At 38.2% G+C, this 72,089-nt stretch overlaps 1 protein-coding gene across 1 annotated transcript; it reads left to right on the plus strand.

The window, feature by feature from the left end:
- The first annotated feature begins 23,844 nt into the window (after window positions 1-23,844).
- On the plus strand, window positions 23,845-47,838 carry LOC127451363 (C1q-related factor-like). The gene is made up of 2 exons (XM_051716013.1): window positions 23,845-25,023; window positions 46,133-47,838. Exons 1-2 carry the CDS (start codon window positions 24,418-24,420, stop codon window positions 46,310-46,312), a joined length of 786 nt encoding a protein of 261 aa, XP_051571973.1. The 5' UTR covers window positions 23,845-24,417; the 3' UTR covers window positions 46,313-47,838.
- Window positions 47,839-72,089: the final 24,251 nt, after the last annotated feature.

Below are 72,089 nucleotides of genomic sequence, written 5' to 3' on the forward strand. Positions count from 1 at the left end.
TAATGAAGAGCTAACATTAACTACAACATGAGTCATATGAATTCATGCATTAATAACGGTCACCTTAATTACATTTCAGTACGTTTGATGATAACATGACGGAATAAACTAAATCAAACAGCCTTTATAAGAAAGAATGTGAAATACTTCAATTTAAAGAAATACTTTAAATGTGCATAATTCAATATGGTCATAATTTACAAAAATATATATATATAACTTTTGATGTCTTCAGGTTCGCCACAAACATCACTGGATGACGCAGGATTATTCTGCATAATTTACATGGATCATCTTAATTAAATGTTGAAAACATTAAAGGAATAGTTCTCCCATCTTTTACTCACCCTCATGCCATTCCAGATGTGTATGACTTTCTTTCTTCTGCAGAACACAAATGAATATTTTTAGAAGAATATACCAGCTTTGTAGGCCTATACAAAGCATGATGCAAGTGAATGGGGACCAAATTTTTGAAATTCCAAAAAGCACATAAAACAGCATAAATGTAATCTGTATGACTCCGGTGGTTTAATACATGTCTTTGTGAGTGATGCTATCAGTTTTGGGTGAGAATAAACCAAAATGTATCTCTTTTATCACTGTACATCTTGCCATTGCAGTCTCTAGGCACAATCATGATTTCAAGTTCAGTTACACTTTATAGTGCTCGATGCAAGGAAGTGTAATTGACTTTGAAATCATGATGGCCAAGGAAATTTATTGTGAAAAAGGAGATATATTTTGGTCTGATCTCACTGAAAACTGATTGGACAACTTTAGAAGACATAGATTAAACCACTGAAGTCATATGGATTACTTTTATGCTGCATTAATGTGCTTTTTGGAACTTAACAATTTTGGTCACAATTTTATGGACCTACAGAGCTGAAAAATGATTCTAAAAATCTTTGTTTGTGTTCTGCAGAAGAAAAGAGTTACACACATCTGGAATGGCATGAAGGTGAGTAAATGATAAGAGAATTTTAAATTTTGGGTGAACTTTTCATTTAATGATTGGCACCAATAATTATTCTTAATAATAATAATTGATTTCAGCCCGTTCTGTGTGATTCTCCATTTTTCGTACCACTCAGTTCACTCATCATCCATACGCATGCCATGTCCGAATGTTAGCTTTTACCTCATGACATACCAAATGATGTTAAACAATATGTGATTTAACTGGGATGAATACTAGTGTAGTACATGTGTAGTTGATAGTAAGTTTATAATTATGTGCCCCACCAAGTAAAGCCATGATATAATGCTGCATTAACAAGTCATCAGTTGATGATAGTTCATGAGTAGTTAACAATGAGTTAAAAATGATGTGCCCCACCAAGTAAAGTCATGCCATGATGCTGCATTAACAAGTCATCAGTTGATGATAGTTCATGAGTAGTTAACAATGAGTTAATGATGTGCCCCACCAAGTAAAGTCATGACATGATGATGCATTAAAAAGTTATGGATTCATGAATAGTAGAGTTTGTAATGATACACATGCACTAAGGTGATCCTTAATCTTTTGCACCAGTGAAATAAAGACCAATATTTTTTAAAAGATCTGCTTATTTGAAATTACAAATCCACCAGCATATATGACATTAAAAACACAACATGTAAAGGAAAAAACACATTTAATGTGAAGAAAAAACAATACTGTAAATCAAGTATCAATCTTCCACCAATATGCTTTAAATGATTGAAATCTCTGTTTAAACATATTCAGGCTAAAAAAAAAAAACCAAACATACCTGTTAAGACATACAAGACACTTTTAAATGATTTAAAAGGTGTGTTTCGTCTCTATCTCTCCTGATGTCAAATCGGAAATGCTAAAAATGCTAATGTTAGCACTTAGCCCAAAACGTTCAATTAAATTAACAAAATTGTTACAAATACTGCACATGACGTTGTCAAAATGGATATTATGGACACTCTGACTTCAATCCTTAATTCAGTCCAACAAAACAACCGATAACTGTAGATTTAAAATGTCAGCATTACCATAGGAAATAGTGGCAAGTAGCCAAGCAACACCTAGAGAGCGCCACTTATAAGTGCCCTATCAGAAACAAATTCTCCACATACTGTAGTTCTGGGCAGAAATGTAGTGAACTATCTGCACTTTAAATGGATGAAGTTCACACAACAAATGATTGAATGTTACATGCACAAGTGTCAACGGAAAAATGAACAAAACAAATTTCTATTATTAACAACGATGATGGTGATGATGATGATGATGATGATCCAATCATTATCATCATTTTTAATTTTGATTTTGAGTACTGATGAAACTCACAAAGTAACCATGGAAAATATTGAGAAATATAACAAAAACAAATACTGATCCAGCAACATAAAGACAACCTTTCCTATTTCTATGGTCCGGATGACAAGTAAATTGAGTGGTAGGTTGTGTATGAGGATGGAGGATATTGAAATCAAATTATTGTTGATCATTATAATATTTGTGTTTTTCTAAGTTTTTTATGTCCATTTAAAAAATGGCAGAATTATACAGCATCATTCAGTGACGTTTGTGGTGAAACTGCCAATTTTAATAAAATGACAATTTTAAATATGAATGTTTAATTCAAGGTTGAAGTACTTCACATTCTTACTTATAAAGGCTGTTTGGTTTAGTTTATTCCCTAATGTTAATTAATGCATTAACTATCAAACATGTACTAACATGTAATTAAGGTGGCTGTTATTAAAGCATGAATTAATATGAGTTATGTTGTAGTTAATGTAAGCTCTTCATTAATTCCTGATTAGTCCATTCCTTAACTCATCATTAATTCATGTGGAAGTAACTATTAATTCAGGTATTAATTTATGATAATTCATGCACTGTTATTATAAAGTGTTACCGACTAATTGAAACATTTGTCATGAGCCTGTTTGTTTGTATATTTTCAAACTTTTTACTCAAATTTAGTGGATCTTTGGTTGTCTTAAAAAAAAAATTGCATGTCTGCAAATATTAAAACTGCAAATGAAGTTTTATAAGTGTACAGGGGGCATCTAAGGTATAACACAGTTGCCCCCCTACAAGCACACTACAAAATGGTCTAGAAACACCCCTGGTCATTATTTATTGCATTCATTTCTTTAAAATGTTACTTTTTATATAATTAACTGCACTGAATTAATTAATTAAATCGACCTATAATATTTGAGTGCTGCTCCAGTTGACTTAAGGATGTCCTCAATATGGAGCATGTTTATAAAATCAGCCTGTCACCCATTAGGAAGAAAAAAGTCAGCCTCCTCTGACCCTCCCAGAAATACCCACAGCTGTCTGGTTCACTCCTATCGGATATTTCACTCTCCTCATGATTAAAAGAAAATAGCTGTTCGGTTCTCATTAATATGTAAACAGACAGAGCAATGCCCAGGAGCGAGAGAGAGAGAGAGAAGGAAATGGCAGGGTGGAGTGTGTGTTTATAGTGTTGAAAAGGACAGGAGCCCCCAAAATGCCTGAATATGAGATGCAGTGCTAAGGCTCACTTTGTATGACACATTGCTCAAACCTCATGGCAGGGGAGCCAGTTCTTAGGAGACTTCAAGATGATGTATACATGTGTAGAGGAGAGAATGCTCTCATGCAAAATCAGACTTGCAGTGCTTGCTGCCTTATCAAGCTGATTTCTACTCTTACCTTTGATGGTTTTCCCGATTTGTTTGTTTCTCTCATGTTCTCCTTCCTTCCTTCCTTCCTTCCTTCCTGGTTGTATTTGTGTGTGTATTTTGCACACACACAAATACACCTCTCTGTTTTTGTGCAATCTCTGTTGTGGAGAGGTCTCCTCCTGTTTTTGTCCTGAGGGCCAGAACAAATACATAACTAATAATCCACCTTAATACCACATCTATTTTCCCTTGTGTGTGGTCATTTGTGAAACAGTTCTGAAATACTATTATATAAGCAAACATTTCACTACTGACATTACCACAAGGCATTGTAGCCATCATTTGAATACATACATACTAATGCACACACACAGTTATCTGAGGCCACAGTTATGCAGAAATACCTATTTAAAAGGATTTGGTATGTCTGGTAGACTGCTGGTAGATGGTCTGTACAGAGAAGGCTCAAATATTCCCACCTCTAAAGACAAAACATAGACATTATGAGTAAGCAGCTACCATTTGGTGTATTGGCTTAAAACAGTGTTGCAGTAGCTGTAACAGTGTCAGGATGGTGCTGTATACATTTTTTATAGTCTCCATGAAATCAAAATTGAGAGTTTTGTGGCTTTTAGTCTATGTCCATTAGCTTTGAGGTCATCTATATGCAGGTGTACAATTTAAAGTTGATTAAATAAATTGTTACAAGATATACACTCTTTTGTGTAGTCTTTCTCTTCAGGGTAGACCAAACAGACCAAAATATTTTTTATTATCTTTAACTCACTTCTATTGTCCAATTCAAATATTCTGTATTATGAGAATGCCCCTCCCTCTAATACCAACCTCTTGTGACAAGCAATAGCAAGTACCAAATGAAGCATTTTTTTTTTTTTTAAAGGACCAGCTTTTTTACAGTTGAAGTCAGATGTTTACATACACCTTAGCCAAATACATTTTAAACTCAGTTTTTCGCAATTCCTGACATTTAGTCATAGAAAACATTCCCTGTCTTAGGTCAGTTAGGATAACTACTTTATTTTAAGAATGTGAAATGTCAGAATACTAGTAGAGAGAATGATTATTTCAGTGTAGGGCCTTGGCCCACTTAAAATGGCAGCAGAGACCGCAAGGCCCTTTGTTCTATGATCAAAAGGAGAGACATTGATCTCAGTTTCCCAGGATCCTTCACAAAATTCACAACTGGATGCGAAGTCCCGCCCATGGACCCAGTCTCAAACGCCATTGGTCGAGCGGCCTACGACCGATGACATCATCTCGTCAACAAAACCCGCGGACAGATGAATTTCGGCCTCTCTGTGCTAAGATCTGCCTGGCTGTTAAAGGGACATCTGTACTGTGCATGTACTGAAGGAGTTTTCCCTCCGTTTGGACTGAGAACAAAGAGACCACGTTTTTCTAACCTCACCATTTGGCCACGGTAGAGTAAGATTAACTTAGCTTTGTTCAAGTCTCATAGTATACTTGTATCAACCGGTTCAGTTTCACTGTAAAGCAACAGTGAATTTATTTTGAAAAACGGAAAGGCGACCAGTTTCCCTTCTCCCTCTTTTTCATTCAACGTTGACTACTTTCTGCATTCTTCTCCATCGCTGGATCCGAAGAATAAAGCAGAGACGCATCTTTTCGCTGACGAGCGTAAGACAAGGAACCATCCAGACCATTTCTCCTGACCGCTCAATGCAACAGGAATTCCAACGGACAAACCTACTGAAATCACACAGGATTTCCCAAGTAAGGCTTGATATCTGGGCAGATTTAGTTTAGAAACTGTGATTTTTCTTGTGAATCTAAATCGTATTTTTGATTCTAAATGCTGATGTTTTGAGTATATTTGTATGTTAAACTCTGCTCGCTGCTTCGAGTTGGGAGATTTGTTTGAGTTTCTTTTGGCGTTACGTTTGTTTTGTTGAGTGATTTGAACTAGTAATTCAGTCCCGCTGTTACGAGCGGTTACCCTTAACTAAACTGCATGCATTTTTCCTCGCTCTCTCTCGCTCTCATTCTCTCTCTCTCACTGATATTCATTGAGTGAGCGGCGCCTCGGTTTGTGTTCGACTCAGGCTGGTGAACCAAATTCTCCCGCCTGTTTCGTCAGTTCCTTTGTGTGTTCGCTCATTTCCATCCGCACGTGGGATCAGCTCCATTTTGGACTTAACCCTCCATTTTGAACCTGATCCTCCATTTTGATTCCTTTGTTACTACACCTGGACACACACACACACACACTAGCATATAGCTCCACTGTTAGCTTAGGATATCCTTGATTTTATTTTTGGATTATATTCGGATAGTATTGGCTGTGTTCACTACTGCTTGATTATAATAAATCTTGTTATATTATAATAAGTACTCCTGTTTGTTTTTGTTTAAATGTTGTGTTGAAGCCAACTTCTGCCACGTGAAGAACTCCCAAGTTACGTCAGAGTACTATTATGTTATTGGTGTTAGAAACTAACTGTAACTAGATTACTGTTGGATTTGTATACTAATAATTTAACTAGTTTTTCCCTTTTTTGATTATTTTGATTAACAATTAAGATACTCAACCTACAGGGTAGATTTTGTTTTATGAGACTCAATCAGTAACTTGGTATCATTTCTCTCTTTTCAAAGAGTGGTGCCCCGAGAATAGAGTTTAATGAATTAAATTCCATTTAATTACTATTTAGTTATTTAATTGTTATTTGATTATTCCATAATTAATAACAATTAATTATTGATTATTTCTGGAGAATAGTCTGAGTTAAATTCTATTTAGTTATTTAATTGTTATTTGATTATTCCATAATTAATAACAATTCATTATTGATTATTTCTGATAGTAAAACTGATTTAAACAACCAGTAGCACCTACATCAGCTTTTATTTCTTTCATCACATTCCCAGTGGGTCAGAAGTTTACACACACTTCGTTAGTATTTGGTAGCATTGCCTTTAAATTGTTTAACTTGGGTCAAATGTTTTGGATAGCCTTCCACAAGCTTCTCACAATAAGTTGCTGGAATTTTAGCCCATTCCTCTAGACAGAACTGGTGTAACTGAGTCAGGTTTGAAGGCCTCCTTGCTTGCACACGCTTTTTCAGTTCTGCCCACAAATTTTCTATCGGATTGAGGTCAGGGCTTTGTGATGGCCACTCCAATACCTTGACTTTGTTGTCCTTAAGCCATTTTGCCACAACTTTGGAGGTATACTTGGGGTCATTGTCCATTTGGAAGGCCCATTTGCAACTGAGATTTAACTTCCTGGCTGATGTCTTGAGATGTTGCTTCAATATATCCACATAATTTTCCTTCCTCATGGTGCCATATATTTTGTGAAGTGCACCAGTCCCACCTGCAGCAAAGTACCCCCACAACATGATGCTGCCACCCCCATGCTTCACGGTTGGGATGGTGTTCTTCAGCTTGCAAGCCTCACCCTTTTTCCTTCAAACATAACAATGGTCATTATGGCCAAACAGTTCAATATTTGTTTCATCAGACCAGAGGACATTTCTCCAAAAAGTAAGATCTTTGTCCCCTTGCAAACTGTAGTCTGGCTTTTTTATGGCAGTTTTGGAGCAGTGGCATCTTCCTTGCTAAGCAGCCTTTCAGGTTATGTTGATATAGGGCTCGTTTTACTGTGGATATAGATACTTGTCTACCTGTTTCCTCCAGCATCTTCACAAGGTCTGGGATTGATCTGCACTTTTTGCACCAAACTACGTTCATCTCTAGCAGACTGTGTCTCCTTCCTGAGCAGTATGATGGCTGCGTGGTCCCATGCTGTTTATGCTTGCGTACTATTGTTTGTACAGATAAATGTGTTACCTTCAGGCATTTGGAAATTGCTCCCAAAAATGAACCAGACTTGTGGAAGTCCACAATTTTTTTTCTGAGGTCTTGGCTGATTTCTTTTGATTTTCCCATGATGTCAAGCAAAAAAGAACTGAGTTTGAAGGTAGGCCTTAAAATACATCCACAGGTACACCTCCAATTGACCCCAATTAGCCTTTCAGAAGCTAAATTAGGCTTGGCATAATTTTCTGGAATTTTCCAAGCTGCTTAAAGGCACAGTTAACTTAATGTATGTAAACTTCTGACCCACTGGAATTGTGATATAGTCAATTAAAAGTGAAACAATCTGTCTGTAAACAACTGTTGGAAAAATTACTCATGTCATGCACAAAGTAGATGTCCTAAACGACTCGCCAAAACTATAGTTTGCTATAGTCTAACTATAGTCTGTGGAGTGGTTATAAAATGAGTTTTAATGACTTTAACCTAAGTGTATGTAAACTTCTGACTTTAACTGTATATGTCCTCCTTCAACTTCCTGTTTAAAAAGTAAATAATTTAACACATGCTCAACAAATGAGACAACCAAATATACAACCAAATAGGATTTTAATGTGATATTCTTCTAGCATACATTATCTTTTTTTTTCTTCTGTGTTTTTACAGAAGCAAAGAATGTTAGAATGTTTGAACAATCCTTAAATTTTAAACTAAACAGAGAGGCTTCTTGAGGCTTGATTTGGTTTATTAACATCTGAAGAAATGATGGAGTGTGTTGCAAGACAGATGTAAGTTTAGGTCAACTGGGTGTCTAGTTTGAATATGTGTCTGATTTCTTTTTAAGAACGGCTACCTCATCTGTTGTTATACCCATCTCTTCCTAGCCTCCCTCTGGGTCAGAGCAGGCCACGCCCTACGCCCCTTCCCGGAGAGATGGAATTCTTCCAAAGCATCCCTCTTCTTGCTACGTGGGGGCTAGGCCATGCATAGTGTACCCCAGTTGGGATCCTGCCTGCAGTCTGACAGCCTCTGTCTCCTCACGCCTGGATGGCAGGAACCGTCCTACAATTCCTCCCAAGGGTCAGATAAAAGGAGAGAGAAACTGAAAAACACACTCGCGAATTTTTTCTTTTATTATTTATTTATTTAAAGATATATTTTGACAGCTGTTTCCACATTGTAGAGGGGTGGAGTGTCTTACATGAAAGGAACTATTCTCATTTCTCTGAGCTTCAGAGACTGTCTATTCAAAGAGAGTTTATTTAGTTGTGTTTCTTTACGTTTTCTCTGTGAACTGGTTGACATTGACTGTAATAAGCGATGGAGGAGGAATTCTGAGACTTTACCTGCCATATCCTCTTTCAGATATGCTCAACGAGAGACCTGTCAAATCTGGTATTTCGTAAAGTGCTGTAGTCTAAAATTTGGCCACACCTTTTTTCATTGGACCACACTGCTTTTAGTTCAGTTTCATTGTTAAACAATATTAAGGTTCTCTCCACTTATTCCAGCTCACTGTGTTTCTCTTAACCCAGTTTATAGGAAGATTGGCCATAATCATGACTAGTAGCACTGTCACTATCCACAACTGCCCTACAGGCAAGTTTAACCAGAGGGATGACATACCAAAAGAAACCGGTGACAGCTCCACATTTCCTCGCCGGCAGGTTTGCAGAGCATTGGGGTGGGGTGGGTTTACAGGGAAGGAGAAATTGATGGACAAAGGGAGGGCAATGTCACTTTTATTTATCCTTACTCTCGGCTCAAACCATTGACTCATTAGTGCACAGTGACTCTCTTGTCTGTGGCCTTGGTGTTATGGCAGCGAAGCATGCAGCATGTAGACTCTGAATAAACCTTTCGGAAATTGGAAAACCAATTTGAGAATGCACAGTTCAGCCCTTGTTCTTGCAACAGAAAATGTGTAAAAGATATAATTGGTGTTATCCTAAAATGGATCACAGAACCTTGACCTTCTGAGATGAGGTCCTGCTTCACAATCAATGTGAATTTAAAAAATGCAGTGGTGTAATGAATGAATTTAATTATTCCCAGCATTAGTGCATACAGATTGGGAATGGTGTCTGTACAGGACAGGCAGGAAATGAATAAAGAAAGGAAAACTGGAAGATGAAAGCAAAAGTAGATGGAGGACAGATTCAAGATTGATAGTACTTATAGAGTTCAGGGCAAATGTGCCAAATGCCATGTAACATGCAATGGCTGTAACGTTGGGTACGTGGAGAGGAAGAGGGAGAGAGGAGACTCAGGAGTAGATTCTTTAAATCTTTTAATAATAATCGCTGGAGTGGAAACAAACAATAAAGCTTAACATGCTAACATATCACAACGTAGCACTTCAAGGACTGACAAAGGAGTGGGCAAAACTAGAGGATATTTTTTCCTTTGGAACTAATGAGGGAATGGAATAAATGTGAGGATAATAAACAGATGGAAGTGATTGAGGGCAGTGCACTATGGGAAATGAAGTCCGGGGGAAAACTTCAAAATAAGAGTCCTTGAAGAAAATGAGGGAGACAGACTGTGACAATGGCATGTTTGAGGTTTATATAAATAAACATATTTTTGCACTTGGATGTATGGTGTACTTCTGGCTAAAGTAACATTAGGTAAATGTGTATGTGACAGTAGGACTGCAAGGCAACATTGTCCTCATACAACATGATTACACTGGAAATCGGCATGTTGCTTACGAAAGTTGATGTACCCTGAAATCAACCCCATTCAGCCGAATTGCTGCCAAGCACAATCCCCCATCATTTTTGCTTCAATTCAGGCATGGACACATTTGAACTATGCAAGAAGTAATCACGTTCATATAAACAATGTTAAGTATGATTCAGTTGTTGCATTTTCGCTCTGAAATTACATTTTTACTCCGCTTATGGTTAGGTTAAGGGTTGGGGTTTGGGTTGCATTCCTGTTTACTGTATTACATAATGTACGACTAAAAATAAAACTCTTTTTTGGCGCCACTTTGTGGACGTTTCATCCAGAAATTGGAGCTCACACGTGCCCATACGTTCAACATCACTTAAAGCTTCAGCCAGGGGCGTCGGACCGTGGGTAATGATGGATCTGAGTAATAGGGGCCCTCAATGGAGGGGGGCCCACAGAAAGGCTTCATTGATATTCCATTATATTAGCGTTTGTTATATACAGGTGCATCTCAATAAATTAGAATATTGTGGAAAAGTTCATTTATTTCAGTAATTCAACTCAAATTGTGAAACTCGTGTTTTAAATAAATTCAATGCACACAGACTGAAGTAGTTTAAGTCTTTGGTTCTTTTAATTGTGTTGATTTTGGCTCACATTTAACAAAAACCCACCAATTCACAAAAATTAATCTCAAAAAATTAGAATATGGTGACATGCCAATCAGCTAATCAACTCAAAACACCTGCAAAGGTTTCCTGAGCCTTCAAAATGGTCTCTCAGTTTGGTTCACTAGGCTACACAATCATGGGGAAGACTGCTGATCTGACAGTTGTCCAGAAGACAATCATTGACACCCTTCACAAGGAGGGTAAGCCACAAACATTCATTGCCAAAGAAGCTGGCTGTTCACAGAGTGCTGTATCCAAGCATGTTAACAGAAAGTTGAGTGGAAGGAAAAAGTGTGGAAGAAAAAGATGCACGACCAACCAAGAGAACCGCAGCCTTATGATTGTCAAGCAAAATCGATTCAAGAATTTGGGTGAACTTCACAAGGAATGGACTGAGGCTGGGGTCAAGGCATCAAGAGCCACCACACACAGACATGTCAAGGAATTTGGCTACAGTTGTCGTATTCCTCTTGTTAAGCCACTCCTGAACCACAGACAACGTCAGAGGCGTCTTACCTGGGCTAAGGAGAAGAAGAACTGGACTGTTGCCCAGTGTTCCAAAGTCCTCTTTTCAGATGAGAGCAAGTTTTGTATTTCATTTGGAAACCAAGGTCCTAGAGTCTGGAGGAAGGGTGGAGAAGCTCATAGCCCAAGTTGCTTGAAGTCCAGTGTTAAGTTTCCACAGTCTGTGATGATTTGAGGTGCAATGTCATCTGCTGGTGTTGGTCCATTGTGTTTTTTGAAAACCAAAGTCACTGCACCCATTTACCAAGAAATTTTGAAGCACTTCATGCTTCCTTCTGCTGACCAGCTTTTTAAAGATGCTGATTTCATTTTCCAGCAGGATTTGGCACCTGCCCACACTGCCAAAAGCATCAAAAGTTGGTTAAATGACCATGGTGTTGGTGTGCTTGACTGGCAAGCAAACTCACCAGACCTGAACCCCATAGAGAATCTATGGGGTATTGTCAAGAGGAAAATGAGAAACAAGAGACCAAAAAATGCAGATGAGCTGAAGGCCACTGTCAAAGAAACCTGGGCTTCCATACCACCTCAGCAGTGCCACAAACTGATCACCTCCATGCCACGCCGAATTGAGGCAGTAATTAAAGCAAAAGGAGCCCCTACCAAGTACTGAGTACATATACAGTAAATGAACATACTTTCCAGAAGGCCAACAATTCACTAAAATTTTTTTTTTTTATTGGTCTTATGATGTATTCTAATTTTTTGAGATAGTGAATTGGTGGGTTTTTGTTAAATGTGAGCCAAAATCATCACAATTAAAAGAACCAAAGACTTAAACTACTTCAGTCTGGGTGCATTGAATTTATTTAATACACGAGTTTCACAATTTGAGTTGAATTACTGAAATAAATGAACTTTTCCACGACATTCTAATTTATTGAGATGCACCTGTATATAGTAAAAACATGCTATTGGTTGGAATAAAATGTTGCAAGTCTCTGTTTTCCACCTGTAAAATGGGGAGTTCCCCTATAATCTGCCTTGTCTCATGTCCCATGTTAGCAACCCCCACCTCCCCTCAACAAAAGTGAAAGTGGTCTAGCCCATCAGCAGCGCCCGGTCCAAACTGACGTCATGATGTAATTTTCTTAGCCTGTTAATGTATCTACAAAAATGAATCCAAAATCAGACATTTAAAAGAAAACGGAGCGGAGAAAGAGTGGAAGGTAGCAGACAATTTATGAGTTTTTTATAGTAGAAAAGTGAGCCATACATTTCAATATTTGTTTGATATTCATGTAAACATGGTCCAAAATTAACACCTGGCATGCGCCAAATGCAATAAAAAAATGCTTTTCGTGAGAAAATAAAATAGAAATATTCACCAGGTGGTAGGTAACATTATTAGCAACTGCATCATGCTTTTGATTAAACTGTGAACTACAATCAGATGCTTGCTTAATAAAGTGACGTGCACAATTCAAATCAAACTGTCAACATCTATCGTTACTCATGCATCTACTGTATAAACATATTTTACTTCAGTGCAAAATTTACCATCAGATGTTTATCTGATGCCTAACTGTTATTTTTTCCAGAACTCCAATACTGTGCACAAGACCCCACAAATAAACCTTTAGACTATGCATAATAATGGGAACATTGCTTACAACAGGCAATTTAAAGTCCATTCGTGACAAAAATGTACATTTATTGTTGAATGCTGTGAATTTGTACAGAAGCAATGCTTTAAATAATGAGGATGATTTAAGGCGCAACTTTTCAAGTTCACTCACTGATAGTAACTACATGCAATGCACTGCACGCTGTCAGAACGCTTAAATAAAACAAAAAGTGGTATCTTTAATTCGTCACTTTGAAATCACCACAGCTAAAAATATTAAACTCACTAGCTTGTTGTGGGACGATTAGTGGAGCATCTTGTCCAATTTGTAGGATGTATGTCTTTCTGCTTGTTTTAGATCCGTCGTCTTTAGTCAGTCATTTAAATACTGCCAAACAGCCGATTTAAGTCGCATTTTTTTATGGATATGAGTCTTGTAGATCGATTTCCTCTGTTAGATTTTGGAATTCGTGTTTTTAAGCTTCAGTTTCACATGAATTGAAAGTTCACCTTCTGTCTGCGACACCTGGGCATTAAAGCACCAAGCGGCCACCATCCTAACCATAGTGACAGCTCCAGTACCCACAAAGGCACAAGAGTTTTCACATTTAACTTACAAAATCTTATGAAAAACTTCTATATCATATATTTATACATTATAAATAATATTTTTGCCACATGTAAATAAAGCATTTCACTTCTTTTAACCGTGGATTCTAAATTGGTTAAATTAATCGTTGTCACATTCAGGAACAGATGAACCCAGGTGCAGACCAGGTACAGAGTGCAAACAAAAAGACTTTTATTAATGAAAAAACACAAAGCTGGGTACAAAACATTGGATGCCCAGACTACAGCTAACTTGGCTGGGAAAACAAAAGACCTGCGATGGGGCAAAACCAAACAAAAAACAAACTGGATAAACAAACCAAGGAAAAGAAAACCAGACAGGAAGCACTGGAACTGAATCTAGAATACAGTGTGTAACCGACAGGAGAAATTAATCTGAAGTGTTCTGCTGAAGAAAGTCATATACATCTGGGATGGCATGAGGGTGCATAAATGATGAGAGAATTTTCATTTTTGGGTGAAATATCCCTTTAAACTCAAAAGTGAAGATAATTTAACTCTTATGGAAGATACCTCTTATAGGTGGTCTGGGTTGGGTTATTTTTTCTTTTCTTAGGCTTGCAGAATACAACAAATATGCACTCTGTTTTGTAAATTTTACCTTTCTTTTCTGTTCAGTAGTCAACTTCACTATGAAAACATTTGTCCAATAAGCACAACATTTGGCAATTTTAGTGAGTTGTGAATTTTTAACAACTCTGACTCCAAACTGTGATTGAATTTGTCCCTCCCTCTCTCTCTCTCTCCTTCTCATTCACTTTCTTTCTACTGGCTATTCTCTGTATCTCAGCACTACCTTGCTCACCCAGTGCTCTGAAAGGAGCTCTTTGATAAAGCAGCAGTCATGAAGGATGCAAGGGAATCAATGAAATACATAAGGAGTATGTGTGTGTATAATGTTAACTATTTAAAAAAAATAATAATTGTTGGTTTCTTGTCATATGCCTTTTTAAAATATTAAGAGTACATATAAAGTCCAAAGAGTAATCTATTCATTTGTTCATCTGAAGTTCCATATTTTCTTATTTATTTGTTTGTTTGTTTTTCAACCATTAGGTCTTAAGGATTTCTCATCTCGCCACATCTCCGATCTTTTTGTCTTGCCCACTTTATTTGGTTGCCATGACAAACATGAATGCGAGGGAGTCCATTTAAGACCCTTTCTGGTAGTCTGGTGCGAACGGTTAGTGCATTATCTTCAGTGGACACATGAGTACCCTTGCACTCTCTCGCAGTGATGGGCTCATAACAGCACACAGATCAAAGGCCAAATAAACTTGTCCTATGTTTCACTCCATTCCATCAGACCAAGTGCTTTCACAGACATTTTGCAAGTGTCTAAATAAACTTCCTCTTAAAAGTCTTGATGGAAACAAATTATTAAGAAAATCGCAATTCACTTATGATCCAGTATCACCAGATATCTTTGTTTTATTATATTAAAAATGCTTTTATATCATAAGACTGTTTAAGCTTATCAGATAATTACATTTTAATGGTTAGCAAATGGTAATATGTATATACTGTAAATAAAAAATCAGGTCATTTAAAAATATGCTTCTTGTGGTAACATCTAAAATAACTGCTTTTATTTAAGTCAAAAATATTTACAGTAAGCCTGTTATATGAGCAAGAGGACTGTTGTACTGAAAATGAGCATGGATATAATTCAGCTGCAGGTAATCACAACAGCTTGCCTGCTAGTGTGATAATGCTTTTATACAACAGTTCTGTAAACAAGAATTTAATATTGAGTAACTCACATTTTAAACACAATATGGACAGTTGTCTATTTTTTCTTCACCAAGGAAAATGGTTCCAAACAATACCAAGTGGATCAACTGTTGCCACAAACACAGGCGGAGTGATACAAACAGTGAAGCGTCCCAATGCTGATATCCTAAAAATCTTAGGGGGGCCATTCAGACCAAACACATTCTTGCGCTGAAAAATTCAAGATGGAACGCAACAAACAGAAGAGAGCACGGATGTCTCGTAGCGTGTTTTAAAAGTCTAATTATTTTTATCTTGATACGTCTAAAAAATGCGTCACTCAAGTGCAAGGGGCTAAAACCACATGAGACATGGAGCAATGGTCAAATACATCCATCCAGCACATATTCACATAGACATCACATTAAGAGCTTAGATATTCATTTGTCCACAGTTTCACAAATTGTCTATAAATGGAGATGATTTAGTACTGTGGCTACTCTCCCTAGAAGTGGCCGTCCAAGATGACTCAAAGGGCACACTTCAGAATGCTCAGTGAGGTAAAAAAGAACCTTAGAGTGACAGCTAAAGACTTGAAGAAAACAATGGAACTGGTAAACATCTCTGTTCATGAGTCTACTATAGGGAAAACATCAAACAGGCATGGTGTCCATGGCAGGACACCATGAAGGCAGCTGCTACTTTCCAAAAAAACATTGCTGTGCACCTGAAGTTTGCCAAAGACCAGCTTGACTCTCCACAACGTTACTGGGAAACTGTTTTGTGGACTGATGAAACTAAGGTTGAATTGTTTGGGAAGAACACGCAGCACTACATATGGCGTAAAAAGGGCACTGCATACCAACGTGAAAACATAATCCCAATGGTGAAGAACGGTGGAGCAGGGGTGTAAAGTAACTGAGTAAAAATATCTACGTATTATAGTTAAAGGTGCAATATGTAACAATTTTCATGTAAAATTCACCCTTTTTTTGCCAATGTGTGAATGGCTTGTAACGCAACTTAAAAAATTAGCCCTTCCCGGACTTCCTAGTTTGTCTATTAAAGCCTGTAGACTGATTTTGAGCAAATATATATATATATATATATTCCTGTTTGCACACAGCTTTCCTGTCAAACAAATATATTTATTGAATAAAAAATCAAAATATCAGGTCGGGAGATGAGACTTTGTCAAGTTCCGATGCCCTCCCTCTCCCTCTCCCTCTCTCCCCCTCCGCTTTTCTGCGCAGCAGTGCAGCACACATTGGCACATCAGACACAGACAGGCAGACAGCAGCCCCTCCCAGCTCCTATCCCAGTTGTGTTTTTCTTGGCTTGTGTGGAGGTGAGTGGTGATGAACAAAAGACTAAGCTACCAGTGCCTCGACTTTACAGCTAATTAGCCAAAAGCCTATTGTGGCAAGCGTTCCAGGCCCCACACCAGCAAAGCAGCCCTAAATCATGATGCTCCGTCCACCTCAGGGGTGTAAAAAGTACTCAGAATTTATACTAAAGTAAAAGTATGGATACTGAGTGAAAATTTTACTCAATTAAAAGTCAAAGATTCTAGCCAAAGTATCTTGCTAACATGCATGACTCATGAGCTACTAGCTAATGTAATAAGTTAGCTAAAGTTTAGCTAAGCAATATACCATGGCCATACAGGCTAATGTACTGTACTTAATGGAGACACCACAGGTGAATACAATAAAATTTGTATCTAATAACGTCATCACAATCGCCACAATGATATGCAAATTAGGCGTTAACTAATTAAAATACGCTAATTTGCATACATTTGACAAGGCACTGCAGGTGAATAGGATAAACAAAATAAATAAAGCATATCACCACAGAACTTCCACAGTTAATGACTTACATCAAGAGTCTTTTCCCCTGAAATGTTAAGTTTAAATATGCAGATTAGCTTGTTTTGGTTAATTTAGAAGAAATCTAACAGACGGAGGGTAGTAGGCTTAAAACAAACACCATCTAAATGTGTATTTTGGAAGTTTTCTTTCCATTAGAGTAAAAGAAGACATGGAAGAAAAATAGACCAAAATCTAAAAATTGACCACTACATGAAAAAAGTGTCCTGCCTTAAACAGTAACTTCATAATTTTGATTGTAGGCTCCTCATCTAATAACTATCCATTATATTAGTTTGTTGTATGCTGATAGATCTTTACATGATACAGACAGCCCTCCCTCAAATGTGAAACTAAGTCCTTGACACCATCAGTTATTGTGTGTGTGTGTGTGTGTGCGCGCGTGCACGGTAAGTGTAATTATAATAGCAATAATAATAATGTATTTGATCAATATTCAGTATTCTGTTGCTTGGCTGCACAATGCCAAAAAAAATAAAAATAAAAAAATAAATAAAGGATACAGAAAAGGAAGGAGAAGGAGCTTCAGGAAACAGCCAAGAGTAGCAAATCGCTAAATGCATGTAAAACCAGGTACCAGAAGCAAAACACAAGAGAGAACACATAACTCAGATGTTGAAAGTGTTACACCTGAGAGAGCAGTAGAGATCTCTCAAGCAACAACTGAAAGACAGGAGGAGGCTTTAGAGGAAAAACCTGACACAGATGACAAAGATGAGGGAATTAAAATAAATCGGTAAGGAAGTCAGAGTTGTGTTAATATATTTAACGTTTTGTTTAAAAATAATAATAATAATAATAATTTAAATAATTATGAGAAGTGCCCTTTTTTCCACTTGAGCCCCTGCCCCCCAAAATGTCTGTGCACCTCCCTGTTTATAACCGTAACAGTAAACATACAAGGCACGGCAGTCCCTCAGCACACCAGAGCAGAAGGAAAAAAACATTGCTGTTTATCAAGCGCTGAAACTTTGCTTGCTGCAGAACAATCTGGAATAATGTTTAACATTGCAACAGTCACCTCTTTGCAACCTTAACTTGTTCAGAACTTTAAATCTTTGTGACACCTGCGCTAAAAACAATCTAGACGCAGCGCAACGAATTTAACAGAACGCAGGTGTCTTGACATGCGTTTTTAAAACCTGAATTCTTTTTAATTTGACACAGAGTCTAAAAATGTGCCAGTCCTGCGTGAGACACTGAAGAAACAGCGAGACGCGGTGCAGCAGTCAAGGATGTTCATCCTGCGCGTGTATACAAAGGAAAACAATGGAAAACAGAGCAGACGCACGCAAAAATACTTTCGGTGTGAATGGCCCCTAACTCATCCGTTCGCGCGTATCAGTTAATGCGCGTGGGTGAAACAAGTTCGGAAGGTCTGTATATTTTTTCATAAATTGCAAACCCGAACCCAGCGGCTTTATGAACCATTCTGAGACCGCAGAAAACAGCGTATCCGCGCGTGAACTCAAAACAAAATATATCACTAGTGATGGGTCGTTCATGAACGATTCGTTCATTTAGAACGAATCTTTTATGTGACTCAGAGGAACGAGTAGTCTCAGAGAGTGATTCATTCATTTTGTGTTGGCCGCGCATGTGCATTGCGCAACCTCCGTTCGTTTGTTACGTGAAAACTGCATAGGCGCTGTACAGGAAACAGAAATGATTAGTTCACCTCTCGAGTCTTCTGGTCCGAGTCGTTAGTTCTTTTGTCACGTGGCAGCCGTATACGCTATGCACTGCTCACACAGGAAACAGAAATTATTAGTTCACCTCTCGAGTCTTCTGGTCCGAGTCGTTCGTTCTTTTGTCACGCGACAGCTATATGCGCTATGCAGTGACAAAAGAACAAACGACTTCAGAGAAGAACTATTCCAGAGGTGAACTAATCTTTCTGTTTCTCATAATTTGTCCTTGGCTGCATTATCAATTTTTCCTTTTTGGTACTATAATCAAAGTTTGCGTAAGTAGACGTGTTGGGGGGATTTGGCTATTGAAAATGTAAATTTTTTATTTAAATCTGCTCAAATGAACGAAATGAACTAAATGTCTTGAATAAAGATGTGTTCATTTTGATGAACGAGACTCAGAGATTCAAGCCAGTAAAATGATCCGATCTTCCCATCACTATATTTCACCCCTAAAGAATTTTTTGCAGCACTTTCCTACCGGGGGTGGGGGGCAGGGTTTTGCGTGGTTTGTGTGATGGTTAAAACCGCTACTGCTTGCAGACAGAGTGTCCATTTATTTCTGTTTTGTTATTTTTATTTATTTATTTTGTTCATTGCATCACAAATCAAATGCCATGGACTTGGCTGGACTTGGAAAAAAATCCAGAGTCCCAAAGGCTCAAGCCCGAGTCATGTCCAAGTAAAAATGCATCCAAGTCCATGACAAGTCCAAGTCCATTAAAATTGGACTCGTGACTCACTCGAGTACCCCAACTCTAATAATTTTTATATACCATAAGATAGCATTGTATAAGGAACAGGGTGAAAAGTAAGTGTTTATGAACTGATCATCTGCCATTTTACTTGTGATTTGAGTGATAGGGGATAAAAGTAATTGTTGTTTAGCACCTCTAGTGTTCATTCTACCAGGATATTGCCGTGTCACTCACAACAGGCCACATAAAAATCATTTTGCAAAAATGTAGCTATTGTAACATGATTCTATGACCAGGTTGTGGATGCCACTAGGGAGAAATATGACAGTTGTCAGAGACCGTAAAAAGGAGACTTAACCAACCAATCGAATTTAACAACATCCTCTCTCACACAATCTCATCTCTTGATTTCATTTCTACTTTCATTTACTTTTTTAATACTAAGTACAATTTAATGTGAATACTTTTTTTGCTTTCATTCAAGTATGTTTTTGGCTAGATACTTTGACTTTTAATTGAGTAAAATTTTCACTTAGTATCCATACTTTTACTTTAGTATAAATTCTGAGTACTTTTTACACCCCTGAGGTGGACGGAGCATCATGATTTAGGGCTGCTTTGCTGGTTCGGGGCCTGGAACGCTTGCCATCATCAAGGGAAAATTGAATTCCCAAGTTTATCAAGATATCCTGCAGGATAATGTCAGGATGGCTGTGCACCAGCAGAAGCTTGGTAAAAGTTGGGTGATGCAGCAGGACAATGACCCTAAACATCGAAGTGAATCAACTACAGAATGGCTTCAAAAAAAGAAAATTCACCTTTTGGAGTGGCCCAGTCAGAGCCCAGACCTTAACCCAATAGAGTTTCTGTGGAATGATTTTAAGAGATACGTTCAACCAGACATCCTACAATATGGCTGAACTGAAGCAATTCTGTAAGGAAGAATGGTCCAAAATTCCTTCTGAACGTTGTGCAGGTCAAATCTGCAGCTACCAGAAACGCTTGGTTGAGGTTATTGCTGCCAAAGGAGGATCGAACATATATTTATTGTGTTCATTAAAGACATGAAAGATTATAATTGTTTGTGCGTTGTTAGCTTAAGCACATTGTGTTTGTCTATACTTTTGACTTTGATGAAGATTAGATAACAGTTTATGACCAATTATTGCAGAAAACAAGCCAATTCTAAATGATTCACATACATTTTCTTGCCACTGTACCAACAAGGCTTCACATGGTTTGGCTCCACAGTATTTGTCTGAGCTTTTAACCCTTTACACCCCAAAACGCAATCTTCGCTCCTCCAAATCTGGTCTTTTAGCTGTCCCTCAGACTCGTATACGATCTGTGGGTGACAGGGCTTCCAGCTGATAATAAAGAAGCACAGACGTTTGATATATTGAAATCTTATCTTAAAACATTTTTTCAGGACAGCTTTAATTTTTATTTTTTGATTTGTGTTTTAATTATTAATTCTGTTTTGACATACATGTTTATACAGTACAGTTTATTTGTTTTATGCTTTGTATTCTTATATTGTTCTTGGTTATGTAAAGCGCCTTGAGAAGCCACCTTTAAAGGAGCTATACAAAAATATAGTATTATTATTAATATGTATGTGCTATCTTCAGCTCAGACAGGGTTTTAAAACACTCGAGGAATGTGAACATATGGACACACGTGTGAATTCATGTGTCCAATGAAATCTTCAGCATTCTGATCACTATGTGAAATTGAGCAGTGTGAACACTTGCAGTCACCTACCACTACAGTAAATGTCACCACACGCCTTTCTCTTTTTAGCCACACTGACTTTATTGAACCCTTTGATGGCAATGAAAACATCATCAAGTCGTATATTACCACACAGTGCTCAGGCCAGTGTGTACACTGGATCATCTCTTTCTCTCATTCCTGTACTCCTCACGTGCTTATCTCCCTTCAACTTTCTCTCTCTCTCGCTCTCTCTCTCTCTCTCTCTCTCTCTCTATTGACATCTCTCTTTCATCGCTCCTTTATTTTGTACTTTTCCTTCCCTTCACTGTTTACTCTCTTAGGGTACGTTTACACGACAATGATGTACTAAAAACGGAAAAGTTTTTCCTTTGCGTTTTTGAAAAGTTTCGCGTACAGACGACAACGTTGTTAAAACAATCCCCGTTCACACGGATCCGCGAAAATGACAAAAAATGCTGTATTATGCATGCCAGGCCAGTAGTTGGTGATGTCACTTTGTAAAGAAACACTATACGCCTGCACACATAAGCATTCTTCCACAGACAAGTGAATACAAACAATGAAGATGTGGAGTGGTGGTGGTATAGTGGACTACAGCACTGAACTGGTAAGCAAAAGGTTGTTGGTTTAATCCCCACAGCCACCACCATTGTGTCCTTGAGCAAGGCACTTAACTCCAGGTTGCTCCAGGGGGATTGTCCCTGTAATAAGGGCATTGAAAGTTGCTTTGGATAAAAGCATCTGCCAAATGCAGAAATGTAAATGTAAAGATGGCAATCACTGGTCGTAGTAGTGATGCAGTAAATCTACACTTTGCTGGAGAAGCATCAATAAACTCAAAATCTTGAGCAGCACAAACACAGTCCTGTAGTTCGCCACTGTAGTTTTGAATGTCTCGCGCATTGTTTTGAAGTACTCGCGTGCATGCCTATAGGCTGAACACATAATACGCGTGCGCATGACGTCATCGTTTTCACAAATTCGCGTTTTTGTGTGTTTACACGGAGATGATAATGGCATCGTTTTCAAAAACGTGCACTTTGAAACCTGTTTTCAAAAGTTTGCGTTTTCAGGCCACAAAACACCGTTGTCGTGTAAATGAACAGCCAAAACACATAAAAAGTTTTCTGTTTTTAGTTGAAAATGTTGTCATGTAAATGGCCCCTTAGCCTCACTGTCTCTTTTATTTCAAATAGTGGAATAAAAGAAGTATTTAAAAACTTCTAAAAGATTTTCCTTTTAAAGCTGCCACACTGAAATCTTAACAAAACCTTCTCTTTACTTACTTCACTCTACTGCTGTTATTTTAGCGCTATTACACATTCAGATTCCTGCAGTTCTTCTCTCAGTTCTCCGTTCTTTGGGTAAAAATGTCAGCTGTCCAGTATAAGCCACAGGGATAGATTTTTTTTTTTTTCACACAGGTCCCTTAATTCAATCAAAAAAACTGGATCAATAGACGCCATGCACAAAAACGCAACAGGCCAATAACAAACCATTTCAGAGCAAGAGGAGGAGGAGGAGGGAACTTTATTTGTAGCTATAAGAAAAAATAAGTGAAATACAGTAAGGCTCTATATGACAAGCACTCAAAGTCAAAGACACGCACAAAAAGGAATTTGCTCCTTGAAAATGTATTTGCTGTAATACTATATCTAAATAATACTTGTAGTATGCCTATAAAGTCAATGCTAGTATTTTTATGTGTGTATTATCCTGAGAAAAAACCTTTGAGGTTTCAGACATTCAAAAAGAGAATACTGCTTTAAATGCTTCTCATAATGTTCTTGACTCCAATTTTCCTTCTTAATAACCTAAACCATCCATCTGTTTTCAAGCTCTGGACACTACCATATAATTAGCCATCCAAAGAGGAGCTTCGCCAAGACATTGGTTAGCTAAACCTTCCTCAAGTTCAGATCAATGACTTCAATGACTCAGAAATCAATGAGATCAATGACTCGGGTATAACACTGAACTGAACAGCTTGAAAGCATACAGAGAATATCTTGAAACTTTGCTTTTAATTTGTCATCTGTCAGAAAATAAACATAAAATCTTCAAAGGAATAGTTTGCCCAAAATGAACTCAGTCATCATTTTATTCACCCTCAATTTATTCCAAACCCATATAACCTTCTTTCTTCTGTTGGTGGAAAAAAATTCAATGAAAGTGAATGATGACAGACTAACATACTGCCTAACATCTTTTTGTGTTCAATGTAAGTCATATAGGTTTAGAACAATACGAGGAGGAATACATGATGACAGAATTTTGGGGAATTTTAGGGTAAACTATACCTTTGAGTTTTTTTATTTTTATTTATTTTTTTTTATTTTTTTTGAGTCTCTATTTTTTCTCACTGTTTCTTTTATATTTTCCTACATTGTCCCCTCCTCTGCTCTCCTTCTAGGTTAATTTTCCTACTTTCCCCTGGCTGTATTGCTATGACAGAGAGAAGGAGTGGAGAGGAAGACAGGGTGTGTGTGTGTGAGTGGGGGTGTTACTCAGTATAAAACCCTCAGTCTGAGAAAACGCCTCTGCAAACATAAACTGTCTTTCCTCCTCTCCTCTACATCTGCTCTCTCTCTCTCTCTCTCTCTCTCTCTCTCTCTCTCTCTCTCCCTCTCTCGCTGTCCTTCACTCACATGCGCACACTCACTAACTTCATCCTTTCTTTCTCTTTGCTACCTCTGCCATCCCTCATTCTCTTCATTACCCTGTGCAACGCTCTCTACCAGACAATGGGACTGACTTTTTGGGAGAGTGTGTGAGTGCATTGCTTTGCATGTATGTGTCTATGTATGTGTGAGGCTTCGGTGTGGATTTGTGAGCTTTCCTGCCAGCCCAACACATCCAGTGAGACAGCTACGCAAACCAGGCGTGAACGGAGCTGGGCAAGTGTGTGAGAGTGTGTGCATGTGGGTCTCTTTCTCCCTCACACACTCCTCCACACAATTGGGATCCTAGGGCTCGCTGTATATCCCCCAGGACCCCCTACACCCTTCTGTCTGTCTTTCTTTCTCTCTCTCTCTCTGTCTCTCTGCGGGCTCCTCTTCTCAAGCAGTCACCATTTCGGCTCCCGGCAGACCCACGCTGGCTGCCCAGCCACTCCCGCGCATCAGCCTGGGCAGGAAGACCCTGGTAGCGGCCGCCGTAGGGGTCATGCTGGTGCTGGTGCTGGTGGTGCTCATCCCCGTGCTGGTTAGCTCTGTGAGCAATGACAACAACCACTACGAGATGCTCGGCACCTGTCGAATGGTGTGCGACCCGTACCAGAACAAGGGCATCACCACGGGCATCGCCAGCACCGGCTCTTCTGTGCAGGCCGAGGCTTTGGCCGATCACAGCAACATGCCTCCACCCTCCACACTCCTCCAGGGGCCACAGGGGAAGCCGGGCCGGCCAGGCAAACCCGGACCTCCGGGGCCACCAGGGGAGCCAGGGCCCCCGGGTCCAATGGGGCCCCCGGGGGACCAGGGGAACAGGGGCCGAAGTGGGGTTCTGGGCCTGGGAAATGATGGAGCTATCAGTACAGTTACGTACAACACGCATCCACGAGTGGCTTTCTATGCAGGACTGAAGAACCCGCATGAGGGCTATGAGATCCTCAAGTTTGACGATGTGGTGACCAACCTTGGCAACAACTATGATGGCAGTTCGGGCAAGTTTATCTGCAGTGTATCAGGCACATATTTCTTCATCTACCACGTTCTGATGAAGGGAGGTGATGGAACCAGCATGTGGGCTGACCTGTGCAAGAACGGACAGGTGAGTGGCAAATCATATCTCTTACCTGTACACATGTTCTGTGAGTTTGATTTAAAAAAAGCGTTGAACATTTGTGTTCAATTTTTAGCTGTTATTTGCCTCGAATGGCTTAGCTATCACATAATTGGTCTGAAACTGAAATGTTCTTGTCTAAACATTCTTTAATATTTAGCGTTTTATTTATTTATTTTTTCAGGCAGTTATGTCACTCTTTACTTTTGCGCCTTTTTGACCGTTCCCTTTCAAGTTTTGCTTCTGTTATGTGTTTTATATCTTTAAGCTACATTTAATCTGTTGTTGTGTGCTGGTAGTGAGTTACTCTTTAAGCTGGTGTTCGCAAAGCGGATCTAAAATTAATTAAACTCTTAATTATGTCCCCGCAGAGGACAGTCAAGACTGTTTCGCGTCCTCTGCATCCGTCCCTTTTTTTGTGTGAAACTGTTGGGAGACGCGGTAACATCTGCTGTGAGTTTCTCGTCCTTCCAGTTCATGCGGGTGAAGTTCGCACAGCTGTGGCGCCACACATACACGGGGAGAGGAGACGCGTTGAATGCGCCTAATGCGTGTTGACATTGTGTGCGTGTCCCCGTTAACGGAGGACAGAGATTCTCTCGCGCGCTCTCTTATGGAATTGTCTTTGCATGGGACAGTTATAAACTTTGCCAAACTTTTTTAGAAAAACTTTTTTTTCTAACAAAGTGTCAAATTATGTTTCCAGCATGTATTTGAGCGTATTAACTGTTTCTTTACATATTATAGACAGATAGGTCAACAGTTTAAGGAAGAATAAACAATGTAAATGTTCAAATGATTAATTGATATCATTACATGACATTAAAGGGAGAAGACATTCCCTGATCTGTCTATAAAGAGATTTACATACTCAATGATTTGAAGTGTTTCACCTCTAATTAATGTTTATTTTTTCCACAAAGCTTGGAGCAGTCTGTTTTCGTGTGTTTTTGTACCGGTTGACGTCAGGCTCATTAATTAGGGGGTGCAAGCGGAAATGCCACAATCTGACAAAAATTGGCGGCGCGTGTGAAATCGTGCAACTTTTTGAACTTGTAATCACAGTGCCAGCAAGACACGCGACAAACACATATTATTATCCACGAGTGTCTAAGGAAAAGACCATTTAATGTGATTGTTGTATACTATCTCTCTTCCTTTTTTCCGGTGCGTGCTTGCATGTCTTCTGTTCCCACTGTTTCAAAGTTTTTTTGTCTCTTCCCTTGCTTGCTTTTTTTTAATAACATGTGCAGTTGTGCACGCCTAAACGTTACGCGGAACGTGTGCCCTGTGCAAGGACTGTGGTGTCAATTATGCCTATAATAAATAGGCCTATGTATTATTTATTAGAGGAGGGTTGGGGGCCTATATATTTAATTTAAGCTGTTGGAGTTGGCTTTCTCTCAGGTGGAAGAATAGCACGCGTGAGCTTTAATAAAGCATAATATGATAGGTTTCTAGGATCTAGTCTAGTGAATTAAAATTAACATTTTCAATATATATCTATGATAAATAAATGGATCCAATACAAGGATTCAGTTCACAAAGCTATTATTAACTTTAATTATTTAATCACACTTAGGCTATAAAGGGTACCAAGACTCTTTAATCACAGTTCCTCCTCCTGCCTTGAACTGATGCATTCATGTGCAAAAACATTCTTCTTCTTCTTCTTCTTCTTCTTCTTCTTCTTCGTCTTATTATTATTATCATCATCATCATTATTAAGGCTATAATTCTTTTATTATAAATATAGGCAATAACAATGTAGCCCAGTTGTATTGCTCATTTGAAGATGATCATTTTCTGATTTCACCACGAGTAAATGACACGCATATCTTGTTCTGCATTCCTAATTTTAAAGTAGGCTAATAATCAGACATGGGTTAATATGACGTGTTCTAAATATCTTGTGTTCTTTAGTTCAGTGTTGGCATCATGTTACGTCATATTATGCATGTTTTGTTGCATGATTAACACATACATGTGTATCAGATACCATCTGCGAGTTCAAAGCGATCAGGTGTAGCCCACTTGGATCACAGAATAGCCTACGCGTTTAAATTTCAGTCAATTAAAGAGCTTAACTGTTTCCCATTTGACTCACAAACGTTGACAAAGCGGCCTATAAAAGTATATTTGTTGTCAACAGTTTTTTTTTTTTTTTTTTTTTTTTACTATTTTACTGTGATGCGAGAGAGGGTGAAGAAGCACCTGGAACTGTAAATGGGGTGAGGAGAGCAGCGCCTGGAGGGCGCGTGTGTTTTTAGTCTCTCTGTGGCCTGGAGGTCAGCGCGTGTTGCCGCAGTAACCGGAGCTTCCGCGAGACAGGAGATTTTTCAGTCAGATAAATGCAACTACCGAGGGTTATCCGACCGCCTTCACGACCATACCCAGCAGGAGAAAATAGTTCAACTTCCACAAAGAAACTGTCACAGACGTTTAAATACTGGCTCAGAGGGTAAGCGAAAAAATGAAAGAGATATACAAAGGAAGGAAACTGTATCTGGAACTGAAAAAATTATAAAGGCATACACGTTTTTGTGAACAACATGTCTAAAACTCTCTCTCTTTCCCTCTCCGTCTCACTACCTCTCCATCTCTTTTTCTTTTTCATAATTTTTAAAGTTAATTATGTTGTTCTTGTGATACAGAGTACTTATAAGTATTGCCTGTCTTTTATAATGTAGTTGCCATATTAATTGACTAACTTTTCTGGTCGATTTATTATTTCAGTATAACAACGTGGGTAGATAGTCTCCCACTCTTAAATAAGATCACCACTTGTTTCTATCACAAACACATTTTAATTAATTGTCCTTTAATCCAAAACCAACACTGAAAACCCTATAAGTTGACTACTCATTTAATTGAGTAAACTCTTCTCATTTAATTGAGTAAACTCGTTCTCTAAATTGAATTGAATAATGGCCTCCAAAACATATGTAATTAAGTTAAATTAACTTGGTGTTCATATAGAATGAACTATTTAGGTTCAGTTAACTAGATGCAAGTAGACTTAACTCAGGTTTGCTGTATAAATATTGTTGTTTCTACTGTTGTTAATCATTTTAATTCAATAAAAATCATATCTGATTCTAGGTCAGTCATTAAATAAACTTCATTCTCCAAAGAAATGCATATACTGTATACCTGCACTTTAACTGCTCATGCACAAAGAGAAATAGTCAACAGGGTCCAACTTGACCAAATGGGACACTGATCACACTAATGCTGACATCACACAAAACAACTGTTTACAACAAAACAACATAAATAATACTACAAAAGAGCTAAAACCTCTATAATTTCTTAATTACAATTATTTAAATGCCCCCAGAACTTCCCTTTGACCAAGGAAACATAATTAAATAATTCAAGCACAAAGCATTATGAGTATTTCCCATAGCCTCAGTTTTGTACTTGAAAGTTTGAGTTATTAACACTTAAAATATTAAGTCTATTTTTTTAAACATAAGTTCAGTTAGCTTAAATATTTGAGCTATGAGCCCAAAACCTGACATTTCAAGTAATGACAACTTTAGGGTTTACAGTGGCAGGCTTACTAATCAAACACAGAGAAGAAAGAAATCCATTCGCTGACAGAGGTAGAGACAGCAAGCACTGTACCGGTGTATCTTCTGAACTTCTGTGTTGTACAGCTTCAAAGTTTGTTGCTGGAGGAGATTTGCTGCTAACTTGCAGTCTTCCCTGGTGCTGTTTTAGGTTTCTTTGTTTTCCCTGTGCCCTGACTAGATTGCCTAAGCAAAACCATAAAAGAAGCATACTAATGGCAAAGGCAAGAGCAGGCAAAACTTCTGGGAGCATAGTACAGCATTTATGGAGTGTGTGAAGGAAAAACATTGGGGAAGGTGAGCATATGTTGTCATAAAGCACCGTCTGTTGAACACAATGGGTCTTGATCTCTAGAGACCCTCCATACAGACACTTTAGGCAGACATAGGCGACGAGCTCTCCTCTCGAGAGCAAGCTAATCTTTTATAAAGTGGTTACCGCCTCACTAATTAAACCGCTCTTTCAGATCAGAGGAATAGCAGCAGTTTTTGTACAAGAGTGGGAATCTAGAACCTTACGCAATCTGCTGTAGGGTGTGTGGTTGTTGGAGGCTTTTATTGTTCTTTAACAGATTAAAATAAACTTTTGTTGTTTAACTTTGTTGCAGTAACTCTCTCACTCTCTGAATGTATGTGAATGCAGTGTTGTGTTTCTCAATGGCAGTGATGGAGAACTAACAGAATTTCAGCTAGTCTGCTATATCCCTGTAGACTTGCTCTATTCTTCAAGTGGCCACTGACTGTACCACCATACAAGCACACACAGCTGTTGTACGTGTACAGGTGTATGTGTGTTTGTGTGAGAGAATGAAAATAAAGAAAGAAAGAAAGAAAGAATGGTCTAGTGAGTTTGTAATCTGTGCTACAGTAAATCTTTTTTTTTTCTTTTTCTTTTTTTTTTTTTAACCAGAGTTTTGCATGTTTCAAGGATTTTAGCTTTAATACACACACAAGGCATGCACATGCATTTCTTTCCATCAATTTTCACACTGCTTCCCAAGCTTCTTCTAATCTTATTTATTTTTCTTAAATTGCCAAATATTCTTAAAAAAAAATCCTGATTTGCCAGATGGACATGATGCCTTTGCTTTCCTTTTTGAAACTCCACTGGCCTTACAAGTAAACTGCAAAACTGGGAATTCCACTTGAAATGCGATAAAGGAGAGGGAAACAAGTGAAAAATAAAAGGACGGAAAAGAAAAGTCATTTGTAGTGTGCCAAGGAGTCTTCTGAATCATAATTAAAAACTTTGAACTGCATCCATATTGTGTTGGCACCTGTCCTCGTGTTCCTTCTGTTAATATTGTCATTAATCCACCCAAACCCATTCTGACTTCATTATAAGCAAATGCATCCAGGCGCTCTTTGTGTTTCTCAAGAGGCTCCTTCTGAATAATCTTGCTGTCTCAGACCACACACACACACACACACACACACACACACACACACACACACACACACACACACACACAGAGTCTAGAACAGTTATCGGAAGATTCACTTACAGTATTTGGATGATACAGCTGATTTATATTCTAACTTACCGGATACATTTTTTAAGTGGAGTAAGCAGGGGTGTAGATTCCAGGGGGGATGGTGGGGAGGTAACCCCTCCAATAATCAAATCAAGCAAGTAAATTCAGTAACTTTTATTTACAAATATGATACACTGTACACAGTGCTTGAATAAACTTAATTTAAATAAACATCTTATTAGAACATGTCACGTTTTGAACTTTCATTACAAACATCTTTAATCATGTACCACATGACATAAGGAAGCAAAACACCATGACGGTGACTATCAACAGATCTTTTTTTTTTTAATTTTTTTTATCATGAATGGGTAATTTTGAGTAGAACTTAAGACTGCACAAAACAAGAAGTTACAAAATGTAACCCCCCCCCCCCCCCAAAAAAAATAACAACTATGTAAATAAACTTACAAACAGGGAAACCATGCAAGCTCATTAATTATTTAAGCCCAGTGCATGGTGGGAACACCAGCTTCGAGAAGTTGAGTAAAATTGACTTATTTTATGTACCAGTGAAATATACTCAAATTAGCAAATACATTTGAAAAGGTTTTCTACTCTAGGATTAATACATGATGACACATTGTAAAAATAACAAACAATCATAAATAATATTTACTTATTAGCTAGAATATTAATTTTTACGTTTTAATGTAGAATTTACTTAATATTTTTAAGTTAATGCTTTAACTTATTTGATGTAGAAAGTACTTAAACTTTTCTTCTATATTTACTACACCACAAAATATATATATATATTTTTTATGTATAAATCATGTTGATATGAGAAATATGAGTAGATGCAATACTTCCAGTATATGTGTATGTGTGTGAGTGTGTGTAAGCACACGAAAAAACACACTTCACCATCTGGAACAGGGAAAATGTGTTTCATAGACGTGTTTTTAATTACAGGGTACATTGTTTAGTTATTAGAGTAACACAAATTACTCATGTTTAATTACACAGCCTACACAAATGGGAGTGTTGTTCATCTGTATTTGGATGAGGAGAAAGGCAGGTAACATGTTGCTAGAGGGAAAACATCTACTGGATCAATGCATCTTTTAGCTCTTTGACATTTTTTTTGAATAAGAAAAAGAACAGCACAGTCATTATTTTGGTCAAACCACCACAAGGTAGGCAAGTCCTATAAAGTACACACAATCTTTCAGTCGGCAGTCAGTTTGTAATGTTCTTCTGGAGCAAAATTGTTATTCTCACAATAATCTCCTGAAAAGTATCTTTTAACAAGTCCAATAAGCAGCACTCTTCAATAACAACTTGTTAATTTGTGCTGGAGTTACTTGTGTTTCAGTCAAATATACTTTCCCTGCTCTCCAGTTCTTTGAATCAGCTGTTGAGGCGTAAAGGTAGGGCCTTTGCCCCTGATCTGATGTCTAATTGGACACTAAATTTGCCACCGGGTAGAGCAGAACATTAAAACCAGTCTAATTGGGTGCAGTAGGGTTATTAGCACTGGATTTGCCCATGCTGTCAAAGAAATGCCACACATCAGATGTTTCTGGGTGACATGGAGCAAGCACTTAATTCATAAGAGTGGAACTATACTCTTAAATCATGATTCCTTCTGAACTTCAGCTCTATCTGCAGTGCTCCTCAAATGCACGTCAGTCAAACCACCACAGAGACTACAGCGGTGCTGTTGTTAGTGTATGTGTGTATGTAGAATGCATGCACTAAAATAGATGTGCCTCCCTTTCTGACTGACTCTGTTTTGGCCAGGACAGTGACTCATATGGAGATCTTTTTCTTCTTTTAATGAGCACAAATAAATGCTCACTCATACACTCACACATATGGCCACATTGATACCCACACCACATCTCGACTCATCTTGTTGTGTGCACACACCCATGCTCTCCCTGGGGAATAACAACTTGCCCCTCAGCAAAGTTCCTCTGTAAACTTCTTGATGCTTCGCTAATGCTTTCAATGACTCCTTCCACTCACATCCACTAAAACCTACGTTTCCCTCCGCTCCGACTCCTGCGCTTAGCCCAGTTACTCAGTTGAATTAGTCAGCGTGAGCATGTGTGTGTTTAATACCTCATTCACCTCAAAAAAATAAACAACAACTACTGTAAGATAACAGCTATCCACCCAGTGCCAAATGATGAATAGGGCAATTCATAAAAAATGTATGCTGCAGCAAAAACCATGCATCTCTTCCTAGCTCCCATCCCTCGCTCCCTTTCCCCATCTTTCTCTCCCTCTCCTTCAATCTCCCCTTAGACCAGAATTACTGCACTCTCCTCATTATGGCACTGAGAGGAGGTGAGACCACTCTATCACATAATAATGCTTTATAACACAGTGTGATGTTTCATTATGCAGCTCCTCTCCTCAAAGACTTCAGGGCTCCTTTGCTTAGAGGTCAGGCCGTTTTGTACACTATCTGCACACTGTGGCCAATACTTTATGAAGATTCCTAATGGATTGGGTTATAATAGGTGCCACATGTTGTTGTAAACTACCGGGCTGTTTCTGCAAAATACTTTATTAGAATTTATGACACAAATGGCTCTTTCAAACAGTCTAAGGAAAATCAGGTACAATTTTGAGGCGGGTTATTCTCTGGTACGTTCTCTGGTATTGTTTTCTGCGTTTACACTGCACAGAGGCATAAATATATTTATGAAGGAACCGGGTGACAGCCTATCATGCTCAAAAGTTTATTGTTGTCTCTTATGCACAGCTGACAGAAAGCAAGATGTGTGCTGATTGTCATGACAACTGTAAAGCTTAAAAGCCAGCACAGAGTCACCTTAGCTCTGCAGTGTATAGATACAGAACAAAAAGATATGATGTGTGAGAATGACGTACCAGTGCAAAAGTAAGTATCCAGTGTTTTATTTTAGTAATAGAGCGCAACAGTCTAGTTCCGGAAGTAAAAATCCCATTCATTTCTTCCATAGAATTGATTTTCAATGCTAATTTATAAACCTTTAAAGACTAACCTACCATGAGCTTCGAGATTGTTCATCAATGGTATTCCGTTGAATCCATCCGTCTGCGTTATTTCAACTTAATTGTTTAAAAATCATCTTTATTAGCGGAATTCCTGTTGAACAACTACATTACCCATGGTCCAGCAGAGAAAGCTTAACCAATCAGAGAACCACAGCCAACCAAGCCCACAAAATAAGCCCGGAATTGACTGCCCACTCCAATGAAGCACTCTGAATGACGCAAATGAGACGGTCTCCCTGCTCTCTCAAACTACTTATATATTAGTGTATATCGGACTATTTTGCAATAAACGTAAAATATATTGTTTATACACTACAACAACATAAAATCAATAGTTTTATATATTTCCAGAGTTTTTATGTCATTTGCAATGCTTCATGGGATTGTAGTCCATGCTCTCCTGAAAGACGGTAAGTACACAGTCTTGTACCTTTGTCTTTTTGTCAGATTTTCAAATACTTTTTTGCCTTAAAACAAAGTCTGTAATGTTTAATACACCTGGTTGGTTTGGTTTATGCTTTAATGGAGGATTTTTATGAAAAGTCTATGGAAGAAATGAACGGGAAAAATACTTATGGAACCTAGACAGCTGAAAAAGTGGGTGAGCACTGTTGCACTCTATAGTGTTGGGTTCGAGTCCACCTTAGTCAAGTCTAAATCAAGATAAATTGCCAGTTCCAAGAAACCCCTTAAGTTAAGAAAACCCTTAGTGACAATACATTTAAAATTATAACTAAGGGTCTTCTTAATTTAAGAATACCACACGCCCCACTGAGGGCGAATCACATTATAGCGTCTACGAGGAGGTTACCCCATGTGACTCTACCCTCCCTAGCAACCGGGCCAATTTGGTTGCTTAGGAGATCTGGCTGGAGTCACTCAGTATGCCCTGGATTCGAACTCGCGACTCCAGGGGTGGTAGAGCTTCAGTTACTTTAAACCATATAATCCCATTTTTTTTCCCAACTGAGTGGGCACATGTATTTTACTCCTTGGATAGCCCAGTCAAAGACACTGTATGCCTTTTCTAAAATTTAAAAAAACAAAAAAGTTAGTTAAAGTGTGAGATTTATTCTTGGTCACAATTGTAACCGGTGGGAAAATACAGAGTAAGTGTGATAAAGTCATTTTGCTCATTTGCACAATAGGAGTCAATAGAAAACTGCAAACAATAAAGTAACATACTTTATCTTTTTTTATTATTTATTTTTTTACTATCAAGCAATTGTAGGGGGAAAGGGAATGACAAACAAAGAAAAACTGCATTTTTATTTTTACTTTGTTTCATTTATTGTAATGATACTTTTGAAATCAAACTATTGCAATTTTATAATGGGAGTCAATCAGTTGCCTGTTTATAAATGGGTCTCTGTATTTTCCCACCAGTCACAATTGTGACCACTTACATGTTTACTTGTCCTGGGAGCATGATTTATATGAGGCAGAGCAATCTTATTAATAAATCAATAAAATAGACCCTTTAAACGTTATATGTACAAAATATGGTAGTTGCAAATGTATCATGTTAGGTGTTATTTGCTTCCTTTTTATGGAGTTTTTACACAGACATAATCTTTTGAGGAGCACAGTGGAATTAAATGGCTCTGGTCATGTGTGACTATTTGCACCACTAATATAAAAATGTTCACATGAAATCAAGACTGTTTGCACTGTCATTTACAATTGACAGCTCTTTTTAAAATATATCATCAACTCTTTTTAGGCCCTTCAAATTTCAAACATTGTAGCTGGTGGGTCATTTTGGACACAGCTTATGTAGATTTATTTTATAATGTAAGTCAGTTACTGAAGGAAAGCTGGCCTACACATTAGATGATGGCTGCTGGCATCCTCTTCTCTAGCCAGCTGGCCCTCTTCAAACATGACTATCAGCAGACTACACTATTATTTGAACTCTCTCTGAGTAATAACTTCATTGGGAGCACTTCTGAAGTTTCATCCAAATTTTTCTCTTTTATCTCTATTCATCGCTCACACTCTATGCAAACACCACTGCCTCTTCTTTTCAAACAGTTCAAATTATTGTTTAAACATTATATCACTATTATTTAAGCATTTTGGAGATTGCTGATGGGACAAAGATCAGCTGGGTAAATTAATCTCCCTGGGTGTCTCTGTGTGATAGAGCGACAGATGGAAATGAAAGTGTGACACCTTCACTTTTGTTCTCCACGACTTATCTTGTCCCTAATCAGATTTGCTTCACTAATAAACCCTAAGTGAAAAAGGAGTAAGTGGAAGTATCTAATGTCCTCAGGAATTTTATGAGCATCTGGCTTGCTCTTGTCTGAGAGGAGATTTTTCTCTGAGCGCTGCAAGAAGTGCTCCACTAAGCCTCAATCAGAGATGCAATGTACAGTCCACCTTTTAAGTATAATTAGAGCCAGGCGTATGCTTTAATTTAACCACAGTACTACAAACTGACTAAGCTCTTGTAATGGTAGGGGGAGTTAATGGGTGTCAATTACAGAAAAAAATCAAGAGTGAACGAGAGAAGGAAATAGTGGGACATGGAGACAGCAGGATGTTTCCATCTGGATTAGTCTGCTTTTCATAAACTAAATGTTTTGTGGCATCTGAGACAGATCATTCTTTGGCAGGGAGATGCTGCTGACATGTGTAAGAGTATCCACTGTCTACTACTGCTTTTCAGTCGCAGCACATTTACTATCTTTATTGACTCTATTAGATAATTAGGCCAGGAAAATTTAAATTAAAGGTGTAAGAGGGTGATTCTCATGAAATATTTCAAGAAACTGTCCTCATCCTAATTTACCTTGAAATCAAAAGAAACAAATATGAAATTATATTCTCATAAACAATTCTCATTATCGTAATAAAAAAAAAGATGGTAATTATGATATTCTCATTACCGCATCTTGTATAGAGCCTACAAAATGTATTTTCCATTACAAGTATGTCTTTTTGTGGTTTGAAAGCTTGAATGAAAGACCTATTCAAGGCTACATACAGGGAAATTGCATAATAAACATTGCCATTTCTAATCTATCAGTTTGCAGTTACACTAGTTTCATACACTGACCTGCAAACTCAAGTTACTTTTTATTCTTGAAGAAGTACAAAAACCTTCGTAAATTTGGACTGCCCTCAGCTCGTAATGTGTGTGTCATTATTGTGCCTTGTTCATGTTGTGACCATCTTCAGTAAATGTTATGTCGCCTCCTTGTGATCTCCCACAGCTATTACGTCAGACTACATTGAATGGAATGCAACTGACAGTGTACTGAAAGCACCCAAATTAGACTTCTAATTTAAATGTTGGCTGATGTTGGCTGTGTCCGAAACCAAAGGTAGCTGTCTTTTTGCCTCACTGCCCTATCAGTCAATGACTCAACAGACAGCATTTGCATATGAAGGTACCTCCAGAAACGGGGTTTGGACAGGCTACTGAGGCAGAACTACAACTTTCTCACTAGAAATGAAATTAAAAGTGGGAAAAAATGAATGAAAACATACATTTATACACAAAATTGGCTATCAACTGCCTCTTTGGCCACTTTTGTTTTTTCTTCTTCAGCTCAACCATTGTGGAACCGTGCACACAGGATTGTGGGATTTCATAGGCAGCGAATAATACATTTATACTGCCTTCAAAAATCGATCAGATGAAGGTATCTCAGTAGACAGGATGTGACATGAACATGGATTCAGATGTGCCTTGATCCCTTTCTACCTCCATTTACAGCCTCCGTAGGCAGTATTTTCCTGGTTTTGGACACATCTGTTAATATATCGATGCCTTTAAAAATGTAAAGATAAAATAACATGCCAAACAATAATCGATATATCAATATTTTATGACATCCCTAGTGTTTATACATTATAGTAGTACTCCCCTGGTACAGTCTTTCATTTTCACTGATTTAAATTTTGTAATAAAAACAAATGACTGTTAAGGTCATGAGAATCAACGTTGAAAACAATGGGATTTAAAAAAAGTAAAATGTCTTGATGTGTTATGTTAAAGTTGCTGTAAGCGATTTTAGCTGCTCTGGAACTTCCACGAGACTGAGCCGTTGAATAAGACACACCCCTTCTTTCCAAAACACCGCCCTCCAAAGATAGCATGGAGCAGTGTCTTCTCACGGTTGTCAAACACAACAGTAGCAAAATAGCACCCTCAGCTGACATTGTTATGAATCTGAATATGTCGTTAAACCTGAACTTTTCACTTCAACTACTTTACGATGAGAACGCGCAAAATGTTTGACAGGCAAAAAGCACATCAAAGTCTTTTGATTGGCTGATCACATTTTTGTTTGCTGTTTACAGAGTCTAGTGCTGTCACAGAGATCGGTAAGATATCTCAGGACACTTATTTCAGTGATATCTTTCAGGGAGAAGAACATTTTCTGCATACCATTCCATTAAAAAATGGCTTACAGCATCTTTAGTCTCAATTGGGGGACAAAATGTGCTTAAGTGTCCCAAAAAGAATGCCAAAATGCAAAAAATCTTAATGGTCCTAAATATAGGCTTCATGTTCTTTATGCAAAATATACTTTAATTTTTATTTATTTTTTGTATTGTATTGTATTGATTTGGGGTTTAGTATGACCAGGACATTTTCTTGACAGTTTTGGTGAGAATGAAGTTATGTTACTTAAATATAATAAAAACACGATTTATGCCAAGTCTGATAATTTGGTATCTTTGTGTTTAAGCGTTTGGGGCTGCATTTCAGTCACACCTGCAATTTCACCAAACAGATAGGTCAGAATTTCAAAGTATAAAAACCCATTCCATGACCAATGCCTATAAACACGGCGAATATATCTGAACAGCTCTGAACACTGACATATATTAATTTTGACTGTCTTACAAAACAGGGATAAACAGCTGCATGTCAGAGCAGGGCCAGTGGTTTCCATCCATTTCAAATGCTAAATGCAGGCTGTCTGTCCTTCTAACCCAGCCCTAAAGCCCAGCACTGTCTTTGGACTCTCATTCTTTGACTTTGCCTAAATTCCCTCACATGTTCCATGTTTTTTTTTTTTTTTTTTTTTTTCTTTTTCTCTGTCTGTAAAATATTGAATATTCAAGCATTGACCTGTAGGCTTCCATTGTAAGTGCATTTACAGTATGTGCATATGTTTTTTATGATTGCACTTACAAACTGAGGTACAAATGAAAATTGTTTTCTGGGGTAATCAATGCCACAGACACCGTATTTAACAAGAATATATTCGTTTTAAACTAGATGTTTATCTCAGTGACTGTCTTTGTGTGAATTTGTTTAGATGTCATCTAACCTACATGCTTTGAGGGCATGATGAATGAAATATGTACAGTGTATTCCTAGGAGGCTATTGGTATTCTGTTTAAACTGAATTGAAATGCTTTGTGAATTGAACTGCTTTGTCTCCTCATAGCTATGGAAATCTTTCACTGTCTGACAGTAGCTTTACAAATTAAATCACTCTAACAATATCATCTATCAATGAACTTCTGTCATTCAATCTTTCTAAGAGTTTTTCAAGGATAAACAAGCTTAGATTTCAACAGAAGTTCAATTGCTTTTTAATTACTCTGAAATGCTATCCAAACGCAGCCACAAACGGAAGTCCGGCCTCCCAGAGGAGGCTAATATTAAAAATAAAAAAGATTAAAACATGTTTCATCGAAATCCTCTCCAACAAATCCCACGCACTCCCCGAGCACTAAGAGCTCACCCTTTAATAAGGCCTCTGTGCAGGCTGTGTGTGCTAAAGGAGGATTATTTGACATTAATATGCACCGGACGATCGTCACCATGGATTCAGAATAGCAGCCTTTGTTTGCACATCGATATTAGACTCACCAGATTTAATCAGGAAGGTAAACAATGAATAGAAAAAAGATAGAAGAATAAAAAAGTAGACAAAGCAGCAGAGAGTCGTCTCGGATGAGTGATGGGCCTCTTCCATTTGACCGACAAAGACTTTATATGATGATTAGAAGCCATAGACATTAGCTTTATAGTTGCTTTATTGCACAACCGAACGTGTCACCCAAAGCAAACTTTACCGCTGAATATGGACTCTCTAAGGCACCGAGTAAAATGCTGGCACAGTATTTTCTGAACACTTGTCTAGTCTCTTTCAAAAGTGTTTTCTTATGGCTCTTTAAATATTATGGGTGTCCAAAAAACTATTTATAGCAATAGCAATTGTTAAAACTGCCTGTGACTCTATAGCACAAACTTTGAATACAAATCAGTTCATGAACATTTCTTTTTTCTAATTAACATCTTTCCATTAATCTGTCTATCTCAGTAGGTCAAAGCGAAATGTCAGTCACTCTTTTTCTGCTGGTTATATTGGGTTTTTGGTAGGGAAAATGTTGTCGGTGGCCTATAGAATCTGCAAATTTCAACCTTCCACCTTGATCAAGTCCTGAATTACCTGATCTGGTCCCAGATGTAAAAAGAATTCAGAAAAATGCCAGACTCTTAGAGAGTAATATCCTTATGCAACTTATGTGTAATTAACAGTAATTCACAGCTTCAGGGTGGGAAACAAAACACTAGGAATTTTCTTGAATTAAAAAACTGTTGCTAATCTTTTGACACCTGTAGATGGTGGCAGAAGAGTGGATAATTTACAGTTAAAATTGTTTGCTTATTATTTGACCAATGAGAATAATTAGAAGATCATTTTTAGATGAACACAAAAGGTTATAAGGCAAAATGTTCAGAAAATATTTTAAAGCTGTTAAAAGATGTACTGATGTAAATAAAAAAAGGACACTGAATAGAAGCGGGGTGTTGAAGATGCTGCACAGATGGTCACGCTGTCTGTCTGTCTGTCTGTCTCTCTCAAGCCATTCTCATCTACATCCAGCTGTCTGCTCCTCTTGCCTAAACTACCGATCGTCTTCTCTCAGCCTCTCCCAGACCTTTCAATACTGACAGAACAACACAGAAAAACATGGATAGGGACAGAGAAAGAATGAGAGAAATTAGAAAAATAATATGAGAGAAGGGAGAAAAAAGAACAATTGCAGGTCATGAGATGGTCAAGGAAATACATGAGATGGATGGAAGAAAGAGAGACAATGAAGAAGTCTATTTGGACATTTATGAAAGAGGACAGAATATATGGCAAATGACATAGGGGAGAATGAAAAAAATGAGAGAAGGATGTTAGGGGCCATTTAGACTGAACATGTTTTCGCCAAAAGAAAAACAAAAAAACAAACAAATAGAGCAGAACGCAGATGTCATGCTATACGTTATTAAAACTTGTCCTTTTCAACAAGACATGGCATCTAAAAAACCGGGAAGCTCCTGCACGCGATACATGCAACATTTACATAGAAAAACAACAGAAAAACAGATGGACACAAAAATGCATTCGGTGTGAACGGACCCTTAAGCACACAGAACATACAGTAGCCCCAAAAGTACTTGGAAACTTCTTTCAAAAATGTATGAATGTCATTGCATTAGATAACAAAATATCAAATTAAATGGCATTTAATTAAAAGAAAGATGCCACAAGAACACTTTTTAAAGCACACTTTTTAAAGTTTGTTTTAAATGATAAAACAATATATATTGTTCAAAATGAAGAAAAATATTTGTACACTTTCTGGTTGTCAGACGTTAGTGGAACATACTGTAAACTTAGTTAATGTAATGAACTAAACTTCTGGTTACTCTACTAGGACACCTGTGTGAACTTAATAGACTTAATAATCCATTAAAATGACCTTGGGACTAATTGGTTAAAAGTAACTGCAAAAATAGCTCACAAATGAGATGGCATTCTTAAATGATATTCTTACATTTGTTGCTTATAAGTCCATTTGTGGCTTACTGTACATGTCCAAAGTATGGATTACTGTGGCCCCAAAAAGGAAAAAACATAACAAAACAAAACTGCACAGGTAGGCTAGGCTTCAGCCAACAACCCTGAACTGATCCGATGATTGTAAAACTTCCATATGTCTCACTTTTTCTTGGCCCTTTCACATTTCTCTCCATTCCTTCTTTCACTGTGCTCTGTCCATCATAATTAAAGAACACATTACAATCTCTGGCTGACAAACCCACTGCCATTCAGCTCACAATGAAAACTAATGAGAAGGCTCTGCTGTGTTTGCTGATCCCACTGTGTCCCTGAGGAAGGCCGGTCCTCTCACATGATGGAAAGCTCCAGAACTCACTCTTTGGCTCAGAAAAAGGACACTGAAAAAAGGAGGGAACATTTTGGGCAATGTCACTTACGCACACTTACACTGGCACATTCGGTAAACAATGTGTCCGATCAATATTGAACGATTCTGGCAAGCGCTTTTCCTAATGGAAAAATGCAGCAGAATTATTTGATTTTAAGGAATTGACGGCTCTTTTCAAACTATTTTTGCATAATTTTTTTCTCCCATTCTATTCCACCATTTCATTTGTCACTGAAATAATAAATTGATATGGTTGTGTTGAGATTTCATAAGCCATCACTGATGAACTTCATAAGACTTGCCTCTGGGAATCCATCCAGTTCAACCTTTTGCAAGGTTTCATGTCTTTAATGTTCGTCTTCGTATAATTAAAGGGATAGTTCACGAAAAAATATGTTTCTATCATCATTTACTCACCCTCATGTTGTTCCAAATGCGTATGTCTTACTTTCTTCTATGGAACACAAAAGGAGATGCCTCAGTCACCGTTCACTTTTATTAAATCTCTTTTTTTATATAATGAAAATCAATAGTGACTGAGACGAAACATTCTGCCAAACATCTCCTTTTGTCTTCCACTGGAGAAAGAAAGTCATATGGGTTTGTAATAACATGAGTGTGAGTAAGTGATAGCAGGATTTCCATTTTGGGTGAATTATCCCTTTAATTTTGCATGTTTTGTTTCAATGGATCTGAATATTCAAACATTTCTATTAGACATTCATACCTTGGAATAACTTGGCATCCACAAGGAGTTTAGACAGCCTGTAAATATAAATGGTTATTTGTGTATCTGTCATTCATATGCTCATCCCAAATAGAGACTGAGTAAAGTGTATTCAGCAGCAGCTGCTCAAACCAGCATTGTACCGCTACCCATTACACAAATTGCCCTCATTACTGCAATGTGTCCCTATTCAGCCACCGTACCACAGCCCAAATATCCATATGGCCTTGACTTTAGGGAATCCCCTCTGCCAGAGTATTTACAGGCACACTCATATTTGTGTGTATGAATGAAATTAAACAGGGCCACAAACACACACAAATTGGCCAACATTTCAATGGGGCAGGTGGCAATATGTGCCTGGCTAATCAGTCCAGCCATTTACTCAAGCAACACAAACATACTGTGTTTGTGTATGTTTGTGTGTGTGTGTGTGTGTGTGTGTGTGTGTGTGTGTGTGTGTGTGTGAAAATGAAAACTGTAAAAAAAAAGTGTAAAAGATAAATAAAAAAATTCATAAACTGAAATAAAAAGAAAAATAAACCTAATTAGAAAAACTGAAACTAAACTAAAATACATTTTCATGGCCCCGAAAAACTAAACTAAAATTAAACTAATCGTAAAAAATATTTAGTTTCGTTTTTGTTGCAATAGGATTTTAAACCCGCTATCACCTTAACATGAAGATGCCACTAGGCGGCGATAGCACTAGCAGATGTCCTATTGCCCTCGTTACAAAAATTAGCAAATACAGAGCAGGAGGGAATCACTACAGTACATCATGAGAGAAGCAAATCAGGTAGAAAACTAGGGTGACCAGAAGTCAGTCCCAGTTTTACAAGGTACATCACTCTAACAATATCATCTGTCAATGAACTTCTGTCATTAAATTTTTCTAAGAGTTTTTCATGGATAAACAAGCTTATATATATATATATATATATATATATATATATATATATATATATATATATATATATATATATATATACATTTACATGTATCTCGAACCCCCCAGGTGCCCCAGTTTGAGAATTTCAAAATCTGGTCACCCTATAGAAAATGCACTAGCCGTGTCCGGGACTTCAGTTATGACACATTTGAACCTTTATTGGAATGACTGTTCACTGTGTTGCCAATGCATGGTTAAAACAAAGAAAACAGAAACAATATAATATCCAGTAATTTATTCTCATTTTCTTTCTCTCGCTCTCCCCCCCATCCCCCCCACACACACGCACACACATGTTGGTGCGGCTATCCTTATGAGGACTCTCCACAGACATAATGATTTTTATACTGTTCGAACTATAGATTTTATCCCCTAATGCTAACCCTACCCCTAAACCTAACCCTCACAAAAAAACTTTCTGCATTTTTACATAAAAAAATACAAATAAAAAAATATTGTTTAGTATGTTTTTTAGTGATTTGAATTATGGGGACACTAGAAATGTCCTCATAAACCACATTTATAGCATAATACCCTTGTAATTACCAGTTTATAACCTAAAAAAAATTTCCTCATAAACCACCCAAACCCGCTCACACACACACACACACACACACACACTTTTCACTCATTCTGTCGTACACGGTCAATCAGTGATTTGTTTTACATTTAATTTGGAATTGGTATAGAGTTTTGTTTGATGTTCAGTTTTCAAAGTTGTGGCTAAAGAGGACTTTGTGGTTAAAGTTTTTTTTGGTTAAAAAATTTTTTAGTTGAAATTTAGTTGGTCTTATTAAAATGAAGATTTTTTTATATTATAAGTATTATTTACAAACTGGAAATTTAGGTGTCTATCTATATGACCCACGTTGCACAAATGCCTGTTTTCCCATTCTATATGTATCACTTAATATAAAAACTAACACTAAAATAAAAACTAAATGTAATGAAAATCTAAAACTAAACTATAAAATATTTAAAAACTAAACAAAAACTAACAAAGAACTAACAAACAAAACGAAAACTAAACAAACAAAAAAATGTAAACGAAATATAAATAAATTCTAAATTAAATATTTTAAACTATTATAACCTTGGTGTGGGCCTGTAAAATCTCCTTTATTCAAAAGACAAAACATCATGAGTATGTCTGCGAGCAAAAAGGCAACAGTTAAAGTGTAGTTCACCCAAAAATTAAAATTCTATCATCATCAACTCACTCATTTTGTTCCAAACCTATGACTTTCTTTCTTCTGTGGAACACTAAGGAGATATGAGGAAGAATATCATGCTTTTGGACCATCTCGGTTGCGTTGCGTCATAAACATACCATTTTTAAGTCACATTATGAAGTTAAACAAAGTTTGAAACTTAGAAAAATGCGTATTGAGATTCCTGCCTTCGAATTTGCGCTTCATCACGCTGTATTTGTACGCAAGAACATGTTATCAACTTGTGTTGTCTGCTCTGGGTAAGTGTGGTTTGTTGTCTGTCTATTTGAACTGCGTTGCCTATACAGCCAGTTTCACTTACTGACCCCTGGAGAAAACAGGTGGTACTCCATGCTTTAATTGCTCATGCGGAAGGAATATTCCTTGTTGTGGTATGGGGACATGATTAATTGTGCAATTTCTTTTTAAACGCACTATTTTTTATATAATTATTTGCATTGAATTAACACGTTAAATCGACAGCCCTAATTATTACATTTGCCTGCTAACATTTTACACTGTGTAGGAAAGAACGCACACACACACACACACACACACACACACACACACACACACACACACACACACAAACTCTCAAACACACATTGGTGTTGATTATAATGTTGTATCAGGGTTTGCTCTAACACCTTTGCCCACAAAGCTCTCCCTTGGGTCTGAAAAAAATCTTTCAAAGAGAACTCTTAATTAGATGGAACAGAGGTCATCTAGAACTAGAACACAAGGACACACAAATACACACCCACACTAACTAATGTTCATGCTTTTTTTTTTTTTTTTTAACAAAGACATTAGCACTTATCTGAAGCCTAACTTCCCATCTGATAATGAACTGGAAAAAAAGACAGGCTGTCACATTCATTGCTCCTTCGAATGTGTTCACATTTCACAGCTTGTTGTGAGAGAGATACAGGCAACCAGGCTGGCTGGTACACAGCTGTACATATTCATGCCTTCACCTGCTCTAACTTTAACTTACCATACAGATTACAGAAATCCTCAGCAATTTGCCCAAATGCTGTCGAGTGATACTCAAACAATATCAGAGAAGGAGATTTTAACTAATTTGAATTCATTTATTTGGTGTGAACCGTACGACTTAAGCTATAAGCATCTATGGTGACTGCAGTGCCATTAGCGTTCAGTTTGTGATCTGTCAGATCAAGGAGGTTTATAATACCCAGAGAGAGCTTTCCGTAAACATTTCCATGGATGTTGTTACAAAGGTTGCATGTACTCTATACTACTTAAGTGACGAAGGTAGACTGTTTGTCCATCCATTAAAAAACTCAGTGCCTTTGCTCGACATTGCCACAACGTTTCAAAGAGGCGAAAAGTAAATAAACGCCTGACGGAAATGACACATGTCGAAGCATCTTATGCTTTACTCATGCGCAGTACAGGGACGTAAGTGTTTTCAGACATTTCAGTGTGGATGAGCAACTTTTGGAAAATGCTTGAAAACACTAGTGTGGACGGAGAACGCTGTTTTCAAATGTATCCGGATTAATGTAGACGTAGCCACAGTCAACAGGAATGCACATTTTACCCCAACCCCAACCCTAAACCTAACAATCAGTGGAAAAAAAATATAATTTTAAAGCAAAAACGCAAACTCCAAATTGTGCTTATCATTGTTTATGTGAACATGACTAATTCCTGGTTCCCGCAAGATCAGAACCCGTATTTTTGAGGTTGTTCATGCAAATTCGTCAGTATGAGGTTGATTTCACGGTACATGAACTTTCAGAAGCAACAAGTCAGTTTCTCGTGTGATCTTTTTAGTATTTATGGCACCAACCAGCATCATATTTTCTGTATTTCCCATTCCTTGTACTGAACTTTGTTTGTTTTCTCTACCTCTTTTTCTGTTTCTCATGTAGGTGCGAGCCAGTGCGATTGCCCAGGATGCTGATCAGAACTATGACTATGCCTCTAACAGTGTGATTCTGCATCTAGATGCTGGCGATGAAGTCTACATCAAACTGGATGGCGGTAAAGCCCACGGAGGCAACAACAACAAATACAGCACCTTCTCTGGCTTCATTCTTTATGCTGACTGAATTTGCAGAAATAAAGTGGGAAAGACAGAGATGTAGTAAAAGGAAAAAGAAAGTGAAGGACAGAGCATTCATCATCCCAGCTCTTTATTTAACCAGGATCTCTCCATCGCTTCAACACACATCTTCGTGTGAGTGCTGTTTCCACAGCTGAAAAAGTTTAATTGACAGAACTGAAAGAGACTGAAAGAGCTTCTCTTTGAATCACCTTATTCACTGGGAAAATACAAGGAAATAAAGTGATAAAAATGATTTTTTTTTTCTTTTTCGGTGTTGAAAGGACAGTTTGTCTTTCTTGTTTTAAGACTCCAGGATTGACTGGCTGAGATCTTTTCTTTCATCATTGTGTGCTTCTCCTTAGTAAAACTTTTCTTCACCAACATCTGTCTATTGAAAAAAGGAGAATGTTAAAAATATCCCTAACACCATGTGGAGTATGTTACTTTCGAAGGCTTTTGAAGGATCAAATGAGATATAGTTGCAATCAGATTTAATAAAAAATGCTTGTGTTCTCGTTGGGCACAGCACCTCCTGTTGGCTGTTGTTGGTAACTGAGTTCCTTTTACGTTCTTTTTGTATGTGTTGTACTCTGTTGGGACTGCAGTGGCTGATGACCGTTGTGGATGAATGTTATTCCTTACAAGCACTTAAAACAATTGATGTTCTGATACCCAATGTCACTCCCTTCCCTTGACTCTTTTCCTCCCCTGTCAATTAGCACTTGACCCTGACGTCTCCTCTTTCACACATATCCTGCTCCCCTGCGCCCTTGAGGAAATGGCAGATGAGTTTATTCACTTTCTATGAACATAAGCAACAGTTAATGATGGTACAAAGGATTTTTAGGACATTTAACTTGGGCACTGGACAAGAAAAAATCAAGGAATATTTTACTGACACCAAAAATGTAGTGTATGGCACAATTTAGGCAAAAACATCTGCATTATAAATATCACTTAGTCATAGTAATGCTGCTTTATAGCAGCTAATTGCTCTCTGCTTTTAGAAACATGAATATGCCATCATATTAAGAGGGCACAGTCATTGGGCTTTGAATTCAGAGTTGCATAATTGGAACTTTTTGGTAAAATTCTCATGTCCGTATTGTTTGCTACAAGTATATCTGGGGGGTAAAAAAGGGCAGAGGGGAGTTGAGGTGCTATTGAGCAGCTTGTTACTCAGTTATTACTGCTAAGAATTGCAACAACATGCAATGAGAATATTTATGAAACATAATTTTTTCTGATGTGGTGAATAAATGCTGGCAAATCAGGTTTATTTGTAAGCAGGCACGTGTGTTTGTGAGGATGGGTGTGTATGTGTGTGTGTGTCAGTACCAACACCAGAGCATGAACTGTATTTCGTCTTTGCCACATTATTGGTTTGAGAAATGTTCTATACTTTAGCCAGTCAAAGATGTGATATAGAGCCAGTGAGACTGCATCAGACATGTTTAGCTAAGCCTCTGCAGAGAAGATATATATATATATATATATATAAAAAAACAATAAAGTTGTAAATTAAATAAATCTATGCTATGTTTGTCAGTCTTACTCTATCTTTTGGAAATGTTGAATACATTTGAATAACAAATGGGACATTTAAAATCTGTGGTGTAATGATTTTTTTTTTCTTTTTTCTTATTTCGAGTAAACAGTTTCTGGGTAAACAGAATACTATTTGCATAAATATTCATATTTATCTAATATTTTACATTACAGCAAATTTAATGCATTCATTTGACATTAGACCAATTTAAAGAGGAAGATGACTGATATTCATGTTTACTACACTGTGTATGACTCTCTTTTTTTCTCCTTTCACAGATTCCTTCCTCCCATCTCTATATTTTTATCTCTTACCTGTCACCTGGCCTGACTCAAAAAAGCACACAGGGAAAAACACAGCTGTAGACTTAACAAAAGCTTTCATTAAGTGTGCTTGTGTGTGCCTCATTGCTTGATTCACATTGTCACCTCTGTTGCATTTCAGGACACTTTCTTCCAGAGGACACATTTAAAACAGCCAGCCCTGGTGTTCTGAGCAGTCACTCCTGCAGAGAGAGAGAAAAGAGAGAGAGAGAGAGAGAGAGAGAGAGAGAGAGAGAGAGAGAGAGAGAGAGAGAAAGAGAATGTGAATTACTGGTAGATATTTGCAAAATACATCATGTAATGCTGACATTGAATTAAATTAATGTAAATCATGCAATCACTTTGCACGTATAAAGCATTTCATTTTCAATTTGTTTTGTGTGTGTGTGTGTGTGTGTGTGTGGGCAGGTTTGGGTGGTTTACGAGGAAATTTTTTTGGTTATAAACTGGTAATTACAAGGGTATTATGCTATAAATGTGGTTTATGAGGACATTTCTAGTATCCCCATAATTCAAATCACTTAAAAAACATACTAAATGATGTTTTTATTTTTTATTTATTTATTTTTTATATAAAAATGCAGAAAGTTTTTTTGTGAGGGTTAGGTTTAGGGGTAGGGTTAGGGTTAGGGGATAGAAATTATCATTAGATCCATATAAAATCCATAGAAGACTATGGAAAGTCCCCACAATGAAATAAAACAAAATGTGTGTGTGTATGTGTGTGTGGGCAGGTTTAAGTGGTTTACGAGTACTTTTTTTTAGGTTACAAACTGGTAATTACAAGGGTATTATGCTATAAATGTGGTTTATGTGGACATTTCTAGTGTCCCCATAATTCAAATCTCTTAAAAAAACATACTAAATTATGTTTTTTTAAAAATTTAAAAATGCATAAACTTTTTTGTGAGGGTTAGGTTTAGGGGTAGGGTTAGGGTTAGGGTTACGGGATAGAATCTATAGTTTGTACAGTATAAAAATCATTATGTCTATGGAGAGTCCTCATAAGGATAGCCGCACCAGCATGTGTGTGTGTGTGCAAATTATAGTGTTGACTGGATTCACCAAGCTCATCCATTTAACCCTGTTACCACAACTATTACAATAAAATTGTAATAATTTGTACAAAAATATAATTTTTTTGCAGGTTTTTCTATAATTTATGGGAAATATAAACTTAGCAAAAACTATAAAACAAAATTTGGTCCCTGACTAGCAACTGAGTGATAGCTTAATTTAGGCTAAATGTGCAATTCTGTCACTTGCAAACCTGTTACTCATTCTGCCATATTGTTTTTTTTTTCTTTTCTTTTTTTTTTTTTTTTTTTATTGGATAAATTGTGTTCATTTAAATTTGAACTTTACTTAATGTTTATTTTCAAGAAAATAACAAAACCACACAAATCAGTTTAAAATAAAACAGCTAATATAATAAATAATCTGACCTCCTGAGATTGATGACCAATATTTTCTGAGAGTTAAACACCTTTTACTGACCATTTGTTGAAATTTGTCTTTTAAGTGTTTCAGACTCCATATTATACCCCATTCGTGTAAAGTGCCTTTTTCTATTTTGTGAATTTTGGATTCTGGTGCTGAGAGTCTTTTCTCACTCTAAACTCTCTTTACTGCATGTCAGCACAGAGGCCTGACAATATCATGGGTTAGAACACCCTTTTATTCTCTCTCTCTCTCTCTTTCTCTGAAAGAAACTCTACTTTTCATACACACCATGTATTTAGGTGTCTCCAGGGAGCCACTAGAAAATAAGATAAAAACAGCAGCAACATATATCCTGTGTTCCTCTCATCCTTTGTGAGCTGCGCCTTCAGACAATTGACCTAGGAGCAACCCTGCTCCAAACAGTCTTCAAAGAGCCTTTCAGTTTAGTCTGATCACAGTGCAGTTTAAAGAGTAATTCTAAAAACCTATCTGAGAGGAACTGAAGGTTTCAATGGTGTATGGGTAACAGTACACAGCACAGAGCTACAGTAAGTGATTTACCAAAAAAGGTTACTTTTTTCTACACAGTATTACTTTTGATTATAATGCACTGTAAAACAATAATTATATTATATTATATTACACATACGTGGATGTTGTATTTTGGCTTTGCTATACTCAATGCATAATTTAAATTCATTTAAACCAGCTGATCTCAGTTCAGAAGACTCTGTGTTGTAAGTAAAGGGTTAAAATTTTGATGTACGGAGTCATGAGGCAAAACAGCATGGCGCCGATCACAGCGGAGTTCGTCTTTGGAAGAAACGGCAACAAAACTACATCTGCTAAGAAACCTCGTTAACTTTTTACATAGATATGAAAGTTAACTTTCATCCGATATACCATTTTTAAAATTTTAGCAATTTATCACAAAACATCCCGCTGCTAAACACAATGTACACTATTGTGTACTTAAGCGCATTTTTGCCTTAGAAATCCTATATTTACTGTGTATTATCACATTGAGAATCAATGGGTTCATCCAAAAGCTGAAAATGTTTGCTTTCAGAGCCTTTATATGGAGATATTATGAAAATAAGGTGCATTTCAAACTGTTCTGAGAACAGTGTAGACAGACAGACAGCACACTGGAGGTTAAGTCATTCACTAAAAAGGGAGCAAGGGAGGATCCTATAGCTCTCTGTGCAGATAAGTGCATTCACTCCTTACATCCAATTAAAAGTTCAGTTTCAGGCAGCAAATGATGTTTAGACCACTCAACATGTTTGGCAGACATGGGACAATGGTAATCAGTAAATAGATTCAGAATTTATAATGTATAATTTTATCTTAAAATGGTGGCAGTGATTGGATGATGCTGGACATTACTTTGAATCCCACTTTGTTTTTTTGTTTTTTTGCATGTTTATTAGGTGCTACTAGTTACAAATTAAAAAGGGAAATGGAAAATTCACACAGCAGTCACGCTCGGGTCTCAGGAAGATACATACAACAATTCAATATACAGTATTATTTATATAACAACAAAATATATTTTAAACTGGTGCAAAAAACACTATTAAAGCATTAAGCACTGTATATTAAGAATAATGTATAAACCCTGACAGACTGACTGTAGGCCTACATTATCCTACTTATTACATGGCTACTTACCTAATAAACAAATAAATGTAAATGAAATGTATTGATTTGGTTTAAATTATTACGCAGGCAGCATAGCCACCGTCACCAGTTTTATTTTAAGGATTGCTTGACAACACTTCTTTTCTCCATTTGTACAGCTTCATTAATCTGCATTTTCGCTGTGGTATGTCGGAGCCTACCGCATCTCTCTCTCTCTCTCTCTCTCTCTCTCTCTCTCTCTCTCTCTCTCTCTCTCTCATTTTTTAAAGTACTTTATTAGCATGATTGTGTTTACATACAATATTTCCAAAGCATTAATACATGGAACAGATAATGACAAGACAAAAAATAATAATAAAACTGTAACAAATAACAATAAAAATAGAATTAAAATAAGGTGCCAGGTAATGAATAAAATAAAACATTATAATAACAATATACACTATACAATATAACATAAAATAAGCATTTAACAAGACATTATGAACACACACACACACACACACAAAAAAAAAAAAAAAAAAAAAAAATATTTGCTGCAACTGATGCATGATTGTCCTCCCACAGTAACAACTGCATTTGATCTGTTTCCACTGAACTGGAAAACTGTGGCATGAGGTTTGAGAGTTTTTCAAAGTATTTCTCTCTGACCTCTGTAATTTTCTCACAGTAAAGGAGAAAGTGTGTCTCTGTCTCAACCTCAACATTGTCACAATGGAAGCCATGTTTGTCTGTCTGCATTTTTCTATGGTCAGACTGTAATCATCATCACCATCATCTGATGAAGGCTATACAGGTCCCCTCTTTTAGGATTTAATCTGTTAACATGTTCAGTGCATTTTGTCTACTTTAAACTTGTGAGCATTGACTGTTGAAGGGACAGTTCACCCAAATTGAAAAATCTGTCATCACGTTTTTGCAAACCCATGACTTTTATCTTCTCTGGAACTCAAAAGGAGATATTAGGTAGAATGTTAGTCTGATTATTCATTTTCATTGTTGTTGCAAACCCTTCAGCAATACAAACAATTGTATGAAAAAAAAAAAAAAAACAGTGAAAGTGAATGGAGACTTAGACTGACATTTTGCCAAACATCTCCTTTTGTGCTGCACAGAAGATAGACATTTAGGGTTCCCCTGATAACATGTATATGCAAAGAAAGACATTTAAGTAACAGACAGTAGATCCATAAAATATATACTTATATATAAGTATGCATAGATAATATGCTTACATAAATGAACACACACACACAAAAAAAAAAAAAAAAAAAAGCTTTTATAACAGGTAGCCCACATATTGTAGCGTTATATGCCTTGAAGTGAAAATTTGGCAATACCACTTTGACACATGTGATGGCACCCCTGGTGGGCAGAAAAAGACAGCAGAGTGAGACAAGAAACATGAAACTAGCCAAGCTATTAAGTAATCGGTTTCCTGGGACAATAGTCAATTATACAGTTTAGTAATCAGAATGTTGTGAATGACCAATCAGAATCAAGTATTCCAGCGAAATAACAAGTTTAATGATTGAATAATTCAACAGGTATTCAGTGAAACTGCTCAGATTAGTATTGTTCACAAGAGATCCATAAAATTAAAAAAAATAAATAAATAAATAAATAAATAAACTCTTGTACAGTCATGCGGCCCAGAGGGGATATCTAATGTACTTACTCAATCTCACCCTTACAAATCTTCAGGCATCCTTTCAGATGAACAGATGGAGGTTTATCTTTGGGAGAAGAGGCCGATGGGGCAGACAAAAGGGGAAATGATAATTGCGTGTGTGCATGTGTGTCAGGAGAGGTGTTGTCATGTCTTTCTGTGTGTGTGTGTGTGTGTGCGTGTGTGTGTGTGTGTGTTTTGCTTAAAAGCTACTGCATCACTGAGAGAGACTCACAGAGCCATCTGCCCAATTAGGCATTGCACCCATCACACCACATTTCTTCAATTACTATAGTGATCTCAAATGAAACATACACACACACACACCTGCACAAGGCAAGGAAGAGACGAAACCGCATTCAAGATTATTTTAAAAAGTGACAGCACAGGGCTCAACAATAAGGATGGTCCACTGGCTGAGAGCCAGTGTGAGAGAGTTTCGGGCCAGTTGACAGAAGTGTCACTTGTGCTATTGAGCCATTGCTGAGTTATCTTGTCACTACAGTTGAGCACATACTGTAAGTTTGCATTCCCCATGCAGAATCTGCAAAATGTTTATCATTTAAAAAAATTGCATTCTGCTTTTTATTTAGCACTGCCCTGATGAAGCTATTTGACATAACAGATATTTACATATATTCCACAAGAATAAAAATAATAACTGAATTTACACAAATTATCCAGTTCAAAAATGTACATCCAATTGGCTCTTAATGAAGTGTGAACTCCTTGAGCATCAATAAATGTTTGCACCTTGTGTAATAGATATGCATGAGTCCTTCAATTGTCAAGTGTCAAAAATTGGATGTCAATCTCATATAGCCACTGTTGGGAAGAAGTCAAATGTGCAGAAAATCATGGGAAACCAATGAATGTGTAGTATCTGGAGGATTCACTTCACTGCCCAGGACAAAGCAGGGACTCATGAACAACTAGATAAGATACAAACAGTTATTGATCATCACAGACGAAACACACCATATTAAGAACCAAGTGAATTTAATCTTTTAAACAGGATAATTTGTGTATCAACTGTATATCTTAAATTTGTTGATCCTGAATATGTTTTTATGGCATGAAAACTTAAGAAACATTTGGTTTTCTGTGATGTACTGAAACTGTGATGTACTTTAACATTGTTGTTGTTACATAAATGCTGCTGATTTAAACTTATCACTAAGGTAATGTTACAGTTTCTAGTTTGGCTATAGCATAGCATAAACACATAGCTAAAAATGAAATGCACATTTTTATGTGGTGGGGCCAGTGAAAATAAATATTTGATGGCAAAGTAAAAGTCTAAACTATCCTTACTGTTAAATCCCGCTGCATATACACACACTCATGCACACAATTTATGCCAAACTTACAAATTTGGTGACTTTGCTTGTATTTTCTGACTCAAAGGTCAAAGCCACACAAGGCGAAAGGCTCCTAATGTTGAGAAGTCACTGGTTTCCATAATGATGGGGAAGTTTGGTCATCAATTTCTGTTGGCTGATGTGTATTCTGGGAGGAACAGATGACAGGGAAGAAACACAAGGCAAACAACAGTGAATCATGACAGAACCCCCCCCCCCCCCCCCCACACACCTAATGGGTTGCTCCTGAAGCCCAAGGAAGGCTGGTCAGGGAGGCAGGGCCAAGATGGATCCGGAGACCAAGGATACCAGAGCAGAACAGGTGGAAGACCGGGAGACCAGGGAGACCAGAGCAGATCAGGTGGATGGCCAGGATACCCAGAAGACCAGAGCAGATCAGGTGGATGGCCAGGATACCCAGAAGACCAGAGCAGATCAGGCGGACAGCCAGGAGACCAAGGAGACCAGAGTAGATCAGGCAAACGGTCAGGAGACCCAGAAGACCAGAGCAGATCAGGCAGATGGCCAGGAGACTCAGAAGACCAGAGCAGATCAGGTGGATGTCCAGAAGACCCAGGAGACCAGAGTATATCAGGGGGATGGCCAGGAGACCCCCTCAGGGTAGGGACTGGATCAGGAGGCCTGGTTGGCAGCCACAGGGCTGAAACAGGGTCAGGAGGCCTGGGTGGTGACCACAGGGTCGAGATAGGGTCAAGAGGCCTGGGAGGTGGCTACAGACTAGATACTGGAGCCATGGAAGACTCTGAGGGCAGAGCCGTGAAAGGTGGAGCTATAGTAGGCTTGGGGGGCGAAGCCGTGGCAGGCGGAGCCATGGCAGGCTCGAGGGGCGAAGCCGTAGAAGGCGGAGCCGTGGCAGGCTCGAGGGGCGAATCCGTAGAAGACGGAGCCGTGGCAGGCTCAAGGGGCGAAGCCGTAGAAGGTGGATCCATGGCAGGCATGAGGGGCAAAGCCATAGAAGGCAGAGCTGTGGTAGGCTCGAGGCTAAGAGTCCAGGATGACTGGGAGAAGACCTCAGTGGTCATGAACATGAGCAGAGACTCGGAAGCGACCTCTGTGGTCATGGGCATGGACAGAGACTCGGGAATGACCTCTGTGGTCATGGGCATAGACAGAGACTTGGGAACGACCTCTGCAGTCATGGGCGTAGACAGAGACTCGGGAACGACCTCTGTGGTCGTGAACATGGGCAGGGACTTGGAAACGACCTCCGTAGTCGTGTACAAGGGCAGAGAATCGGAGAAGAACTCTGTGGTCGTGTACATGGGCAGAGACTTGAAACGACCTCCGTGGTCATGTACATGGGTAGAGACTTGGAAACGACCTCCGTGGTCATGTATAAGGGCAGAGAATCGGAGACGACCTCTGTGGTCATGTACATGGGCAGAGACTCAGAGATGATCTCTGTGGTCGTGAACATGAGCAGACTCAGCCGTGGCTGTGACTTGGCGTGGAGCAGACTCAGCCATGGCTGTGACATGGCGTGGTGCAGACTCAGACGTGGCTGTGACATGGCGTGGTGCAGACTCAGACGTGGATGTGACATGGTGTGGAGCAGACTCAGACGTGGCTGTGACATGGCGTGGAGCAGACTCAGCCTTGGCTGTGACATGGCGTGGAGCAGACTCAGCCGTGGCTGTGACATGGCATGGAGAAGACTCAGCCGTGGCTGTGACATGGCATGGAGAAGACTCAGCCGTGGCTGTGACATGGCGTGGTGCAGACTCAGACGTGGATGTGACATGGTGTGGAGCAGACTCAGACGTGGTTGTGACATGGCGTGGAGCAGACTCAGCCGTGGCTGTGACATGGCGTGGAGCAGACTCTGCCGTGGCTGTGACATGGCGTAGAGCAGACTCAGCCGTGGCTGTGACATGGCGTGGAGAAGACTCAGTCGTGGCTGTGACATGGCGTGGAGAAGACTCAGCCGTGGCTGTGACATGGCGTGGTGCAGTCTCAGATGTGGCTGTGACATGGCGTGGAGCAGACTCAGACGTGGCTGTGACATGGCGTGGAGCAGACTCAGATGTGGCTGTGACATGGCGTGGAGCAGATTCAGACGTGGCTGTGACATGGCGTGGAGCGGACTCAGACGTGGCTGTGACATGGCGTGGTGCAGACTCAGACGTGGCTGTGACATGGCGTGGTGCAGACTCAGACGTGGCTGTGACATGGCGTGGAGCAGACTCAGACGTGGCTGTGACATGGCGTGGAGCAGACTCAGACGTGGCTGTGACATGGCGTGGAGCAGATTCAGACGTGGCTGTGACATGGCGTGGTGCGGACTCAGATGTGGATGTGACATGGCGTGGAGCGGACTCAGATTTTACTGAGACATGGCGTGGAGCCAACTGTGGCGTGACTGTGACAGGGCACGGAGCAAACGGAGGCGTGGCTGTGACATGGCGTGGAGCGGACTCAGGTGTGGAAGACTCGGAAGCCGGAACTGGGATTGAGAGAGGAGGATTCTCTGCAGCGAGTGTCTTTAAGATTAGCCTCACATATTCCTCCCACGTGCAATCTCCGGTCTCCGGCAATTCCCTCCACCGGCATGTTGTTAGTCTGATTCGGTAGATGGATTTCAGGGTATCATCATCAAAACCAGTGTGGACGGCAACGGTGGAGAAGAAATGGGAGAACTCTCTTATTGATAGGTCCGCCTGGCTCAGCTGTACGAAGTATACCACTAGATTCATTTTGTGGTCAGTTGTTCTGTAACGTAAGGAAGGAAGTCACGAAAGCTGGATCTAGGTGCAGCGAAACAGTATTTAATAAAATAAACAAAGTACAGATTAACAGGGTAAACACAGGAACAAAAGAAACAACCACGATGGGAAAAACACAGAAACGTGCAAAACATCTATGAAGGGAATGGGTCAATAAACAGGAGGTCAAAACACATAACAACTGACAAGGACTAAGCAAACAGCAGGGAATATATTCACAATGGGTAATGAGTAAATGAAAGACAGGTGAAAACAATCAAGGACAGCTGGCAGTGATGAGGAATTATGGGAAGTGTAGTCCGGGAGGAACAGATGACAGGGGAGAAACACAAGGCAAACAACAGTGAATCATGACAGTGTGTACTGCTGTAAACTAAGTCTAAGAAATACTTTTAAGCAAACGAGACAAAGATACATCTCCCCATATAAAACACTTTTTAACATTTTCAAGAAATTTGCACCTTGAAAGTTCAGATTATTTATATACTTAAGTAATTTATAACCTGCTGACAAAAGAAAATATTAGTGCAATCCTTGTGTAATATTAAGAATCTATATTTATAGAGCCTAGATATTAACTGACATTTCAGAGGGAGAAATGATCTGATTGACCAAGAGTCTAATTTACTTTCCAAATATTCCCAATTCAGCAATCTCAAAACAGAGAGGAGACTGGATGAACATGAGTATCCTTACAAAACATCCCACGGAAAAATAGCGTGAGAGAGATAAACTGAGAGAGATCTAGTGCCGTGACTATGAGTGTCAGACATTCAGTCCTAGACCCATATGATTACTGCACAGCTTTCTGCAAACAGAAATTCTGATAATCACACAGAGCAGGAGTGTTTGCCTCTGACTTAATGACAGATGGGTCATCGTAAAAGTGCTCGTCTTTATGTGGGAATTCTTAGACATAGCAGTATTGATCATGGTAGTACTGCTCAAACATGCTATTGGCTACTGGGAAAGAGAGAGAGAGAGAGAGAGAGAGAGAGAGAGAGAGAGAGAGAGAGAGAGAGAGATTGTGAGTAAGGGAGGGAATCCAAAGAAATTCAGCAAAATCTGTGCTGGCATTCAGTATACAGCACTCTTGCTTGTGTGTTATTGCTTTTATACAACAGTTCTATTAACAAGAAGTTAATATTGAGTAACTTACATTTCAGACACAATATAGCCAGCTATTTTGTCTATTTTTATGCAAATGAAAAGGTTTCCAAACAAAGCCAAAGTAGGATGAACTGTTGCAGGTCACCTAGCAACTCACATAACATCCCAGTGCTATTATACTAAATATAAGCACTCTTTGAAAACTGCTTGTCCAATCAAATAAGAGAACCAAAACTAAATGTTGTATAATGACATAATGACTTAGTCAGATATGTTGATACCCTGCATTTTTTTTTAGATTGTGTGATTTTTATATATATATATATTTAGCTAATCCATTGTTGTTGTTTTTTTTATTGTGAAGCTACTATGCCAAAAAACTGTACAGGTGAACTGGATTCACCACTACTGTTGCAGTGGGTTGCAGAGTCCCACTGCAACTGTACCTGTAACTCTAACCTTGACCCTAACCTAATTTAATCTAATCTAACCTAACCTAATCTAAACATAATCTTTATAGAAGCAAATGCAAATGTTGTGAAGGTTTAATAAAACATTATGGACAGTATGTACACAATAATTACATTGTATATAATTCATACAATTTTAACTTAAGTACATAGAAGTTGATGACACCCATTAATTATAGTGTGACCATTCACTTTATCACAAAAGTCAAGGAATCTTTGTTTTGGTCCTTTCATGTCAACAGTTTACTCCATTCATTTTCAAATAATCAAATAATTTCATTCATGAGCAAAATTTCATGCAATTGTGTGAGCGAGTGTGCGTGTGTGTGTGTGTGTGTGTGTGTGTGTGTGTGTGTGCAGGCAACAGAAAACAGAAACACTGCACAACAGTGGTGTATTCTGTTTGGCCCTGCTTTGATTTGATTTGACATTACCATAATACAAGCAATTATGCACATTTTCCTGTTTGCAGCATTTCTGGCTGGCTGCAAAGGGACAGGCATGATGTCTTTACTTTGACGCCCGACCGCATGCACTCAGAATGGAGGTCAACATCAAATCTGAGCTCTCAGCATCCATGTCTAATGAAAACAAGTATGTGTGAGTGTTTGAAATGCGTGAAAGCCCTATCTAACAGCATAATCCAAACATTCAGAATTCCGCATGCACTGTCAACAGACTTAAGCAAAGTGCACACAATCCACTGAAGCAGAAAATGGTAGCCTCTGACTTTGAAAAAGGCCAGCATTATCTCTCTCTTTCTCAGTCTCTTTTACTAACCTTCTCATTCATGTTTGTTCATGCTGCCCTTAATCTTGCTGTTATACAGTACAATGACATCCAGAGAAGTATACTGTAATATTAAGGGCCCTATTTTAAGAGCGCTAGCGCTATGTGATAATTCATACATGCAAAGTCAGTGGGCATGGCCAAGAAGTTTTAGTATTTTCATGCAAGCATGCGCTAAGTCTAGCTGCAAGTGGGTTTAGGAAAATTGTGTGTGCAAAGCACTAATGGGCTGGGTCAAGTGCAATTTAATTCCGAAGTTCATCTCCGGCAAGTCTGCTTCCTATTATATAGTCCATTCCTTGTCAAGCACCAGTGATATAAACAAAGATAGCACATTCATAAGAAGTTGGTAGTGTAAATTGACTGTATGCGTTGAATTAGAACAATAGAAATATGGACTTAAATTCTTTTGTGCATTAACTGCGTCCCTGCTGAATGTCAGGCATATTTCTATGACAGTGACACGCTCCTTTTATATGCATGGAAAATGTGGTTTTAGTCAGGATTTGGATTTACGCTCCGTTAAATGATAGAGAATATAAATATTATTATTATTAAAAAGAAAATGTCTCCCTTTTTCTCCCCAATTTGGAATGCCCAATTCCCAATGCGCTCTAAGTCCTCATGGTGGTGTGGTGACTCGCCTCAATCCGGGTGGTGGAGGACGAATCTCAGTTGCCTCCGCGTCTGAGACAGTCAATCCGCGCATCTTATCACGTGGCTTGTTGAGCACGTTACTGCGGAGACATAGTGCATGTGGAGGCTTCAAGCTATTCTCCGGGGCACAACTCACCACGCGCCCCACCGAGAGTGAGAACCACATTATAGCGACCACGAGGAGGTTACCCCATGTGACTCTACCCTTCCTAGCAATCGGGCCAATTTGGTTGCTTAGGTAACCTGGCTGGAGTCACTCAGCACGCCCTGGATTCGAACTCGCGACTCCAGGGGTGGTAGTCAGCATCTTTGCTCATTACCCAGGCCCCGAATGTAAATATTATTAATCATTTTCATCTACTTAATCATTTTCATTTACTGACTAGTATTAACAGTGATTTTAACGGAAAGTACGTCACTTCAACCGAACGATTTTGATTTTTCAAAAGCTTCAAACACTTCAAACAAAACAATATATACTCTAAAAAATGGTCAAAAAATCATACCAAATCCAAACATTTTACTCTCTCCAACTTCCTCCACCGGCCACTTAAAAATCACTCTAAGACAATAGATGGAAAAATACCAATAAAAATTATATCATAAATACAATTGTAAATATAAACTTAATAATAAATATAGCTGCAAGCAGCAATTGTCAGGGTTCAAGCCTTTTAAGAACTTTCAAAGTATGCAAAAAAGGTATGTATTTGTATATGTATATGTATATGTACTTTGTAAGTTGCTGAATTTGCAAACTGGTGTTAAATATGACTCTGATGTCTTGTGTTCAATGATCCTGAAACAGGATAATTGTTATGGTGGTCTTTTTCTTTATTTTATTATTTTTTTTTTTTTTTACTTTTAACTGTTATAAAGCCACAAAGCACCCAATCTCCAAAAAGGTTTCGAATATTTATTTTAGGAATTATAGGCTTTTGGATACACTTGATCAAACCCACATGATAAATGCAACCCCTAAATAACTAAATAAATAACTAAAGTTCAACTTTTCTTTAATAATCATTGACCTAGGGAGTCCTAGATGTAGTTCACAATAGCAGGTAACATTGGATAATATACAATAATTTACACACCATTTATACAGCCATTTTGCTGAAATTTGATTGGCTGCTGGCGGCCATATTTTTTTATTTGTCTGAGTCATATTGTAGCATATGTTATCATTTGGCCCCTACAAGATGCATACCAATTTTCAACTTAATTGATCATACGGTTGCGGAGTTATGAGCGTTTGTTTTGGGTTTTTTTCACTATAAGTGAAATTTTTCGCGACTTTGTGTGCATCCTCAGAATGTCCTGTTGTCTATGTGTATCAAGTTTCGTAACATTTGGCCTTTTCATTTGGTAGATATTTGTCAATACGTACAAAATGGACGAAGCCTGACCAATTTGTTGGCTTATATCTTCGCAACGCTTCAACAAATCAAAATTCCTTTGATACATTTTTGTCAGGAGGGTTTATAGTAGAAACACTAAAATTTTTGTGCGAATCAGACTTACGGCCTAGGAGGAGTTTGAAAAAGTAGGCATTTCAAGTTATGCAAATTAGCGGAAAAAAATTATTGACGGAAATGAAATCGGAGATATAGGTTTTGTTCATCTTGAGCCAAGAATCCAATGATGTAAGACACTTGAGACAAACGGTTTAGAAGTTATGGGCCAAAACGTAAACATGATCACTATAGCGCCACCTTGAGGCCGATCGGGCCTTGATATGCTGTAGTACTCTGGGGGACTTCCTTCCCTCAAAGTTTCAACTCTCTATGACTTATGGTTTGGTCTGCACGATCAGTATTAGGGCAGAATAATAATAAAAATAAAAAAATCCTTACAACAATTACAATAGGGTTTCAGCCCTTAGGCTTGAACCCCTAACAATTACAATAGGGTTTCAGCCCTTCGGGGTTTAGAACCCCTAAATAACTGAAAAATAAAACATGATCTAAAGATAGTTTAACACAAATCTCATAAATATTTGTTTCATAAAACAAATCAAATCAAATCAAATCACTTTATTGTCACACAGCCATATACACAAGTGCAATGGTGTGTGAAATTCTTGGGTGCAGTTCCGATCAACATAGCAGTCGTGACAGTGATGAGACAGTACCAATTTACAATAACATCAAATTAACACAGCACAATTTAAACATCTGATATACACATAATTACACTCAACAATATACAAATAATAACATACACTGTACAGTATACAATACGCACTATATAGATACACATTATTCAATAAAAATAAAAAATAAGATATATAAAAAAGTATATATAGTAGTAAATATAGAATGTACAGTATTGTACTGTATTGACATTCAGGCTGTCGGTTGATAGTCAGTTGTTAAGAGAGAATATAATATAATAATAATATAATTTATGACAGTCCGGTGTGAGATATAAGAGTAAGGGTAATAAAGTGCAGTGCTGATGTATTTTGATCGTGGGAGATCAAGAGTTCAGAAGTCTGATTGCTTGGGGGAAGAAGCTGTCATGGAGTCGGCTGGTGCGGGTCCTGATGCTGCTATACCGCCTGCCTGATGGTAGCAGTGAGAACAGCCCATGGCTCGGGTGGCTGGAGTCTCTGATGATCCTCCGAGCTTTTTTCACACACTGCCTTGTATATATTTCCTGGAGGGAGGGAAGCTCACCTCTGATGATGTGTCTGGCAATTCGCACCACCCTTTGCAGTGCTTTGCGGTTGTGGGCGGTGCTATTGCCGTACCAGGCGGAGATGCAGCCAGTCAGGATGCTCTCTACAGTGCAGGTGTAGAACCGTGTGAGGATGTGGCGGTTCATTCCAAACTTCCTCAGCTGTCTCAGGAAGAAGAGGCGCTGATGAGCCTTCTTCACAACGACTTCAGTGTGGATGGACCGTGTGAGTTCCTCAGTGATGTGGACACCCAGGAACTTGAAGCTGCTGACTCTCTCCACTGGTGCTCCATTGATGGTGATGGGACTGTGTTCTCTGTCTTTTCTTCTGAAGTCCACCACAAGCTCCTTTGTCTTACTGACGTTGAGGGAGAGGTTGTGCTCCTGACACCAGTGTGTCAGAGTGTGCACCTCCTCTCTGTAAGCTGTTTCATCATTGATGATCAGACCTATCTACAGAACTGCTTCAGCTAAGCCATATTCTTAGGATATCTGGTGTGAACGCTCTCTTGAGGTCCTTCCACAGCATCTCTATTGTGTTAAGGTCTGGGCTCTGGCTGGTCCACTCCAAAAGGTGAATTTTCCTTTTTTGATTATTCATTATGTAGTGGATTTACTTCAGTGTCCTGCTGCATCACCCAACTTCCACTGAGCTTCAGTTGGTGCACAGCCACCCTGACATTATCCTGTAGGATATATTGATAAACTTGGGAATCATTTTTTTTCTTGTTGATGGTAAGCGGTCCAGAATCTGAAGCAGCAAAGCAGCCCTAAATCATGATGCTCCCTCCAATGTACTTTAACGTTGGGATGAAGTTTTCATGTTGGTATGTGATGGTATAATCTTGCCAGGCACGGAGCAATGCCTTTGTTGGAGAGCTATGGGTTCCTTCGTTCCTGCCATGGAAACCACGCCTGTTAAATATTTTCCATATAGTAGACTCATTAACAGAGATGTAACCAGCTCCAATGATTCCTTCCAATCTTTAGCTGTCACTCTAGGGTTCTTTTTGTCTTGTTGAGCATTCTCTGCAGAATGTTCAATGCCCTTTCAGTCATTTTGGCTGGACGGCCACTTCTAAGGAAAGTAGCCACAGTACTAAATCGTCTCTGTTTATAGACAATTTGACTAACTGTGGACAGATGAATATCTAAGCTCTTCGAGATAACTTTGTAACCCTTTCTTGCTTTGTTCAAAGTCTTGATAATTTGTGTTATTAGTTAAAACAGATTGTGTTTGTTCATTATTTTAACTTAGATGAAGATCAAACCAGATTTTAAGGCAAATGTTTACATAAATGCAGGTAATTCCAAAGGGTTCACATACTTTTTCTTGCAACTCTTCGTGTCCATTTATTTATTTTTGTAAGTAGCTTAACATGTCAGGGAGTCTTGCACTAAAACACTCATAATAATCAGTCAAGTTGCTGAACAACGAACAGGTGTTGTTGATGTATACATGTGGGAGGCTATTTGTCAATATGCCTAGGTTTTAATGCCACAACCATGACAATCATAACCAGTTGTTTTTGTAGCATAATAAAAAAAATATAAAAAATAAATACAATAAAAAAAGAGCACTGGGGAGAAGGTTTTTATTTCTGGAAAGGAAATCATATACCCCCTTTAAGACTACATGAATAAATATAGTTGTATATTTTCAGACTTAACAATAGTTATTGGTATGTGTGTCATCTCTCATGAGAACCCATGTCATTGGCTGTGGTTTGGAGATCTGTTGACCTCCACTAAGAACATGTGTTCTTCCATCCCCTTTGCACTGGGTTTCGCCCCAGGATAAAGCTAAAGCACATTAGTGTTAAGAAGTAAAAATGCTGAGTTGGGCGTTTGACTGACCCACTACCTGACTCTCCCGGACACACACACAACAAAACTTTCCTGACAAATTACTCACAAATGCACACACTCACAGCTGGTGTCAGATTTAGCATGATAACCTTTATGCCACTGATTGTCACAGAACTTTAACATGCTACAGAATCAATGTATGACTTTTCAGTCTGAGACTAAATGCTGCTTCAGTACTTTCTTTTTTTTTTTTTTTTGTTTTTTTTTTGTACTGGTGTATAAAAGCCAAGGACATGTTTCAGAAAGGTCAGCACTTCAAAGCCAGTCTGAAGACTACAACTTCAGCTATTTGGCATACTGATACTACTGGATTAATAGGTAAGCCTAAGTGACAAAATGCAGCAGTTTTTTATATACTGTATTCATCTGAGCTGAAACCACAATAACAACAGAGTGCCCACTTTTTCAGTGGCCTTGGTTTCAGTAGTATTTTTCACATTCATTTTCTCAACAGGCATTTTAAATAATCCTTAGTAAAGAGCTTGAAGACATGAACCAAACTAACCAAATCCATGATGAATCACAACATTACAAACTTTGATTTGATACAAAGAACTATTTGAAAATCTGAAGGAAAAGAAAGACAAAGGTACAAGACTTTTTCTTTACTGCAACCTCAATTATGAGGAAATGAACTACATTCCCTTGAAGCATTGTAAATGACGTAATCGAGTTAAGAACAACATAGCCTACAATATAAAATTATTCATTTATAGTCATAGATTATGAGTATAAAAACAAGATATCTAAGTTTGTTGCAAAATGTTCAGATATATACAACAAATATATAAGTAATTTATAGAGAAATGTATAAGAGTGTAAAGAGACTGACTTGATTACAACATTCGCAGTAGTGTAGTTTTATTTAGCATAGTTACTGTAAATTCGGCTATTAAACCTGAATTTTAAATTATTTAAATTAAAATTAATTTTGAAGTGGATGCCAAACTAACTTCTGGCCTCTACAGAAGCATATATCATCACTTAACCACAGAGCTTATTGTAGGTCTTTATTGAAAGGCTTATAAGTTATCATTAAAAATCTATTTCTCTATGGAGAAAATATTGGGATTTTAACTTTTAGAGCATGACTGCACTCTATAGTACTGCAGACCTTCAGCACCATGGACAGCAACAAAACTGCATATTCCAATGTGTCTAATGCTGAATTCATCCATCAGACAACCCTAGAAAAAAGACATAATGAACAGCCAGGGAGTCAGGGAACAGCAGCAGTTCTGTAAGTGTGTTTGTTTCTTTGCACTCATTAAAAGTAGAGACGGGCTCCTTATGCATCAGTGTCCAGACTGAGTCAGTCAGTCATACAGTCACACAGCATTTTACTTACTGCATGCACTTCTTGTGTAAATCACAGTGTTACAGTATACACATACAAACAAACATGCACATTTACACTTATATCACCATCATTCCTAGATCTGATGTGCATAAAAGTGTTGGTGTTTGCCCTATGTGCTTGAGACAGTGTTGTTTCCTGTGTTTTTAAAGGGGTAGTTCACCCAAAAATGAAAATTCTCTCATCATTCTCTCATCAAATTCTCCTCATGCCATCCCATATGAGTATGACTTTCTTTCTTCTGCTGAACACATTATCTCAGCTCTGTAAGTCCATACAATGCAAATAAAATGGCCAGAATGCATATAAATGCAAGAAGCATATAAAGGCAGCAAAAAAGTAATCCATATGACTCTAGTGATTTAATCCTTATCTTCAAAAGTGATTTGATAGGTGTGTGTGAGAAACAGATAAATGTTTATGTCTTTTTTACTATAAATCTCCACTTTCACTTTCACATTCTTCTTCTACTGTTTTTGGCAATTCACACTCTCTGAGTGCATATCACCACCTACTGGGCAGAGAGGAGAATTTATATTAAAAAAGGACTTAAATATTGATCTGTGTCTCACCCACACTTACAGCTGAAGAAGTCTACATACACCTTAGCCAAATACATTTAAACTCAGTTTTTCACAATTCCTAACATTTAATCGTAGAAAACATTCCCTGTCTTAGGTCAGTTAGGATCACTACTTTATTTTAAGAATGTGAAATGTCAGAATAATAGTAGAGAGAATGATATATTTCAGCTTTTATATCTTTCATCACATTCCCAGTGGGTCAGAAATTTACATGCACTTTGTTAGTATTTGGTAGCATTGCCTTTAAATTGTTTAACTTGGGTCAAACGTATTGGGTAGCCTTCCACAAGCTTCTCACAATAAGTTGCTGGAATTTTGACCCATTCTTCCAGACAGAACTGGTGTAACTGAGTCAGGTTTGTAGGCCTCCTTGCTCGCACACACTTTTTCAGTTCTGCCTACAAATTGTTTATCGAATTGAGGTCAGGGCTTTGTGATGGCCACTCCCATACATTGACTTTGTTGTCCTTAAGCCATTTTTAAGCCAACTTTGGAGTTATACTTGGGGTCATTGTCCATTTTGAACTTCCTGGCTGATGTCTTGAGATGTTGCTTCAATATATCCACATAATTTTCCTTCCTCATGATGCCATCTATTTTGTGAAGTGCACCAGTCCCTCCTGCAGCAAAGCACCCCTACAACATGATGTTGCCACCCCCATGCTTCACAGTTGGGATGGTGTTCTTCAGCTTGCAAGCCTCACTCTTTTTCCTCCAAACAGTTAAATTTTTGTTTCATTAGACCAGAGGACATTTCTCCAAAAAGTAAGATCTTTGTCCCCATGTGCTCTTGCAAACTATAGTCTGGCTTTTTTTATGGTGGTTTTGGAGCAGTGGCTACTTCCTTGTTGAGCAGCCTTTCAGGTTATGTTGACTCGTTTTACTGTGGATATAAATATTTGTCTTCCTGTTTCCTCCAGCATCTTCACAAGGTCCATTGCTGTTGTTCTGGGATTGATTTGCACTTTTCACACCAAACTACATTCATCTCTAGGAGACAGAATGCGTCTCCTTCCTAAGCGGTATGATGGCTGCGTGGTCCCATGATGTTTATACTTACGTACTATTGTTTGTACAGATGAATGTGGTACCTTCAGGCATTTGGAAATTGCTCCCACGGATGAACCAGACTTGTGGAGGTCCACAATTTTGTTTTCTGAGGTCTTGGCTGATTTGAAGGTAGGCCTTAAAATACATCCTCAGGTACACCTCCAATTCAGTACACATCCTATCAGAAGCTTATTGGCTGACTGTCTAAAGGCTTGACATCATTTTCTGGAATTTTCCAAGCTGCTTAAAAGCACAGTTAACTTAGTGTATGTAAACTTCTGACCCACTGGAATTGTGATATAGTCAATAAAAAGTGAAACAATCTGTCTGAAAACAATTGTTGGAAAAATTACTTGTGACATGCACAAAGTAGATGTCCTAAACGAATTGCCAAAACTATAGTTTGCTAATATTAAATCTGTGGAGTTGTTAAAAAATGAATTTTAATGACTTCAACCTAAGTGTATGTAAACTTCAAACTTCAACTTGTATCATATCGCTTCTGAAGATATGAATTTAACCACTGGTGTCGTGTGGGCTACTTTTATGCTGCCTTTATATCCTTTTTGGACCTTCAAAGTTCTGTCCAACATTCACTTGCATTGTATGGACCTACAGAGCTGAAATATTCTTCTAAAAATCTTTGTTTGTGTTTTTCAGAAGACAGTAAGTCATGCACTTCTGGAATGGCATGAGGGTAAGTAAATGATGAGAGAATTTTAATTTTTGAGTGAACAATCCCTTTAAAGGCTTAGTTTAAAAAAAAATGAAAACTCTGTCATTATGATTTTATTTTCTACCATTTAATCAAACATCATTATGTCATGTTGGCCTCGGGACATGATGACAACCAATGAGGTTTGATGTTATTGACGTACATTTGATTTAATCACTTTACTTTATTGATATGATTTGATCTGTGTGTGTATAAGGACTTATATTTCATTCTGGTCATCGCACAAAGGAATGTTATTGCCTCAGTAAACTTAGAATATAGTTGTATGTGTTGCATCGATTACTTTTACTGTGGTTTTATGTTGGTGTTGTTTTTTTCTTTTTCTTTTTCTTTTTCAAACTTGACAGAGTCACTATTCATTTACACTATTGTGAATAAACTCTGTGAAGACTAAATATTTCACCTTTTGACTTCCACAAAAGGAAGTCATGTGTTTTGAATGACATTTGGGTGCGTAAATGATGACAGAATTTTCATTTTTTCATTCTTTTAAGACCAACTAAGACCCCAGATATAGCCAGCTTGTATTATAAAAGTCTCTCTCTCATAAACACACATACACACATTCACACACAGATCCTGGATGCATGCTAGGTCTATAACAGGATTCTCAATTTCTGATCCTACTGAGATCTCAGACCCAAAGCAATCCGTATGATAATTATGCACATTTTAATCAGTCATACCCCCATTTCCTCCAGTAAAGCTGAGTATCTGTGACTGTGTGTGTGCATGTGTGTGTGTGAGTGTGTAAATGATGGAGAGGGGATTGGAAAATAGAACAAGATCATGAATACACTTGGGGTACAGAAAAAAGTGTGAGTGTATTTGTTTGCATGTGTATGTGTGTGTGCAACAAAGTCAAGGGTAAAAAACTATTAAACTAAAGTGGACCTTAGACCCCTGTGAGACTAAATGGCTTTTTTTCTTCTAAGATCTAAGACCCCCCCCCCATTCCTCCTCTCTAATCCCACATGCTCAGGCGTAGAAGGTAAATTGACTTTCAGTGACAGACACGGGGGCTTTTCTTTTGAGCTTGTTGGCAGTAGCCGTGTTCCTCACCTGTGACAGAGCATGCCTTGGGCTCACATCACCACTCCATTCTCAGAGCTGCTGTCATTAGCTCCAGATCACTGCTGCCATTAAAGCAACCTCAGGCCAAAACAGCTCTCCAACCATCATCAGCCCTCACATACACACACGCAACAAACACACACACACACACACACACACACACACACACACACACACATGTTGGTGCAGCTATCATTATGAGGACTCTCCATAGACATAATGATTTTTATAATGTTCAAACTATAGATTCTATCCCTTAACCCTAACCTTAATCCTTCCCCTAAACCTAACCCTCACAAAAAACTTTTTTCAAAAAAACATCATTTAGTATGTCTTTTAAGAGATTTAAATTATAGGAACACTAGAAATGTCCTCATAAATCACATTTATAGCATAATACCCGTGTAATTACCAGTTAGTAACCTAAAATGTTTTCCTTGTAAACCAATATATGTCAATTAATTTACAGGATGAAAATATTATCTGTTGTCCGCACTCTGCACTCAGGCAGCATTTTAAAGCATCACAGGTGCGCTTCTATTGGATGTTACAAAATGTAAGATAACTGTTTTTTTTTTCTTCTTTTTTTCTTTCTTTTTTTTAAGATACCAAAGTTGCCTTTTGCCCATAATCTATAGCAGCATTGCATGTCTCATTCAAAGAGAAGGCCATCAGACAATGCATTATGGCAAACTCAGTGAAATAAATACATTCAAGATGGTGAAGCAAGAGAAATGGCAATTATAAATATAATTTATTAAATACCAAAAAGTATAAAGATAAAAAACAATTGACTACTCAATATGTATGTTGACAATGCATTTTTATGCTTATTAGACCATTGTGTTGTTAGCTTAGCAACATGCCAACGTGAGTCGGGTGTCCTGTGAACTTCGCATTAGGAGCACACTTTGTCAGAACCCTTCTATCAAAGGGAGCCTACAAGGTTAGCATAGAAATGCATAATGCTACAGTCCCATAGACATTCTATGAGCGGTACACTGGTGAGGAAACAAGAGGTCATTTTTTTTATAGATGTCTGTGGAGGAGATTCTTTAGTGTGCTGCATAAACTGCTTTTGTGAGGAAATGGCTAATCACTTCATGAATTGACTGGCCTGTCTGCTAATCTTCAACATGTTTTACACTGGACAATCCTTTTGGAATGAACTGTGTGTGGAGTTTACTATGATAAAATTGCTGTTTTATAAGAGAAGACACGGACAATTTTGCGTGTCAATTTACAGTTTAGGTGTCAATTTACGGCTCTCCCAATTAGATTGTATGGTATCCATGGTGACTTACTGTTGTAACACACTAGTTGACTGTTACTCTCTCCTATGGTAAAAACAAGGAGGTTGTTATCTTGGTATAGAAGATCTCTGCTATTTGTCTGATGGACAAAGTTGTTGCCTAACTGTATGTACCCTACTGTAAAGACCAGTTTATAACAGCATGAATTTCTATGCTGGTTGAGGTTGGTCCATGCTGATTTATGCAGGCCATGCTATTGTACCAGCATAACCATGTTTTTCACCAGGAAAAATTAGCTGGTGAGGGGGCTTGAGTAGCTCAGTGAGCAATGACTCTGACTACCACCCCTGGAGTTGCGAGTTTGAATCCAGGGTGTGCTGAGTGACTCCAGCCAGGCCTCCTGAGAAACCAAATTGGCCCAGATGCTAAGAAGGGTAGAATCACATGGGTTACCCTCCTCGTGGTCACTATATAGTGGTTTTTGCTCCCGATGGGGCACGTGAAACGTTGTGCGCAGAGATCGCAGGGAATAGCATGAGCCTCCAGATGCACTAAGTCTCCGCGGTAATGCGCCCAGTAAGCCACGTGATATGATGCACGTGCTGAATGTCTCAGAAGCGGAGGCAACTGAGATTTGTCCTCCACCATCTGGATTGAGGTGAGCAACAGCACCACCACGAGGACCTAGTGAGCATTGGGAATTGTGCATGCAAATTTGGGAAAAAAGGGGATAAAATAAAAAATAAAAAATTTGCTGGTGAAGCTAATCAACCAGCATGTTATTTTCTTCTGTTAAAGCTGGTTGACCAAGGAAGTCTTTCTGGATAAGCTACTTAAGAGACCTGGTGGGGACACCAGTACACCAACATCCAAAATACAACATATGCTGGTGACCAGCGATGCTGATTGTTTTTTCATGGTAGACTAAGGGTGTGTTCACACTTGGCAGGTTTGGTTCGATTAAAACGAACTCTGGTGCGATTGTTCTGTTAGTGCGGTTCATTTGAACAAGTGTGAACGCTGCCATCCGAACCTTGGTGCGCACCAAACAAGTGCTTCCAAATGAACTCTGGTGCAGTTCAATTGATATATTAATGCAACATGGACCAAAGACGTCTAAACGGATCAAAAACAGGAAGTAAATTGCCTTATACTGACCTCAAGCATACCTGGTTCTTCTCAACATAGGAGCTATGTTGCCCATTACAGTTCGGTACAGGCGTCAGAACCGCCGTCAGCCATGTGGAACGGAGGAATTCCTGGTGTTGTTTTGACTCCTTTACACATTTTATTAGCTCTTCGTTTGTTCTCAGTTGGTAAAAATATCACCATATATACATATAAATCTAACGAGCGCATTTCGTCCAGAAGCCAGCATTGTTTTGGATGATCGGAAAGTTCCATCAAAAAATATACG

Source organism: Myxocyprinus asiaticus, chromosome 14 (assembly GCF_019703515.2).
Source record: "Myxocyprinus asiaticus isolate MX2 ecotype Aquarium Trade chromosome 14, UBuf_Myxa_2, whole genome shotgun sequence".
In the NCBI taxonomy this organism is placed as follows: Eukaryota; Metazoa; Chordata; class Actinopteri; order Cypriniformes; family Catostomidae; genus Myxocyprinus; species Myxocyprinus asiaticus.

What these genes read in the sequence shown, in the direction of transcription:
- LOC127451363 (XM_051716013.1), top strand. Translation starts at nt 24,418, where the DNA reads ATGCTGGTGCTGGTGCTGGTGGTGCTCATCCCCGTGCTGGTTAGCTCT. An exon ending in ACCTGTGCAAGAACGGACAG is followed by an intron (nt 25,024 to 46,132) that starts GTGAGTGGCAAA and finishes TTTCTCATGTAG; the next exon opens with GTGCGAGCCAGTGCGATTGC.